Raw genomic sequence first — 72089 nt, forward strand, 5'->3', positions numbered from 1 at the left:
TTGATTAGTTCAGTTTTAATTTAGATTTTGTTGGGAGAATATTTGAATTTTCTTTGGTAATTTGAGATTTTGTTTTGGAGGAGGAAAAGAGAAATATATATATACACACACACAAAAGAATTTAGGGTTTTTGGTTTAAGGTATATATATGTACACAATTATAATATTGCCTCGTAAAGTGTGTGAGTAAAAAGAAAAAAAATGGAGAAATAAAAATTTCTTTTTCTCCTTTGTGTGCAGCCAGACCCCACCTATGTTATTGTTCGTCAGTTGCGCCGCTACCCTCAGCCGCTCAAGCCAGCCGTCGCGTCATTAGTCACCGGATGTCCAGCCGTAGTCACTAGCCTCTATCACCACCTCTATCGTGTTGGGAATGATGCCCTAAATTCTCATGTCCTGTAGTTTGTAAACACAGTTTTGTACGAATGCTTGTGATGTATAATATATGATATTTTTTTCACTGCTTGTTTTTTGAACATTGGATGGTTTATTTGCTTTACCACAAACCAATAAACTAAAATCCCTAGTTGTCATTATGTAACTTAAGCATGCATGTGGACACATACAAGTGGATCATGTCTTAAGTGATGACCAAAATGGTTTGTAGTATATGGATATAGGAGGGAAACCTTATCCTGGTAAAGCTACGGATGCAGCCCGCTTTGTAGAATATTTACAAGTGTTGTGACTTGCTACAGATGGTCTGATCCTGATTATTCATGTGAGGACATGTGAGCGGGGGTGTCCTATACAAAGAGTTTGTATAAGATCTGACCACGAAGTGTTAACATCTCATTATATAACGTCGTTCATGACAGAGACTTCACTTCACTAGGATGACCATAAGTAACATGACCTTAATCCTGAGTGAGTTGGGAACTCCTACCTTTGAGGGCGGTTCTTTGATTTGCATGGGTGAGAGTGATCAGGTCGTCGACTCAAACCTACCACTTTAGGGATTCGTCTGATTTGGGAGTTGGGAACTCAGCTATACAAGATGGAATTCAATCTTTCCCCGAAGTAGGGGTAAGTAGATAGATTGCTTCTTTAAGGGATCCTGATAGATTGCTCCCTTAAGGGATCCCGAGACTTGAACGATGTGGCGCCACACACCTTCTCATGGCCCGAGAGGTGTCCACACATAGTAGGACTATGTTGTATTGTTCATTAAAGGGATCAGTGGTACTTGAGAAGTTAAATATAACTACAGGGGCAAAACGGTAAATTGGCCCAGCTGTACTTACGAGCATCTGTGAAGGGTTATTGTACTGTTGATTGGTTATATCCGATGGACACAAAAATATATCTGTGGTAAGGAGAGTTCAGTTGTCGGTCTTTAGTGGAATGCCTGGCAGTTAACGGATGGTGGATCTCGTGGCTAAAGAGTTTAGTCAGCTATTCATGTACCGTTGAAGCTTCGAGCCATATGTCCATAAGGTCTCCTTGGTAGCTTAATGGATTCAAGTTGAGAATCAGTTTTTGGGTCAGTTTGAAATGTTCAAATTGACAAGAGGTAGTTCGATTATATATGATATAATTGAACTGGTTAATTATATATGATATGATGAACTTTATGTATGAGACATATTAATTGGAGGAAAATGGATATAAATATGATTTATATCTAGTGGAAGAGAAAACACAATGGTTTATATGTGTTATTAAACTATAGGTTAATGAATATAATATGATTATATTTATTATTTTAATTTGATAATTATAGAATAATTGGCTGCCGTTTTTTCCGTAATCTTGTGTTAGTGGGAAGTTTGATTCAATTTTTGTAACTAAAGAATAAAATAAAAATCATTTTCATTTTTCAAAGATCACGTAATTCACTCAAGTAAAGTGTGTGCTGCCTATAGCTTAGTAAAATCAGGGACTATACGATAACTCTAATTTGCTACACAATAGCATACATGCGCACACATCTTTCTAAATGATCGCTTAGCGCCGAGCATTTACTAAGCGATCGTATAGACGATCGTTGCCTTTTTCCTACACGATCGTGTATTTCTTCTAAATGATCAAGCACAGTCTATATGATAGACCCTGCCCTTCTCTACTTGCTTGATCATTGTATACGATCTTCATATCCTCCTTCTCTCTACCAAATCCCAACAGAGCCCACTCTTTGGATTCTCACACCAAGAATACCGAGGGTTCCAAGTGGTGGTGTCATCTCCATCTTTGTTTTGTTCGTGTGAAGACCGTTCGTGGGTAAATGACCGGTGGTGTTGGTAGACTATAGCTTGGAAGTTCCAGTGAGAGCGAGAGGAGCCGTTCCTTGGAGAGAGCGAGATTTTCTGTGAAGAAAAGTTCTTTAACTGGTACGTACCTCTTTTCTTTGTTGTTAATTGTTCTAAGCATGCCGGTAATTTTGTAGTATGATGCATATCTGTTTGTTTGAATGTAAATATGATAATTCTGTCACAATATCTTTGGAAAAATCCGCTTCCACTCAGAGGTACTCTTGTATAAGAGTTCCTTCATATTGCTCGCCGCCCAGACCCTATTGACGTCCGCAACTCTGCACGCTAGCGTCGGTTCCCCTCTTCTCCATCTGGCATGCTTAGCTCCAACCACGCGAGAATCTTCCAGCTACGCAAGCCTCCAACTCTCGTCCTCTATTAGTCTACGTGCATCGACGACGATAACCTCCTTTATTCACCAGATTTCGTCGGTTTTTGTCCTTTCGGATAAGATTTTGGACGTTTTGGGCCTATTCTTGTTTGATTCCTTAGTGTCCAATAAATTTTTGGTCTGATTTGAGTTTCCCTTAATGTTTTGAAGCTCGGATCAAAATTTTAAGGCATTTTTTTAACACTGTTAAGAGGCTTCGACAGTGAGCTTTAGGTGTTTTTGGCGTACTTTGTAGGGACCATTTAGTCTTGAATAACCACTAAGTTTTTACTTTTATTTTGGTGGTATTTTGACTTAGGAGGTTGATATTAGAAATTCTTGATACTTCCAGTTTGGACACCTTAAATTAAGGTTGGAATTGGGTTTGGAATAAACCTCGCATTGGGTAAGTATTATGATCTTGAGGGACTTCTGAATGGTTATAAGTTTTGAGTTTTGGTCATCATTGAGAATTTATTTCGTTTATGGTTTGATAGGATTTTAATTCAAAATCCAAGCTAGGCTAAGAGGAAGATTCCTTCTCTTCTTATTTGAGCATAAAAATTAAGGTAAACCTACTGTCGGTTCGCCCTCGAACCTAAGTATGTGTGTTAAGATTGGTTCCTATGTTGACTTGGAATATCATGACATGCTTGTTGGTCAGTTGGGATTGTGGAAGCTCATGTTTATGCCATGAAAATCTTGATATTATGTTTTAATGCATGTTTGACTCTTGAATGGATTTAAAGACTATTTTGAAATCTCTTAAGCATGTTGTGTGACTACGACTGTACGCTTATGCTTAAGTTGAACTTTAGTGGTTGTTAGTATTCTTACCGGGCTATGGACATCACATCTTATGCTTATGTTACAATGTTTCTTTGGGATCACCACTTATGCCTATGACTGTGTCCCTTCAAGGTCACTACTTATAAAAGTGTGTCTTTGGGTCCCGCCCCTTATGTTTATGTCTATACCTACGTTTACGATGTGTAATGTGTACCTAGCCTCGATAGGAAGTCTAATAGTTCACTTAATGGGTTCAGTAGTGAGTTGCTTACTGGGTATTTTTATATACTCATCAATTTCCCTTCATGTTTTCAGGTAGAGGTAAAAGGTAAAGATAATTCGGCGAATGACAGAAGAGATCCGTGATCGGTCATTGGGACATGTTATCGATTCCGCATTCATGTTGTCGTTTGATAGGAGTTTGTTTAAGAGTCTAGCATAATCAAACTTTTAGTTTATTTCATTTGTTCATTTATTAATTTGTTTATTTGCTCAATTTATTCTAAAATAAAGTCAGGGGTACCCGAACAGTGTTTTCAGGATTTTAGTGTTTTAATTTTACTTTAAGAAATAAAAGTTTTATTTATTTTATTAAATTTTCTTTGAAAGTATATTCTCAAGCCTATGCATGTATATAGTAGTGTCCTAGAAGTATCATAGAAATTTGGGTCGTTACAATTTAGATATTGAGTTACTTTCAAATATAGGAAAATGAACCAAAATATTTACAAATAATAATAAAATATCACAGTTTATATATGATAGACAATTATAGACTATTATCTGTGTCTATAGCTATTTATCGCAATTTATCACAAGTAGACTGTGATATTGTTCTATCATATGTAAATATTTTTAGCAGTTTTGTCATTTAAAATAATTTTCCTTTAGATATATCTCTTTTGTAGAAATTCTAGACATCTTTTTTATATATATAAAAAAAATCAGTGAGTCCACATTTAGAGGCATGAAGGGTAGGGTGCAAAATATATATATACATATAAAATCTATAAATTAATTTGATGTTAATGGAAAGTATAGCAAAAAGATATTAGGAGCCATGTTTCAAATAAAATTGTGGTGTATAGTATGCTCAAAAGGAGTGACCTTTAAGCTTCATTTTACATCCAAAATTGTGGTCTAAATGGAGAAAAGAAGATATGATGGTTCCCTAAGAATATATATGGTTGGAAGGCCTAATTGATTTACTCAAAACCACCATTTTTAATGATATTTTGGACAAATTAGAGCCATGGTCTCTACTAAATTACTTCTGCTCCTCAAAGTACTTATTTTATCAATTCAATTATGTTGTGTTTTTCAAGGTAACGATTTTAATCTTGCTTTCTTTTAGTTTAAAATATTATGTAATTAAAATTAAATTTCAATATATCGTTTTTACAAAAACCCTTTTTAAAATATTTTATTATTTCTTTAAATTCTTTATATAATTTTTGAGAGATTGGTTGGAAAGAGAGTTACTCTCGATCGGATTCTTATCGATCACGTTGAATTGGTGGTAAATCATTCCATCTTATCTAATTTTCAAGAACTTATCAATAGACTATATATTCTATAACTAAGGTGAATATAATTCAAGAATTGAGAATTATAATTTTAACCTTTTTTAAAAAACAAAACGCTTTACAGATTTTACAATTCTTTGGAGTTCACAACTCCATTCCTTATCTCTGACACCCTTTTAAATGCAAAGACTAAATAGACATAATACAATATAAATTAAATAAGTGAAGGTACATGGAATATTATTTCTTTTAATTTGCTCTAAAATATATTTATATCTATTTTGATTTTAAATTATATATATATATATATATATATATATATTAGTCCTTATCGTTATTTTATCATTAATTTTTTCACCCTAATTCGATCGATGTAGACCTGGTTGGAATGACTTAGAAAAAAAAATGTCTTAAAAATTTTCTTTTCATTTAAACACTTTTGATAAGAACTCCTTAAAAACAAACACACATGTGTTTGGAAACTCTTCCTCAAAAGTGTAGTTACAAAGTTTGTTTTGTTGATCATCTACTAAAAGTATTTTTATTAATGTCAAATTACAACGACCATAAGATACAATGAACTAATAATTTAAAATAATGGTCATTGAAGTTGATTGTTTGGGTTTTGTCACTGGAGGTGGTAGGTAGAGATTGCTAATGGCCGTTGCTGGAAGTGGTGGCAGGAGTTGGCTTGTGGGGTTTGTCGAAGTTGGCCGGCCACTGGGGCAGTTGACCGGAGGTGGTCATCGACGGTAGTTGCTGAAAAATGGTTATTGATGGTAGTCACCTGAGTTTTCCACTAGTAATGATCGTCAGAGTAGGTTTTTGGTGGTAGTCATCAGACGTGGCCGGTAGAGGGCGATGGTAGCCACGACAACATAAAGAAAAGTGAGGAATTAGGGGAACATTAACCATTAAACACTTGAAATTCATTATTCTAAAAGTTGGTTTCAAGTGTTTATCTTAAACCAACTTATTTTATAAAGTAACTTTTCAAAATCCATTTTGAATGGTTGCCAAATGCTTGATTTTTTTTTTCCAAATGACTTGTTTTTTAAATTAAACATTTGAAAAAATATTTCAAACACACCTATCATCAACTATTTTTTTTTTTTTGTGTGGAAAATCTCATAAATTAAAGTAGAAAATTCGAATTGATATGTTAAATTTTAGGAGTTGTACAAATTAAAATGATGAATAAAACAATAGTTGTTTTTAAATAAATGAAAATGAGCCAACTTATTTATAACTATCACTCATATACGGTAAAATTTTGCTATATTTGAAAATATTTTTAGTAGTTTTAGCATTTAAAAAATACCTATAAAACAACTACAAATTGATATGTTAAAGTCTAAATGAACTTGGTTCGTACTCTATATATATTAGAAAATATCAATCCAAAATTTTAGGATTTTTTTAGTATAAATAAAAAAAAATTATAGATTAAATTTTAGGGATTGTCTCAATTAAAATAATGAATAAAACAACAACAAATTGATATATTAAAACTAAAATGATCTTGATTCGCATGTACTCGATTCTTAGACTGAAGATTAATCCCTTGTTCCTTCTAAAAAAAAATACATATAGATTGAGAGTGTTTGTAGTAAAAGTAAAATCGTAATTATCCCAAAAACAAGGGGCAGATCTGTGCATTTGTATGTGGAGAAACGTTCAAAAAAGAAGGAAATAATATATATTTTAAAAAATATTTCAAAAAAAGGGGTAAAAAAGTAGAGTAAAAAATTGCAATTAAACTCCACATTTCACTCCCATTTTTTTTTCAAAAAAGATAAAATAAAATAAAATTTAGAATATCTTTTTTCTCTCATTAATAACGGTAAATAATAATCGAATCCGTAATTTCCCTTATTTACCAGGGGCAAATCCGTCATTTCCTTCTCCTATAAGTAACCACCTCAGTTCGCTTTCCAACAATCCTCGTCCCCCAAAAATCCCTCTCTCTATCGCTCTCTCTCTCTCTCTCTCTCTCAGTAAAAACCGCGTCTGTTACGGCGTCTCACCGGCGACGGCGGAGCGACTTCCGGCGAGCAGTGGTGCAGTGAGTACTGTGAAATTCAATCGGCGACGGTAGTGGTGGTGGTGTTGAAGGATCCAAAGCGGCGTGCATGTGGAAGCGGCGGGAGTTTGTGGGGATAATAAATAGAAAGAAGGCGTTTAAACGGAGGCGTGCTTTGATGGATTAATTGGAGTGGTCGATCACCGGCGGCCGTGATGGGGGGGAAGTTGGTGTTTGGTGTGGCGGTCGGCGTAGCGGTGGCGGCTTGTGTGGTGGCGACGGTGGTAGTAGGTCGGAGAGTTATGAGTCGGAGTAAGTGGAAGAGAGTGGTGGGGGTTTTGGAAGAGCTTGAAGCGACTTGTGATACTCCTGTGAGAAGATTGAGGCAGGTGGTTGATGCTATGGCTGTGGAAATGCATGCTGGGTTGGCTTCTGAAGGTGGTTCCAAGCTTAAAATGCTACTCACATATGTTGATAATCTGCCTAATGGGTAATCACCAATCAATTTTATCTATTGACTCTGTTCTCCAATGCTGGGGGTTTCTTTTTAGCTTCTTGATTGTTGACCTGGGAGGGATTTTGTTTATTGGATTCCAATGTTTTGTATTTGTTTGATTGTAGTTCTTTGAATCCTTCTTGTTGGATTTTATGATTTGATCTTGGATTAGTGTAAATTGATTCATGAGTGGTCTCTCATTGTTCACTGTTCGACTTCTTTCTTTCTCAACAACAATCCTGAATTTCATCTTTTGGTGTGTCTAGATACTGTGATTTCTGATGTCTCTCTCTCTGTCAAGTCTGAACCACGTTCTTTTTCTTGCCATTGCTTACTTGTATTTTGCACGTTTTTTAATTGGGTTTCTGTCTCTAGCGTTACTGGTGAGAGTTGTCTGTCTTTCTTTCTGTACTGCCTGCTGCTACGTATCATCGTTGATTGCGTTTTGGGATAAAATGTGTCTTATTTGCTTGCTTTTGTATACCCAAAAGTTTTTTTGTTTTTTTTTTCTTAGTTATATTTTCTAAAGGAGTTTTCTTAGTTTTATTTTGATTGATGTGCTGCAATATACGTTGTAGTTATATATGTTTATCATGTTTATGCTGCAGTGTGGGGGCATTTTTCGCTGTTCTCACTGGGTGGTTCTCCTTTTCTGTCACTTTTCCCTCTTCAGGAGCGAGAAAGGAACATTTTATGCTCTGGATCTTGGGGGTACTAATTTTAGGGTTTTGAGAGTTCATCTCAGTGGCCAGAGGTCTCTTAGTTTGAAACATGATGTGGAGCGGCAGCCAATTCCCCAAAATTTAATGACGGGCACACGCAAGGTGGCAACCGTAAATCTGTCCTGTTGATTTAAGTTCTCGTTTAATATGTTTTTTTACCAATCCATGTTTCTTGCTTGCAGGAGCTATTTGATTTTATTGCTTCATCACTGAAAGAGTTCGTGGAGAAAGCAGATGATCCTGATCAGTTGGCCCCTAGAAGAAGGGAACTTGGATTTACATTTTCCTTTCCTGTTAAACAAACATCTGCTTCATCAGGCGTGTTGATTAAATGGACTAAAGGATTTTCCATTGAAGACATGGTTAGTTTGATGCTGTTTAAATGAAATGGTTTTTGACCACTAGAGTGAGAAATGAAAAAGTGTTCTTTAATCCTTCTAGTGAAAATTGTTCTTGTTGGCGTTGGTTCCCCTGGTCTCTTTTTGATTGTTAAAGCATATATGATCAAATCTTGGGGATATTACTTCACTCCACCATTTGGGACTGACATTGCCTTGAGTGTTGGAATGTAGACAGTTTTTCACTGATACACAAACAGAATTTCATTGCCAAATGCTAGGGAATATGCTTCATTGACTATTTACTAGGCTTTTCAAAATGTTATACTTTTCAGGTTGGAAGAGATGCTGCAGAATCTTTACAGCAAGCCATCGATAGAATCGAATTGGATATTAGTGTATCAGTACTGGTAAGCATTCTGTTGATTAGCAAGTTGGCTGAAATGATGACGTTTATAAGACACTTTTAGGCTTCAATTTCAGCCTCAATTGCTATTGACATGAAGAATTGTGTTCCGTTCCCAAAACTCTGTTGGTTGATGTAGATTTTTATTAGTGTTCTGCTTTTTTCTTGGTTGGTCTGCACTCGTTTGCCCGTACTTTTGTACTCTTTGAAGGAAATCTTGGTTCTTGTAAATGAAAGTTGCATTGTCTATATCAGTTCTCTTTATCTATGGGGTAAAGACAACAAATGCCTTTCCTCTTAGTAGTCTGAAGAAGGAAGTTAAGGAGCTGCAGCATTTCTTTAATATCCCGCTGGTCTGAATAATCTTTCATAGTCAACTTCCTTGAATTGGCTTGTTTTGAGATAGACTTCTCCTGATTTACGGTTTTTGGTATTGTTCCATAGAACTGAAGAGTCATTTTTACTATATATGCATGTTTCTTTGTTATAAAATTGCAGGAAGTTGGTGCATGGATGTACTATTTGATTTATTGTTATTATTATTATTATTATTATTATTTTATAAAAAAACATTTCATTGATAAATGAAAGGATGTACTATTTGATTAAATAAAGAAAAGCAGCACATTGATACCTGATACAACTCTGAAACCAAGAAGCTTTTGCTTCAATGTGAATGCTTGGTACTTTCTGTGTTGGATACCATTCAGCCTCAAATAAAATATAGATTTACCCATCTCCTCAACAGATTTAACGTTTTTATGGAGCTATAAGAATTCCTTGACATCTCGAGTAAAAAATTATGCATGTGCTCATTCTTGTTTGTGGCCATGTTTTCTGCTGGGATAAGTTTGCAGGACCAAAATATACCCCAAAATGGAAATGATGCTCAGTGACATGACTTCTAGGTTCGGAGTGGTTGTGAATCGTATATGTAATCTGTCTATGATAAAGTTGTATTACTCTTCAGTGGAGATTATTTAATTTGATTATGTTGCTAAATTGAGTGGTCCATATTGCAAACCGCAATATGAACAGTTTTTTATATTTTCAGATGTCAAGAGTGTGGATGTAGTTTTGTCATCCCCGGTGATGAGTGCATATATATTCACATTCATGTGATGGCCTGGTTACGAGTAGATCACTGTTGCGTTTTGAAATAGCTGTTTGTATCTCACAATATGACCTATGTTCATGCAGTTTCTTTATTTCGTTGTTTCAATTTGATTGTATGAGACAACTGCACAAAGTTTCTAAGTTTAGTGTTACCATTTTCTGAATCAGATTAATGACACTGTGGGAACATTAGCTGTTGGACATTATCAAGATCCTGACACTGTTGCTGCAGTTATAATTGGCACTGGCACCAATGCTTGCTATCTTGAGCGTACGGATGCTATTATCAAATGCCAAGGGCTTTCTACGACATCTGGAAACATGGTACTTTTCTTTAGTAAAACCTGTATAGTGTTTTTCCAGTCCCCAGAAGGCATAGTCTCGAATGACGTCTTTTTAATCATCCAGGTTATCAACATGGAATGGGGAAATTTTTGGTCTTCTCATTTACCAAGAACTACTTATGATATTGATTTGGATGCTGATAGCCCCAATCCCAGTGATCAGGTATGGACTGTATGGTCGTGTTTTGTTGTCGAACATCTTGAACTACTTCATTATGTCGGAACTAACTTGGTTGTGTATGAGCTTGATGTAGGGCTTTGAGAAAATGATATCGGGTATGTATCTTGGTGATATCGTGAGGAGAGTGATTCTGAGGATATCACAAGAATCTGATGTTTTTGGTCCTGCTTCTACCCGATTATCGATGCCCTTCAAATTGAGGTAATCTCTCTCCCCCCTCGTGCTCTTTCTCTCACTTCGTGGTGTAGTCAATATTTCATGAAATTTTCAGAACGCCATTGATGGCTGCAATGCATGAGGATAGTTCGCCAGAGTTAACAGAAGTAGCACGGATCTTTGAAGACGTCTTGGAGGTGGATCTGAAAGCTATCTTTTTTTTCATTGATGTCTCTCTTTTCACTAAACACCACCATGTTTTCACTAATAATCTTCTTCTTGGTCGATTTTTTTATCCTCTCAGATCACTGATATACCATTGAAAGTTCGAAAGCTAGTAGTGAAAATATGCGACATTGTGACACGTAGAGCTGCTCGCTTGGCAGCTGCTGGTATTGTGGGCATCCTGAAGAAGATAGGGCGGGATGGGACTAGTGGAATCGCTGGTGGAAGAAGTAGAACAGACATCAAACCTAGACGAACAGTTGTTGCAATTGAGGGAGGTTTATATACAAGCTATACAATGTTCAGAGAGTACCTACATGAAGCTTTGGTTGAAATACTGGGAGAGGAAATTGCCCCGCATGTTATTTTGAAGCCAACAGAAGATGGTTCGGGTATCGGAGCAGCACTACTGGCAGCTTCTTATTCATCGTATGATGCGGTATCTGTGGATAATGACATAAACTCGGTATAAACACACACACAAACATAATTATAATGACTATAGAAAAAGTATTCATATATACACAAAATTATAGCTCCTCCTAGCTTGTACATTTAGCAATTCATTTCAATATTTGTTATGTGTATAAAGAAGGCTGTCCATATATATATTTTTTCTTTGTTCAAAAGGTTTCATTCTATTGCATTGTTTGCTATTCATTGCAATATATGAAGTTATGTACAAAGACAGATCATGATTTCAAATGGCATGGAAATATAATGTGAAAATTCCTCCACTCTTCTTCCTGTTTTGCCTCTGAAGGATTTGCCTGTTTCTTCAAACGGAGAATGTGTTTTGGGCTGTTTATTTAATTCAGATCGTGGAGATGAGCTTAAAGCAAGGTAAGTTTATTGAAAAAGCTAAAATTTACTTGAGAGCAGTGGAATCTACTCACTAGCCCTTGTTTCAATACCTTGTAAATTTTGCTTGCTTTGCACTGCTTCTTACTCTCAGGGTCTCGCTTTCACGTGTTTTTAGTAGTTGATATTGAGTATAGTTCTTTGTTGAACAGATCAAATGTGTTTATTAGTTGATATTGAGTATACTTCATCGATCAAAAGGTCAAATGTTTGAAAATTGATAGGTCCTATCAAACATATTTTTTAAGAAAGATTTTTCATTCATATTTAATATGATATTGTGTACAAAAGGAGTTGGAAAGAATAAATAAAACATTTAAAAGTGAAATCCTAGAAGAGAGATAAGGGAAGACTTCTAAATAGTTCTCAAGTACATGATTCTTTAAAGGAAGATTTTGATGCAATGTTTTTTTCTTGGTCAGAACACACTTCTTGTGTTTGAAGTTTGAGTTTGGCGTCTATTTAGTTCGAAGCACTTTAGTCTTTAAGGTCATTTAATGACATAGCAGTTAACTTAGATTTGATACGATGACATAGAAATTTAAATGAGTTGGCAAAAATATATTATTTTTTTATGACACTGAGTTTTTTCATCTCTCTTCTTAAGAATCTCATCTTTAATCTTCAATCGCAATCTTTCACTCCCAATTTCATCGAATTCTTAACGATCTCTTATCTTTGATTTGAGGAAGGTTATGCATTCCACGTTTCTTATTCCGAGAACACATTTGATTCGATTCTTTCAAGTTAAATGACTTAGAAATTTTGTGGTGTTATTGTTGTTTGATTTTTGGAATTCAATCATCTGTGTTGTTGAATTTTATTTAGGATCTTGAATATGGAGTTGATTTGTATAATTTTATTTTGAAATTAGTCTTGAATCTCCTATTCATTAAGTCAAATGGACACAATTTTTTGAGCAAATTTATGGAAAAACAAATAAGATTGTGCAAATTTTCAGTGTTATCTTTGGTTTTTTAGACTTGAAGAGCAAGAGGTGTACCTAGATAACAAAATCTGAAAATAATTTTTAAAAGAGGAATCCACTCTTTATATGCTTTGTTTTTTTAGTACAACAGGGGTACGAGGATTCAAACCACAAACCTCTTAGTCACTAGTCTTTACTTGCTTTGTTTTCTGTCTTTTTGTCTTTTTGGACAATATGTGGAGTGAGAGAATTAAATCTTTAACTTTAAGTTTGATAAAATATTAAACCAGTTGAGCTAATTTTCGCCTTTACTTGCTTTGTTACTTAAACTTAATTGATAAGAAACATTATAAAGTTTGGCTTCACAACAGTAAAAGGTACAGTAAACCATCAATTTACCTCCCTTCTAGGTAGATTACTTGTATCTTTTCCTTTCTTTCTACATCATACTCCAAATAACTCACATTTAGAAAAGTGAACTTCAATAAAAAAAATTATACTAAATTGTATATATATATATAACACTTCAATTTTGTCTGGTCAAAAAGATTTCTACATTCTTTTAAAAGCGGCAATATTATTTTTCACTTTTCATTAACGTTTCAAGACTATTCTTTAATAAAAAATTTGTTACAATTTTGATTTGTAATTGGAACATGAAAATTTGTGGCATCACAGTGTATTCACTTTTGTTCCAAGTCCCTAGCACATTTTTCTTGGGTTCCAATTTTCATGTAATATCTTAATAAAGATTTATACTATAATGATAGTTTTGAAATAATTATGAAATGTTAGAGATAATATTAAAACTTTTGAAAGAATAGAGATATATTTTTTAAAAGACAGAACAAAGTTTAGAGATACCTCTTGTAATTTAACCGAAGATTTTTTTTGTTTATACTATTATTACTTTTCATAAACCAAAGTAACTATGTTCTTGATGGTGGCAGTATCAATATTCTTTTCTTGGATTTAAAATGGTAAAAATATAGTTTGAGATTTTTTCATTCTAGTTCCACACTTCTAAATATTTTAAAATTAAAAGATTATATATACATATGCGTATTTATATGTATACACTAATCAAGAAATACATGCAATGCACACAATCTTAAAGTTCTAATTATTTTTTTGAATTGTGATTTTTTAGTATATAAAAGTAAATATTGTAATTTTTTTTAGTTACCATCAACGTTTAGAAGTTAGATAATGTAATAATTTTTATTTTAATATCATATTATCGTCTTTTTTATTAAGAAAAAAGTCTAAATTGTTCTAGTAATTAAATTATCAAATTAATATGTTAATATTATAGTATTGTGATATATATAATGTAATAATTTTTATTCTAATATTATTATATATCTATTGTGGAGTCACACGAAAAGATGCATTGTTTCACCGTATTAATTACTACTTTCATTTAACTAAATCTACTAATTTTTTTATTTGTATTTTTTCTAAACTTTAGATTTGATGAAAGTACTTTTTTTAAGAATGTAAATATAAGTATTTATTTTGTTTTTCTTTTATACGTGCATCTCACATATGCATTGGAAGAATCAATGCACCAATTCCGTGTGTGTAACCACCTCCATCCCAAACAGATTTATCTAATTGGTATCTATTGTATCCTATTTCGAAGAGTTGCATCTCGTCAACATCAATTGCACTTGTTCAACCTAAGACTTTATCTTTAAATATATAAATTATTTTGTAAACTAAAATTTGGAAAAGTCACATCCACTGTATTTTAAACGAAAATCTACACTTGAAAAGTGGCAATCACTCAACACAGTGATATGGAAATTTATGAAAAATGTAAGGGCAAAAAGGGCATGGAAAGATTCTCCTTACATAACCTCTTTTAATATAGTAGATATATATATATGTATAGTGGCGGATCCGAATGGATGAATTTACTCCTTACATAGTCCCTTTCTGCATATTTGGGTCGACTTGGGGGAAATTGATGAATTTGATGATTTGAGTCTCTCTTAAGGTAGAAGATTGGAGGCGAATGAGAAGCGACAGGGTTGAGTAAAAACCAACCCGAATGGTCCATAAAAAGTCTCCAACTCTGTCCAACCCGACCCATATACACCCTTAATTGTTATCTATGTTACTTTTATGTCCGTTTTGTCATGTTATTTTAATTCTAGGTTAAATTTAATAGGTAGAAGTCTGTGTGCGTGGGTCTTGTTGCGGCTTTATTGAAATAAAAATGATAATTTTATTAAATTCTAAATATGATATAGAAAGTATGGAATGGAAAATTTATTAAATTCTAAATATGATATAAAATATATGAAATGGAAAATTTATTAAATTCTAATTATGATATAAAATAAATAAAAATATGAAGTAGGTTTTAGGTTGCAACTCCATTACATTCACCTCTAGTTACAAAAGAAATTAAAAATAGTGCAATTTCTCGATGTTCTTTAGGGGTTTCTTCATCTTCATAATCTAGAGAATTTTTTATTTTCAATTTTCTACCTTAAGAGAGATTCAAATCGTCGAATTTCCCCCAAGTCAACCCAAATATGCAAAAGGGATTATGTAAGGAAATTTCCCCCAAGTCGAACCAAATATGCAGAAAGGGATTATGTAAGGAAAATCTTCATCAATTTGGATCTGCCATTATATATATATATATATATATATATATATATCTACTATATTAAAAGAGATTATGTAAGGAGAATCTTTCCATGCCCTTTTTGAATGGGCGACAAGTGATTGTGACTTTTGAGTGTATATTTCTGTTTGAAAGACCGTGGATGTGAGTTTTCCAATTTTTAGTTTACAAAATAATTTATTTAAAAATAAAATCTTAGGTTGAACAAGTGCAATAGGATGCAACAGATGACAATTAGATACATCTATTCGGGGTGGAGGTGGTTACACACACCGAATTGGTTGCATATGTGAGATGCACGTATAAAAGAAAAAACAAAATAAATACTTACATTTACCTTCTTAAAAAAGTATGAATTTGACAATTTGAGTCTTTCTTGAGGCAGAAAGGGATTCCAAATTGTTAAATTGAAAGCTAATTTCAATCTAAGATCAAATTTACTCATAAATGTTATGCAAGATTTCAAGCAACGCCATCAATTTGTTCTTTTGCAGCAAATATGCAGAAAAATAAAAATCAATAGACAAGGGCAACAAGATATTTTGGGATTTTCTCTCATTTTTGCTGTGAATAACAATAACAACATGCAACGAACACATAGGCGAGAGAGAGGAGACTACTCAATGCTGAAAGGAAAATGGAATCAAAGAATCGAAGAGAGGGACTTGAGGAAAGGAAGAAGAAGAGATTGTTGATTAGGGTTTTGTAAAAAAAGTGAAGGTGATCTGGAAATTTTGATGGAGAAAATAAGTTGGCGTGGAGGTGAAGGAGGTGGGCGGCATGAATTGAATGAGAAGTGAAGAAACCCTAGTTAAAAACACACACATATAACAACAACCACGACAACAATAATTAAAAAAATCGGGTCCGGCCAACCTAGTCGGACTTTTTCTGAATCCTAGAATCATATAATCTTTTAAATATTTATCAACGCTTACGGTTTGGGTTGGGTAATCTTGATTGGTTGGGTTATCGAATTTTTTTAACACCCCTAGATAATAATAATAATAATAAAAAACATAAAAATGGCACCTGATAAATTCAAACTTGGTCGCATGCTACTAGCATACCTCATCACTAACGTTCTAGACGAGGCCTTTGGTTACCAATGCGAATTTGTTAATAGATATTCTTAATTGTTACTTACAATTTATATTTAAAAAATACAAAAGTTAATAATTTGAGGGGAGCACGTGCCCCTGACCTTCATGTGGACCTCGTGTTAAATATTAAAAATAAATATCTTACGTTTGTGTGCTAGCAGGTGGGTATGGCTTTCTTTCTCCCTTCCTCCATCTTGTTTTTCTTTCTTTCTCTCTCCTCCTCTTCCCTAATCCATTCTCCTCTTTTTGGTTCTTTGTTCTTTGTTCTTTTTCTTCTCTAGTCTAGGAGATCTATCTTTAACGATTGTGATCGATATTACTGTTGGGGTTAATGCCCTAAATCTCGTAGGGTCCTATAGTTTGTAATTGTAATATACAAACATCTTATTTATTTAATAAAATATGTGATATTTTATTTCATTTTGAGTTGCATTAACCAGAAATCAATAAACTAAGTTCCAAGGTTATCTTGTAACAACATGTATGTAGAAACATGCAGGTGAATCATGTTTAAGTGATAACTTAAATGGTCTATAGTAGATGGATAAGGTTGGATACCTTATCCTGGTGACACTATGAGTATGACTCGCTTTGTAAATGTTACAATTGTTGTAAAGTGCTACAAATGATATGATTTTGATCATTCATATAGAGACATGTGAGCGGGGATATTCTATACAAATGATTTTGTATAAGATTGGACCACAAAATATTTAGTCTCATTATTTAATAGAGACTAAATAATGAGACTAAATATTATCGTTCATAATAGAGACTTACATTTTACCAGGATGACCATAGGTAAAATGACTTAAATTCTGAGTGAGTTGTGAACTCATGCCTATGAAGGTGGTCGTTTGATTTGTATGGGTGAGAATGGCTAGATCGCCGACTCAACAAGCCTACCATTTTGGGGATTCGTTTGATCGAGGAGCTGAGAACACAGCTACACAAGAGGAAATTAACTCATTCCCTGGCGTTGGGGTAAGTAGATAAATTGCTCCTTTAAGGTCTGATTCTGGGATTTGAACAATGTGGCGCTACACTATCTCCTGGCCCGAGAGGGGTTTGGTCATAATTGGACTATGATTTATTGTTCATTAAAGAGATCAGTGATACTTAATGATTTAGATGTAACTACAAGGGAAAAACGGTAATTTTGGTCCCACTGTACTTACAAGTAATTTGTGAAGGGTCATCATACTTTTGATTGGTTATATTCAATGGACACAGAAATATATCAGTAGTACGAGAATTACAGCTGACTGTCTTTAGTCAAGTGTCCATCGATTAACAGATAGTGAATAATTTTATTAAAGAGTTTAATTAATTATTCATGTATTGTTGGAGCTTTAAGCTTTGGGTCCATGAGGTCCCTTTGATAGCTCAACGGGAATTATTGAGAATCAGTTTTTGGATTAATTTGAATTGTTCAAATTAATTGAGGGAATTAATTAGTTATATGTGATATAATTATTATAATGTATTTGATACATTATAATATAAAGTTTATTTGAGAGGAAATAAATATTTGAATACAATTCAAATATTAATTATATGAATTGGATTCATATAATACAAATGAGATTTATATTAAATTGTCATTAGTGAGAGAATAGAAACTATAGGTTTTATTGTATATGATACAATATATAAACTATAGGTTATATGTTATATTTGATATACCATATAGTTTAATGTATATATATTATATGATAAGGTAGTTATCATATATATTTATATGTTAAATAATTTATTAAATAAATAATTTATTTTTTTAAAATCAATTTTTGGGAAAGAGTTGTAACTCCCTCCCCATCTTTCTCTCCAAGACGTGTTAGTGGGAATGGGAGTTATTATCTTTTTTTTTTTTCTCCTTTTTGGTTTTTACAGTAACTAGTAAACAAGGGGAAACAAAAGAGTTTTGGGTTTTGAGTTTTTACTTCTCGGTTTTCTTCCTCTCCTTTCTCCTCTCAATATTTCCTCACCAAAATAACCAGACCCCCACTCCTCCTAGATTCTCATCCAAAGAATATTGAGATAGCCGTTTGTGGTGGTGTTCATTAGTTCGAGGGAGATCACTGAAGGCTATTCATCAAAAGTAAGGGTTCTGAACCCTTCTAATTTCTTCCCTATAATTAAGTCTATGTATGTTGTAAATTTTAGATACATAATGTATGTTTACTGTAAAAATTTTGTATTATGTAAAATTGAAAATTGGGATGATCCGCTTCTGTTCAAGGACCCTTAATTGGATCCCTTCAATTACAGAATGAGATGGATGTCGGAGATCGAGAAAGAAAAAAGGTGATTGAGAGCAAGAGATGAGAGCAATTTGTGAGAGAGGAAATGGAGCGAGATAGAGGAGAGCGAGAGAGCAAAGAGTTTTGTTTTAGTAATTTCACTCGAATTTGATGTCAGCAAAGAAAAAAAAACCTCATTTTCAAAAAGTGGGGCAATCTGTACAACCCCCCATTCCCAATTTTGTATCTAGTAAGTTATACATACATCAACTTTCAATTATATATTTAATAGTTTTCATACATATTAAAAAAATTAAAAATTAAGTGTTTAATAAGACAGAATTAAATTGTCTAATTGAACATTGATCTTTTAATTTTGTATCTAATAGATATGTGAATTTAAATTCTTTTGAATAGAGAGAGGATATATTAGAACAAAATTAAATTAAGATTTTCAAATTTTTAAATATGCTCAAGACTTATTAGATACAAAGTTGAAAGTTCAAGAATTTATTAGATACAAAATTGAAAATTCAAGCATCTATTCAATAATTTTTAAAGTTCAAGGACCATGTAAGTATAAATCTAAAAGTTCAAAAACTAAATTTGCAATTTAGCCTTACATGAACTTGTGACCATGACATAAACTTTTGGATCGACCATTGGAAAGGTACATATAAGATTTCAACCCATTATTGATGCTCAAATGGATTATTGATGATCAGATTTATTTGATAAAATGTTAAAAGTTTGACATTGATTTTAAGAGTAGAGAAGTGAGATAAACATATTCTTAACAACTCATGGACCTATTAAAAACTTTGAAACTTAACAATGTTATTCAATAAGACCCACTACAATATGGCTACCTCTCAAAAACCTAAAAGATAGGTTAAAAAATTTACATATATCCTAATGACACCATGCAAGGGCACGTGTCGAAGTAATAAATTTCCAAGAAAGCTAGGTATCATCCTCAGAGATTAAAATTTTTATTTTTGCTTAGCTATTGTTACTAACTCACTGTTGGGTTTGATGCCATGAATCTCGTAGGGTCCTATATTTTGTAAATGTTATGTACAAAGTCATTGTTTATTTAATAAAATATATGATATTTTGTTGCATTAATTACAAACCAATAAACTAAGTTCAATGGTTATCTCGTAACTTAAACATGTATGTAGAGACATACGGATGGATCATATTTTAAGTGATAACCTAAATGGTCTGTAGTAGATGGATAAGGCTGGATACCTTATCTTGGTGACACTACGAGTATGATCTATTTTGTAGATGTTACAATTGTTGTAAAGTGCTACAAGTAATATTGATCTTGATCATTCATGTGGAGACTTGTGAGCGGAGATATTCTATACAAAGGAGTTTGTATAAGACCGGACCATGAAATGAATAGTCTCATTATATAACACCGTTCTTAATAAAGATTTTCATTTCACTAGGATGACCATAGGTAACAGGATCTTAATCTTGAGTGAGTTGTGAACTCCTTCCTATAAGAGCGGTCCTTTGATTTCCATAGGTGTGAGTGGCCATATCGTCAACTCAAATATATCACTTTGGGGATTCGTCTGATTGAGGAGCTGGGAACTCAGCTACACAAGATGAAATTCACTCCTTCCCCGAAGCAGGTGTAAGTAGATAAATTGCTCTTGATTCTGGGGTTTGAACAATGTGGCGCCACACCTTCTCTTGGCCCAAGAAGGGTTTAGTCATAGGGAGACTATGATGTATTGTTCATTAGAGGAATCAATATTACTTAAAGAGTTAGATGTAACTACAGGGACAAAACGACAAATTGGCCAAACTGTACTAACGAGCGATTTGTGAAGGGTCATCGTACTGTTGATTAGTTATATCTGATGGACAGAGAAATATATCTGTAGTACAAAAAGTGCAGCTGTTGGTCTTTAGTGGAGGGCTCGACAGTTAATGGATGGTGGATATCGTAATTAAAGAGTTTAGCCAGTTATTCATGTGTCGTTGGAGCTTCAAGCTACTGATCCATAAGGTCCCTTTGGTAGCTTAATGGATTTATGTTAAGAATCAGTTTTTTAGGTTAGATTGAAATGTTCAAATTAATTAGAGGGAATTTGATTATGTATGATATAATTAAATTGATTCAATTATATGTGAAATAATTGATCTGATGTATTTGATATATTATTTGATTGGAGAAATTGATATAAATATGATTTATATTAAATGCTATAAAGGAGAAAAAGAGCTATGGTTTATATGTTGCATATGATGTGATATTAAAACTATATGTTATAAATATAATATGATAAATTAGTCATTATATTTATTTGTAATAAATTAATTATAAGATAATTGATTTTAGTTTTTTTCCAATAACTGACTTAGTGGTTGGTTATGCACGGTTTATGACTAACTGTGGGATAAAGTTGAAAATAGTTTTCATTTTTGTCATTCCACATGCTACACGACTAAAAGTAATAAGATTACTTGTTGAGAGAGCAAACGATAAGAGTGTCGAGTTTACTATACGGTAGTTACTCATTACTAAACGATCGAGTACTCAAGTCTATACTATAGGCTTATTCCTTCTGTTGCCTACTCGATCGTCTAGTTCCTCTATCCTTCTACCCAAATCCATACAGAGCCCACATCTCTTGGATTCTCACACCGAGAATACCAAGGTAGCCTCGTGGTAGTGTCGAGTTTTTGCTCAAGGGTCGAAGATTGAGTTTTATTCGGTTGTGATAGAGGATTTGCCAATTCGTGTCGTTTGCTGGTTTGATCGTTGGTTCGTGCTGGTGGACGCATTGGTGTTCAATCAAGGGAAATACTAGAAGAAAATGGTTCTTCAAAGGTATTGTACTCGATCCCTTGTAGTGTATTCTTTGAAGCATGTTGTAATTTAGTCTTGATGGCTAACTGTTCTGTTTGATTGTAAATGTTTATGTTATTTCACAATGGGATTTGGAACGATTTGCTTCCTTTCACTGGTTCTCTAGATTTAGAGTTCCTTCAGGTAGGACAGTTGTATAGGATATTACCCCTTTTGTGGTAGTATTTACATTCAATGGTGGGGCAACTGGAAAACCTGTGACCTTACTATTCGCAGTCCTTGCAAAAAGTCGACTCAGTTAAAATTCTTGAATGGCTAGTTGTGAGAGCACATCCGGGGAAGGAGAGGAGACTAACCCAAGTCGCCTTTCCTCAAAGAGAATTTCCTGAATCGTTGCATCAAGAGATGATATTGGACTGCAGTGTAACAAGGCAGCACGAACTGAATCATACTCAGGACGAAGCCCCATAAGAACCTTGATAAGTCGTAGATGATCTAGACTGATCTTAGTTTGGTCTAATTGAGTCTAAATGGGTTGAAGAATAACGAGATACTCATTCACGGATTGTCCAATCTCCTAACTTGTGCTAACTAGAGTAGTATAAAGTTGATAGTAGTGGGCAAGACCCACGGTTTGGAATCATCCGGACAGAAAATCCCAAAGTTTTTTAGCCATGTTGAACGCATCGAATTGAGTGTGAATGACTGGGGTGGAGGTATTACCCAATCAGGTGATTATCTGATGGTTTTTGTTGTCCCAGTCTTTTCATATGTCTACAAATTTACTGTCTTCTTTAGTGGCTCATTTGACATGTTTAGCAATATCACCTGTTACCATTCGCCACATTTTACGACTAATCAGGAAGCTCTTCATTTGATAGACGCAGGTAATACAGTTGGTGCCATCAAGGATTGTGCTGATAGGACAAAAGATGTCATTTTTCTCCATTTATAACAAAGAGAAAAAAATATAGCAGTATGAGTCAAAGAAAAAAAAAACCAAAATCAACTGGCAAAATCAACGCAAAATAAAACAAAAGAATCGGCTCGGATTCGGCTCAAAACAGCGGGTTCGGCTCAAAATAATAAGACCGACTTGGATTCAGTGGCTCGACCTGATCAGGGCTCAGGTGTAGTTCTTCACGGACTCGGGTACAGGTCGCGAGTTAGGTGCGGGTCAAGACTCGGGTCGAGTTCTTCACGCGCTTCAGATGTGAGACACGAACCTGGATCGGGGATCGAGAGTCGAGTTCTGAATCGAGAATCGGGGATCGAGGGTCGATTTTTTCATAGTGGCTTCAGACAGGGGACCTGAGTGGTTTTTTTTCACGCTGGACAGGGGATCTGGGTGGACGACACTGGTGCAATGACCAGACGGTAGCGATGACAGAGAACAAGAGGAAGAAGAAACCAACTAGCAAGTCTCTGATACCATGTAAAAACAAGATCTAAATGGATGATTTTCTGCGTCTCTATTGATCAATTGTATAGGTATAAATAGCTTGGTACAACACTAAAATTAGCTAACAAGAATCCTCTAACAAAACTCAACTATTTAACAAAAGGAGACTTGACTTTGCAACTTGAAAATCCTAAAAAAAGTAGTTTACAATTTAATATCATGTATAACTGGATAAAAATCTAATTTATCATGCTTGGTTAGACTTGAAGGAAATCGGAAACGAGATTTCCATGAGCAGCGGAAGCAAGACTATTCCAAATTACAATCATGAGTCAACAAATCATTTACAGTCGACTTCAAACAAACGGTTATGTGATTCATACAGAAATTATAGCATGTAAGATACAAAGAAACAGAGAGTAAAACTCTACGCACATAAGTAGAAGCGTCTCTACGCACATAAGTAGAAGCGTCTCCACGCTCCGATGCGCACTCTGATCGAACAACAACAACCACAAGCGCTCGATCTACACGACTACAACACCGCACGAACACAGCACAAACACTTCGCGCTCGTCCTCAACGATCTCCTCTACAACAGCAAACGAACACCGCACTTGTCCTTCGACACAAATAGCCTCCACAGCACCACGAACGACCTCCAGAATACCTCGACGGTGTCAAGTTGAGTCTGACACCACCAACAAAGCGATCTTGGTATTCTCGGTATGAGAATCCAGAGGGTGGGCTCTGTTCGGACTTGGTATGACGCAGATGAATGGAGGAAACAACGATTGCGTACACGACTGTGCAAGTGGGAGAAGTTGGAGACCTATCGTATAGGTCGATGCCCAATCATTTAGATAAAGTTATGCGATCGTCTAGCAAAAGCTATGCGATCGTTTAGCTTTATCGTTTAGCTTGGTCTATCACGTACAGACTCTACACGATTGTTTACCTTGGGCTAGCGATCGTCTAGCAAAGCTATGCAATCGTTTAGTAAACACTGCACGATCGTTTAGCTCGCTCAGCTGTTGTTTAGTAAATATGTATTTACTTGACGACTTCGTGAGTTTCTATACGCCGAGAGAAAACTCAAAAATCCTTTTCAATCTTTTGTAAAAACTTCTTTTCAAAATAGGAAACCACTTTCCTTTTAAACTCACGGTTACCATGATCTAATAACCACCCATTACTTTGGTTATTTAAAAGAAAAAGTATTAATTATCTAATAATTAATATTATTATAAACATAAATGATAACCAACTTATCATAGTTTTAATATTTCATCTCATGAAATATATAAACCATAGTTCTTTTTCTATTCCATGGTACTTAATGTAAATCTCATTTACATCAATCCTCCACTAGATATATCTTATACATCATACTGATTATATCATATATATAATCAAAATATCTCTTGTTAATTTGAACATTTCAAATCAACATCAAGAACTGATCCTCAACAGAATCCAAGCTACCAAGGGGACCCCATGGACCTGTAGATCCGAAGCTACAACGGTACGTGAATAACTGACTAAACTCTTTAGGTCATGGGATCCACCATCCGTTAACTGTCATGTACTCTACTAAAGATCGACAGCTAAACTCTCCTCACTACAGGTATATTATGTGTCCATCTTAACTAATGAGCAGTGCGACAATCCTTCACAGTTCGCTCGTAAGTACAGCTGGGCCAATAACCGTTATGCCCCTATAAGTACATCTGTCTCCTTAAGTACCACTGATCCCTCTAATGAACATAATTCATAGTCCCACTATGACTGAGTCTTCTCTTCCAAAGAGAAGTTGTGGCCACTATGTTCAAGCTTTGGAATCAGCCCTTAAGGGAGCAATCTCTCTACTTATCCCTGCTTCGGGAAAAGAGTGAATTCCATATTGTGGATTGAGTTCCCAGCTCCTAGATCAAACAAGTCCTAAAAAAGGTAGGCATGTTGAGTTGGCAATCTGGCCACTTTCACCCATACTAATCGAATGACCGCCCTCAAAGGCAGGAGTTCACAAAACACTTAGAATTGAGGTCGTGTCACCTATGGTCATTTAGGTGAGATGCAAATCTCTAGTATCAACGGCGTTATATATAGAGTTTAGACATCTCGTAGTCCAGCTCTTATACAAACTCTTTGTATAGGACACTCCCGCTCCACGTCTCCACATGAATGGTCAAGATCTACCATCTGTAGTAGTTTACAACACTTGCAAACCTCTACAAAGCGAGCTGTATCCTTAGTGTCACAAGGATCAGGTATCCCACCTTAATCCTTATACTAAAGATCGATTTAGGTTATCACTTAAGGCATGATCCACTTGTATATCACATATACATGCTTAAATTCACATAAGATAATCAAGGAGCTTTGTTTATTGGATATGAGTAAATGCTAGAATTAAATAACACTTATTTTATTCATTGAACAATGTATATCTTTATAAAACAACGAGACTCCGGGAGAATTAGGACACCAATCCCAACAAGACTCTCCCTTTCTCAAGCTAAAAATTTAGTCCATACACATTCAATCAATGTCCAATTGATCAAAATAATTAGCTTCGACAAAATAGAATGCAATTATACTCATAATAATCCAAGCATCAATAATTAATTAAAATTAAATTCATAATTCACTCAGCACCCTAGAATCTAAGAATTTAACCACTCCTCAGATTTTGAAACAATTCCAATACAAGAGTAAACATGAAAACAAATAGAGAGGATGAAGAGATAAAATTGAATAATTTGATATACCTTTTTTTTTTTACACTATCTCATGATCATGAGCTATTGACCTTTGTTGTCAAGTTCTTAATCGATCTCTATTAGTGTCTACCCTCTTTGACGTTTTTGTCTTGCCTTAGGTTGAAATCCTATGGAGTCTTGATGCTTTTCGAGTGAAGAAACTTAGGTTTAAATAAATCCTTATGCCACAATGCTGCGTAAAAAAAAAAAAAAAAACGGATGAAGTTCGGGGCTCCCCTCTTGGGTATTTTGTGTTGCACCTCGTGTTGAAGGGTGTTACATCATCCTCCTTTTTTAGTTTCTAGCCCATTCTTCCCTCATTTTTGCATGTTTGTCCCGTAAAGTCCTTATATTTGGACTTTTATACCAACTTTTGTCCAATTCTTTCACAACTTGCTCCTATATCTCGATTTTCTGAAATTCACTAAATTTAATACAATAAATCACACTAACTAGTAATAATAACTTTAGATTAGTTGCAATTAAAGCACTTTTCGAGTGTTTTTTACCTAATAATCACACATCTAGATTCAATATGTTTATCAACTTTAACCACATAACTCAACCATGATCTTAAGATTAGATGTTTGAATCTTCCACTTGAACTAAAAAAATAATTCAACATATTTTACAATTTCTCTTATACATTTAGCAATAGTCACATGTGACTGCCATCTTAAGTAATTTATCTAAAAATCGTATTTTTAATATAAAAATGAAAAAAAAAAAATCTTTTTGGTGATTTTGTCTTTAGTTTCTATTCAATCCTTGTTGGGGTTGATATCCTAAATCTCGTAGGGTCCTATAGTCTGTAAACAAATGTATGAACAAACTTTTTGTGATGTAATAATATGAGATATTTTATTCATACTGTCTATGAAATATGAGATATTTTAATTGCAATAACCACAAACCAATAAACTAAGATCCCTGGTTATCTTTGTAACTTAAGAATGTATGTGGAGACATACAAGTGGATTGTGCCTTAAGTGATAACCTAAATGGTCTGTAGTATATGGATAAAGGAGGGAAACCTTATCTTGGTGACACAACAGATATGACCCGCTTTGTAGATGTTACAAGTGTTGTAAAGTGCTACAAATGACCTGATCCTGGTCATTCATGTAGAGACATATGAGCGGGGGTGTCCTATACAAAGGAGTTTTTATAAGACCAAACCACGAAATATATAGTCTCGTTATATAACACAGTTCATGACAAACTTTCATTTCACTAGGATGACCATATGTAACATGACTTTAATCTTGAGTGAGTTCGGAACTCCTGCCTATGAGGGTGGTCCTTTGATTTGCATGGGTGCGAGTGGCCAGATCGTCGACTTAAACCTACCACTTTGGGGATTTGTCTGATTGGGGAGCTAGAAACTTAGCTACATAAGATGAAATTCACTCCTTCCCCGAAGCAGGGGTAAGTAGATAAATTACTTCTTTAAGGGCTGATTCTGAGGCTTGAACAATGTGGCGCCACACCTTCTCATGGCCCGAAAAGTGTTCACTTATAGTAGGACTATGATGTATTGTTCATTAGAGGAATCAGTGGTACTTAAGGAGTTAGATGTAACTACAGGGGCAAAACAATAAATTGGCCAAACTATACTTACGAACGATTTGTAAAGGGTTATCGTACTGTTGATTAGTTATATCTAATGAACACAAAAATATATCTGTAATGCGAAGAGTGCAACTGTCGGTCTTTAGTGGAATGCTAAAAAATTAACGAATGGTGGAGCTTCAAGCTACAAGTCCATAAGGTCCCCTTGGTAGCTCAATTAATTCAAGTTGAGAATCAGTTTTTGGGTTAGTTTGAAATGTTCAAATTAACAAGAGGGAATTCGATCATATATAATATAATTAAATTGATTCAACTATATATGTTATAATTGATTTGATGTATTAGATACATTAATTGGAGGAATTAATATAAATATGATTTATATTAAATTTCATAAAGGAGAAAAAGAACTATGGTTTAAATATTACATATTATGTGATATTAAAACTATATATTATAAATATAATATGATAGATTAGTTATTATATTTATTTATAATAAAACAGTTATTAGATAATTGTTGGTGGATATGTTTTCTCCATTAACCGATCAAGCGGGAGGTTTTTATCAGTTTTTATAACTGATGAATAAAAGGAAAAATGTTTTCATTTTTTTTGGATAATCGGATTCACACCGATCGGGTAAAAGAAAAGCTTGAGAAAGTAAACGACCAAGCTCCTCGTTACTAAACGATAGCTCCCCATTTGCTAAACGATCGAGTATCCAACTCTATATGATAGAGGTTTCTCATTCTCCCACTTACTCGATAGTATATTTCCTCCGTCCCTCTACCAAATCTACACAGAGCTCACACCTCATGGATTCTCACGCTAAGAATACCAAGATAACCTATCTTGTGGTGTCGAGTGTTGTTGTTCGAGGGTTGAGGATCGAGTCTTACTTGATTGTGTTCAAGGATTTGACTGTTCGTGATTTTCACTGGTTGTTCGTTGCGTTCGAGGACTTGATCGAGTTTGCTTGGATGCATGATTAGTGTTGATCGAGGGAATACATGAAAAATAGTTCTTCAAAGGTATGCCACTTGATTCCCTTTGTTTTTACTTGAAAGCATGTTGTAATTTACTCGATAATGCATAACTGTTCTTATTTGTTTGTAAATGATTTGTTCTTTCATAATAGATTTGGAACGATCTTGCTTCCACTCAATGGTTCTCTTATTTAAGAGTTCCTTCAGTCCTTAGGTTTTGACTTTAGTTTTTATTTGGTTCCTAAATTTCAAGATGTTACATGTTTAGTTTTCAAGTTTTGAGTTTGATTTTAATTTAGTCCTTAAGTTTCAAAATATTTTTAATCTCAATTTTGCATTAAATACACACCTTACATCCATAGTATTAAAATTCTATCAATATGTTGATTTTTCCATCGGTATTTTCACATTTGCATGGATTCGACATCGACATGAAGATTTAATCGATATTTTCATTATATCGTAGGAAAATTCACAAAACGTAACAAAATGTCATTAGTTTAAATATAATATAAATAATAGACATGTTAACTGGTTTAAAAATCATAAAATGTTAATTTAATAATTTAAATTTATTTTTGTGGATTTTCAAAATAGAAAAATAAAGAAAACTATTTATCCAAAATGCAAACTTTTAATTTCTTTGACAGAGATTGATAGAAATCTATCCATGTTTATAGTGATAGATATTGATAGAAGTCTATCACGGATAGACATTGATAGTCTACCAACATTTATTAATATTTTTTAAACTACTTTTATAAATAATTTGATATTTTTTCTATCTATAAATTTTTTTATTATTATTTTATTTTATAATTCTTCCAAAACTTTCTATCGAAATTGATATTTTATCGATATTTATGTCGAAACCCCCAAATTTTCCAAGAATTGAGGAGAAAGTTGAAAATGGGCAAAGGCTAAATTATACATTTACCCCAAAATAAACCTTTGAAAATACAAATGGGATACAGTTTTTTTGGTTCGAACGTCCAAAGCTTGGAACTACTCTGCTGCTACGAAGATTCACTCTGCAATGGCCGCCGAGAACAAACCCTCCACCGGTGGCAAGAAGAGGAAGCAGCGCTTTCTCCCCCACAACGTTTATCTCTCAATCTCTTCTTCTTCTTTTGACCTTCTGTATTCTATTGTCAGTTGATTCAATTTCTTCTGATTTTCTTGTGTTTCTCCTTCCTCAGAAGCCAGTGAAGAAGAAGGGCCATTACCCATTACGTCCAGGAGTTCAAGGTTTCTTTATAACCTGCGATGGAGGCCGAGAACGCCAAGCCTCCATTGAAGCCATCAACGTTATTGACTCTGTATGACTTCCCCCCATTTTGCTGGTTCTGGGTTATGATTTGGTGGGTTTCAGATGAATGTTTGAATGTCTAGCGTTTTCATTGTAATTAAGCAGGATTTCTATTGCCTTATTGTGGAAGTCAGTGGGGGGAATTGGAACTTTCCTTTTTGCCTTGTTAGATATAGCAAAGATAAAAGAGGTGAAATGGCAGAGAAATGAGTAATTTAAGATAATTAGAGAATTGGGGGGGAGGTAATGTAAAGCGTGGTACTCAATACTCAAAGGTCTTCAAATGCAAAGAGCCTGTTTCTATAAGCTAGACCAAATCATATTAGTGAGCAGTGAATACTAATCCAATGATATCTATTATGGCTGTAAAGGGAAAGTGTTCAAGCTTATCACAAAAGTAGCTATGATTTTTTTGTCAATTTTTCGTCTAATTGTTCATTGTAGGGTTATGAAGTGCTACTTCTTGAAATGCTGTATATATATATTTCTTTCAAAGGCTTTAGTGTTGTTATATTTAAAGGAGTGTTGATTAAATGGAGTTCTTTTCTTCCGTTATTCAATTTTCAGTTTTTTGACGAGTTAGCTCATGGAAAGAATTGTGGTGTGAAGCTGACAGAATTAGCAGATAAACCTTTAAACAAAAAGATTAAGTTTTCTGATTCCGATTCTTCTAGTTCTGATGATGATAATGAGGAAGAAGAGGAGGACGGGAAGGTGGCTGAGGATGAGAATAAGGAGGTTCCTGAGGAAGAGTCTAAGTCTCCCAAGAAGCAAAATGATCCTTCTAATGAAAATAAAACCACTGGAGTTCTCAATCCTCGTCAAGGGGACACTGTAGCCTCTGAAAATCAAACAGAGGAAAAATCAAATGAAAATGAAAGGGATATGAAGTGTCCTGAAGTTCAATCAGAGGATGTTGAGGAGCCACCAAATAAGAAACACTGCATTGAAGCAGATGCGTCAAAAAATATTATAAAGGAAAAAGAGAAGTCCATTGATCAACTGATTGAGGCTGAACTTGAGGAATTGGGAGATAAGAACAAGGTCAGTGATAAAATTTCGATGTCAAGGTTATTCTTATTTCTAATCTTTCACAATTTTTTGTTATCATAAGTTGGACAAGCATGTCCCTGCATGATGACATGAACAACGGATTATATTGATGGGTTTGGAGTAGGTTCTTTAAACAGGCCTGCTCCAATTTTGATCAGCTTTGCAGGTCTTAATACTTTAAGAAAGAATAAGAGCAGACTACTTTCTTTGTTAAATGACTATCTGATTTAAGATTTTCGAGTTCATTGCGCCTTCTTAATCTGACAACAGTCTGCAAGGTGTATGAAGTGGATCAAATTGCTGGACCAAGGATTCTTAATCTGTTGATAGAATATGATGCTCGTATTATCATTATGATGTTTATTTAACAATTTCTCTTCAGTTTAATACTTTTCTGTGTTTGTTTCTTCTTCTTATGCTATATTAGATTAATCTTTGGATATTGAATTATAAATAATCTTGCAATTGATAACTTTTTGTTTTATGAGTATGACTTGTATGCTAGTATTTTTCCAACATCATTGTGATATTGCATTATTTTCTTGAGTTATCTTATAGCATACAGTATTATTAGTTATCCAGACTGGTAGCTGATCCTTTGTTATCCAATCTGCTTATTATGGAATGTGATACAGAGACGGTTTTTCAATCTTGATTCGGGATGTAATGGTGTTGTCTTTATCCAAATGCGGAAGAGTGATGGAGAACCTGGTCCTGAGGCTGTTGTGCAGCATATGATGACTTCTATTGCTTCAACAAGGAAACACATATCAAGGTTTACATAATTTTTGAATTTCTGTAGCGAACAATGCATGAAAACATTCATATACTGGATAAAATGCTTTGTTTTATGTTTGATATAATTCAGGTTCATACTTCGAGTACTGCCAATTGAAGTGGCATGCTATGCTTCAGTTGAGGAGATCACGAGGGCAATAAAGCCTCTAATAGAAAAGAACTTTCCTGTTGAAAGTCAAAGTCCTGTAAAGGTATATTCCATATATATTCTCGATTTCAATATCATGGTGCCTCGTCCTTTGTGATAAATCCTCTTTTCAATGCAAAAGAACAGGAAAGAAATGTTTAACAACGACAAGTGTGTAAATGAAGATTGAGGAAAAATTATAGATTTGAGGACTATTTGAATAGAATCATTTCAATTTCAACACTACCATGTGTTGGAAATAATTGTGCAGATCTCTTGATGACAGTATTTGTTCTGAAATTGAGGATGAGTGTTTCAGATTTGGTTTCTAGATTTATGGTCAGTTTTGTGACTGGAATTCTAGGTCATATGTTCAATTCACGTATACAAAGAGATAAAAGTGTCATTGGGTTTAAAGAAGAGTAGGTTGTGCATACTTATAAATGTTGAAAGCTGCTAATGTAGTTGTCAACTAGGTAGAATATAAGTAAGGAGAATCTATGCCTAATTATCTTATATTAGCTGAAACTGAAAGCTTTTAAAGTAGTTTTGGTCCGTTAATTCTGTGCAATTTTTACTATTTTAAAATTTTATCTTCAGTGAAGTATTAACAATGTTCTCTCATGATTTTATGGATTTAAATTACTTTTATAAATCTTTCCATGTTGCAAACTCCTTGACAAATGCGTTATTTTTTCTTTTTCTTTTTCCTTTTTTTTTTAATAGTACTTCAAAGTAACTTTGTAAAACAAAATATGTCAGGAGTTTATAGTTTTTTTTTTAATGTTTGTAGTTTCAATGAATCTGATCCAACACATTTTGAAACCTCCTAGTCGTATGATTAAATTACAACTTCCTGTCATTAAAGGACATGGGAGAATGCATTTAAGTGACTATAATCGACTGTTTATTGATTTATAAAAGAAAATAGCATCCTATATAAATACTTCACAAGAAGTGAACATTAATCCTTTTGCCTATGAGATAATTATCAATCTACGCAATGAATCCTTTTTTTTTCAGGGTCTCATTGTGATTTGACATGATGATTCTATTATTAGAATGCTCACAAATCATTGTTTCAATTTTTATGAACTTTCTTGCAGTTTGCAGTATTATATGAGGCCCGTGCAAATACTGGCATTGACAGGGCAACTATAATTAATACAGTAGCAAAATCTGTTCCTGAGCCTCATAAAGTTGATTTAAACAATCCTGAAAAAACCATTGTGGTTGAGATTTGCAAGGTGAGCATCTCTGTTCTTGGAAGTAAATAATCTTGGAGATTTCTATTTAGACATGATTCAGTCTAGTGAATGTTTGCTGTGGCCACCCACTCCGCGAGGGTGTGTGAAGCTTCAAATTACCTGTTCAAAATATTGTGGTTAGAGAGGCTCTGCCCCTAACCCACCTTGCTTTGTGAATTCAATCTGATTTTGGTTTCAAACTTTACTTCTTTAACCAAAATTGATCTTTTTAGAAAAACGTTTGCTTTGAAGTTAAGTCTGCTGGAACTGAAGTTTATATTTCTACCCATACCGGAATGAAAGGAAAGTGTCGTAGAACTTCCCTATCTTGTAGAACTGGCCTTATCTGCAGGTTAGACTGGGAGGCATTAACTATGGCCTTAGAACATGAAGAATTGCTGAACGACAAGTTAGTTGTTTGGTGAGACTTGATGTCAATAGAGTAGGCTGAATTAGATTGAACTTGACAGCTCATGGATATAAAAAGTGAAAAAGAAAAAGCGACCATCTGTAATCATTGATCATTACATGTTTCTGGTAGGCTGAATCAGATTTAACTTGACAACCCATGGGCTAAGAAGCATGGACACCTTAGTTTGGCTAGTGTGTCCGTGTCCGACACGTATCAAATACTTGGACACTCCGTCATTTATTGAACACGTATCGGACACTTGTTAATGCAACAAATGTGTTAGACATGCATAGAACATTTATTGAGTAGATTAGAAAGATACATATATGACGGTAATAATAACTTTTGAGTGTGAAATATATCAAGCTAAGTTTTCTAAGCATATAAATACATCAACCCATTTACTTAAATTTTTTTTGGGTACAAAGATGATAAATACTTTTAAAAATGTATATTGTAATAAACGTGTCATGTCCTAGATTTTTAAAATATGACGTGTCGCCATGTTCGTGTTGTGTCGTATCCGTTTCTCGTGTCCGTATTTGTGCATTTTAGCCCATGGTTACAAAAAAAAAAAAAAAAAAAAGGTAAATAACAATCTTTGATCTTCTTTCTTTCTTTCTTTCTTTCTTTCCTTATTTTTATTTTTATTTTTTTTAAATTCTTTTTCTGAGCTAGCCAACAAAGTTACTTTCTATCCAATGTTGCATATTCTACATATTGTTTTTCCTGATTTGTGAATCATTGTGCTCTTGTGATTGCCCTAGGACTCAGACGATAAGCTCTTTAATTCTTCGAGATGAAGTTTCTTACTTTTTATTGTTTGTTTTTCAGACAATTTGCTTGATTGGAGTGGTGGAGAAGTATAAGGAGTTGTCCAAGTACAATCTGAGGCAGCTTACATCAAGAAAGTAATAGGATAGGTTATTTATTTGTTTTTCGTGTCTGTTTCAGCTTTGGACACTTTTTAATGTTCAAATGTATGCAACACCTAGCTTGATGGTGGTTAATTTAGAAAATTTTGGAACCAAACGAACATATTATATAGCTGTTGGCATATAACAAAATCTGATAACTTTATGTGTTTCTAGAAACTTGTCTCTAAGCAATTTGGCCTTGTCCCTGAAAGAAATCAAACTGGTCTTACGCTCTCGTTCATTTGATTCTTAGCTTAGGTGTTATTTTTGTCATTTCTTTACAAAACTGAAAAAGTATTGAAGTTGCCTTGACTCACTCCCTAGTTTATATGTTACTTTAAATTTTATGGTCCATAGAATATTTATGCTGTTAGTTTTGTTGATCTGTCTTCTTAGAACCTTTTTCTGTTCAACTGCTATTGAGTTTGTCAGCCATCTACTTTTTGAAGAGGGAGCTTTTGTTTTCTGAATTCTGAGACATGGAATCTGCCCCTTAGACTGAAGGTAGAAACTTTTATATATGATTTCCAGACTATCATTATACATCCCCTTCATGTTTCAGTTTACAAACAATTGGTCATTGAGACAAGAAAAAGGTGAGGAAATAGGATACATCCTTAAGCTGTTGGAGACTTGACAATTTCTCCACCAGCTTCCTATATTCTACAACAACGGAGAAGAAACAAGTTTAGTGACTTAGTCATTTATAATTTCCACCCCCTCACCTTTACCAGTCAAGAGAAGGAGAAATGAAATTCCAAAATCCAATCAACCTTGTTGGTTGGCTCCATAGTTGATCTGCCTGGTTAGTCAGAGATGAGAGCTAATGTTTGGTTCTGCATTCAGAACACAAGAACCCTTCACTCATCTTTTACCAAAATAGTTGGGAATTGGGTTATAGCCAATACAAGAAACTTACCCCACAAAAGTATTTTTTTTTTCCCTCTTTTGAGTACAGTTTGAAACTTGACTTTTGGTAGCTTAAAGGAATATTGATTGGAAAGAAGGCAATGACAATCTGAAACTTGTCCTCTTCAGGCAAAGCTGAATCTCCACTTACCTAAACAAAAACAGAGATCAGAAAGAAACCCATGGAGTTTTTTCAACAGGAAAAAGAAAAAAAAAAGCACAGTGAATAATGCAGGACCTGAAAAACAGTGTTGGTCCTGCATTGGAGTACTGTTTTTCACTGTTAAGGACTTCAATTCAGATTGCTACTCGTCGTTTGAAACGAAAGGAAATTAGAAGTCCTAAGCTAACATGACGATAATTAGTGTCTTATCCATTGAGTTGTATTCAGATTGATGTTTAATTAGCTTTAGTTGTCTTATGTAACTGCTTGCATTGGCTAGTTTGCGAGAAATTGTTTGATTGAGCTAGAATAAGTAGACGATTATTTATACATGGTTGGATGTATGAGAAAAATTAAAGTTTGAAATTTGATCATGCATATAATCAAGCCTAAAATTTAGGTCATTTTTTCTACGTGCTAGGACGCATTAGACATGTCCTTTTATCTTGAAAAAAAAAAAAAAAATCAACTTTTATATTTTAAGCCTGTCAAATTGTATTAATATTTTATCTTAAATTTTCAATTTCATTAAATTTTACCTCAAATTTAGGACCATTTTCAAATAAATAAAAATGAACCAATATATTTATAAATATAGTAAAATGTTGGTCTATCAGTGAGACAGTGATAGACTACTATCACTGATAGATATTGATATACACTGATAAACTATGATATTTTTTTATATTTAAAAATATTTTTAGCAGTTTTATTATTTAAAATAAATTTTCTCAAATTTAGGTAAGTGTTGAATTTTAATATTAAACTAGAGAAAGTGTTGTAATTGGTACCTTTTAATAAGTTTGCGTTAAAAAAAGAGTATTAATTTCATGAATGATAAAATACAAGTATCATATACCATTAGTAGTATTTTAAATAAAAACAACAATAAAGCTAGAATTTTGTTAAAGACAGAGTTATTTCAATGGTGAATTTGTACGAAACTTGATATTATTTAAATTTGGGTGTGTTTATCTACTCCTTTGGATTGGATGTAATGGAAATGGAATGGTAATTGATAGAATGGGAGTGGAATATGTATGATTACCATAATGCCCTTTTAAATCTATAGTCAATTTAACCTAACAATATGCTACAAAATTAAAACCTTTTTCTTGTTTATATTCTTTATTCAAGTCTCTATATTTCAATAATTTTTAATACCTAAGTTCTTTAAAATGTAAATTTTCAAAAACAAAATGATAATTATTTGTACTTGTGTAATTGAAATTTCAATTTTCATGTAGATTTATTTTTCAAATATAAATAAAAATATCTTTAGTTGAAGTTCTACTTTGTTGAAGAACAAAACCTACCAATATAAAAATTATTTAATTAGATAATAATTTTAAATGAAATGAAGAAAATCTTTCACTACATGTTAAGTCACTCTCGCTACAAAGCAAGAGTTTGAGCGAGAGCGAGATCAAATGGGATGGAGAGTGATCCTATTTTCATGATATGCTTTTTCAATTCCACATTCTCATAATATTACCCTCTTTTCTTCAACCCTGTTATTTAAGAATTTCAGGGATTTTTTTTTACATCGAAAAAAATCGAGGTCTAAGAGTAGTGTGTTCCTGATTTTTTTTTTTCTAAAGTAGAAAGAGAGGGTTGGTTTGAAAAAATTGATACAATAGAGGGGATAGAGGAAGAGAGAGTGTGGGAGTGGGAAGAGAGGAAGTGAGGAGGGGAAGGGAAAAAGTGAGAGAGTGAAAAGGAGGTAAGGTGGTGAGAGAAAGGGTAAATAATGTAAAGTGAAAAAAAATATATATTGTGAGTCTCACGTAATCTATAATCGTAATATCACATATCTCGGGAAGAATCACGTTACATGATTGAGTGTAATAAAAAATGGTAGAACTCACAATATGAAATAGTGTAACTCGTAAAAATTTAAATCTTAAACTATATACACTGAAGTTTCATTATTCGCAAGTTTTAATTTTTAACCTTAATGGTCATACCATCGAATTTCCCTGATTAAACCAACCAACTGTATATGAAATGTTAATGAAGTCTCATGTAAACTTGATATCTCCTCAACATTTGAGGTGTCTTAGGAAACATTTTTCTCAGACAAATCAAAGTCATTATAGATTGGTACATTACCATTCCATCTTTAGCAATCGCATCAAACATTAAACAACTACCTTGTAAATGTAAGATGCATGAGACAAATTAAACGACATGTATTATACGTCTATATGTGGACTTTTAATATATATAATCACTTCAAATCAACTATTTGAAATTGGTTGAACAGTCATAACTTGTATATTGATTTTTACTTCATTTATAATGAGAAAATATCAATATAGAATAGATAAATATCCACGTTTTATTTTCTTGTCTGTACACGAATATCGTCATCGATTAAAGTCATTAATTATGATACTATATCAAAAAATTTATTGAAATTGTATAGATGCTTTGAACTCCTTTTCATAAAAGAAGGTATTCATTTTTACACATCTCATATGCAATAATGAATGCACTAAGACTCTGTTGTAAAACTAGATAGAAAATTGACTCATAGTCTATTTTTAGCCAACAGCTCAAGCGTGGGTTTTCATCTGACCCCAAAAGTCTTATTTTGAAGATCTATATCTCCAAATATTATACTTTCAAGCTTTCTTTTCATAGACCCTTGCATATCCTATGAGGTAACCTCATCAATGAAAGTCTACAAAAAGATGATTGAGATTAAGTATAATACTTCATCTCATAATTATGACTTTAATAATGTTTTTCAACTTCTTTCAATACTTGTTATCTAGTATGACAACTTTGATTTCCAATAAGTCATAGTGTAGGTTGAGTCATTGCATGACTCTTCCACTACTAAAAGATTCATAAGTGCTCTCCCATTACTGAAAGATTCATAAGTTGTCATTTTGTCGTCTTATATGACAATAAAGACTTTAGGTAAGCCTTGTCATAAAGGTCGAGTTATCTCATAACTCTTTCACTACCATAAAAACTTATCTATTTGACAGTAAAAAATTGACGTTCAAATGAAACAAATTGTCAACAACACTTGTTAATTATTATGTGGTTGTACTTGCATTAAATTCATCAACACAGTCTACACCCTTCAACTTTCCAAGTAAATCGGTATTTGTCACACAAACACATTATTTTACTTTGGAATGTCCAAAGGAATACTTAGGTATCTTTTGAACATTACTTTCAGTAAGAGTTTGTTTTGACATAAGTGTCTCAACTTACCTAAACCTGAAATGACAAAGTAAAGCCACACGTTTGCCTCCTGCGACGGTTTCTCTAACTTGGGTTTCCCTTCCTAAAGATGATCTTGAGAGAGCCGATTCTTGAGGGAAATCCATGGCTAACGGAGTTATATGGGCAAGGGAGGAGGCTTGTTGGGGGAACGAATGGGGGCTAGATGAGAGGGTAGAGAGACAGACAGTTGGAATTTCTACCAGTCGGAGTGTATTTGTTGGAATAATTATCTCGTATATCTGGCAAGAGGGCTGAGGAATGGATGAAGAAGCCTTTGGTTTTGAGGATGAGGGCGTGGCAATGACCTTTGAAATGCTCTTACGGCTGTCCATGAGTTCAATTTTTGAAGAAGAAGAAATGGAAGAACGATGAGAGAGACTGCTTGGTAGGTTACCAGAGTTGTTGTTGGAATCTCTTTTAGAGAGGAAATTAGGGCTCAGTAAATTGGAAATGGGAAAATGAAAGAGGAAGGAGGGGAAAGGTTTTTATAGACGGCAAGGCTTGATGTCAGCTATAATGATGGCACATTAAATGATCGGGAGACGTGATGTCGTGTCAGATGGCACGTGATTGATGCTCTTTCAAATCCCACTAACAGTAAAAAACCTTCCAGGTATGCTCTCTTGTGATGAATGTGTTGGATGCGATGATTGTTAGCTCTCCTTATTCTACATTCATCGTAACACTCATTCTTTTTTCCCATAAATTCATAGTTCAATCAAATCAATCACAAACCATTGCAACAACCTACAAACAACCAATTTTTACAGAAAAAATTCAAGCAGCTCAAATAAAATAAAAACATAAAATTAAGAAAACGAGTAATAAAGTAAAAACAAAAGAGTTAGGATGCGTCATTGATTAGATATCATCATTTTTGCTGCAAGGACTTTCCATCTATTTTTCACTCGGGCTTTCCTAGATCAATGGAGACTTTGTTGCGATCAACTTTGCCTTCATATAATGATTTGATTCTCTACCCGTTGACCTTAAACACATTCGTTCCTTCTTCATTTGTCAGCTGCACTGCTCCATGCAGTAAGATCTTTTTTATACGATGGGTTCTGACCATCGTGACTGCAATTTTTCTGGGATCAAATGAAATCGTGAGTTAAATAAAAGAACTTTTTACTCAACAAAGAAGGCTTTCTTATAAATGCGTTGATCATTCCAACGCTTAGTCCTTTCTTTGTATATCTTTACGTCTTTGTAAGATTGGAGTCTCTATTCGTCCAATTCGTTTAATTGCAATTTCCTTGCTTCTTCAGTTGTATGCAAGTCTAGGTTTAACTTTTTGATGGCCTAATGGGCTTTATGTTTCAGTTCCAAAGGAAAGTGACATGACATGCTTTCCTAAATACCAATGCATAGGGGGACATCCCTATAGGTGTCTTGTATGCGGTTCAAAAAACCTAGGGTACTTTATCAAGCTTCTACGCCCAGTCTCTCCGAGTGGTATTGATGACTTTTTCCATAATAGACTTGAATTTGTGATTGAAAATTTTTGCTTGTCCATTTGTGTGTGGATGACATGTTGTTGTTATGTTATGATGCACACCATATTTAATCAATAATTTACTAATGATGCGATTTATGAAATGCGTACCTTCATCGCTGATGATCATCCAGCCCCTAGGGGGTGCTAAAACGTGTGAAGATATGTTTATGAAGAAATTTGGATACTGTGATTGCATTATTTGTGGTATAGGAAATGACCTAAACCTATTTGGATAGATAATCGACAGTCACCAAAATGTAATGGTGGCCATTTGAGGGTGGGAATGGTCCCATGAAGTTTATTCCTCATACATCAAACAACTGAAATTCCAAAATTGCAGTAAGGGGTTCCTCGTTTCTCTTTGAAATATTACCTGTTTGCTGGTAGCTATAACATCTAACCATAAAATCTCTAGCATCTCTGAATAAGTTGGGCCAAAAATATCCACACTGGAGAACTTAGCTGCTATTCGATCTCTGTCGAAGTGACCACCAGAAGGTGATTCATGACATTGAGACAGAAGGTGTTGGTATGCAGTTTGCATTACTTGGAGATGTGATCAGGTCTGCATTTGTATAGATTGGGCTTATCCCAGTAGTAGAACTTTCATTCATGCATTAATTTCTTTTTTTGTTGTGCGTCGTATTCTTCAGGGAATTACTTGCATACCAAAAAGTTGGCAATATCTGCATACATAGCTCAAAATCATCAATCTTTAGCACAACTTCTTCAGGAAAGCATGTGTTGACTTCAGGTTGCATGCGATCAACTTTTGAGTTCTCTCTAGGTGGGAGAGATAGTCAGCCACTTTATTCTCGGTTCCCTTTCTATCAAAATTTTTTTTATCGAATTTTTGCAACAAAAAAATTCATCTAATAAACCGGGATTTTGCATCTTTCTTGGTTATCAAGTATCTAATCGCGGAATGGTTAGTATGGATGATGAATTTCAACCTCAATAGGTAGCCTTTGAATTTTTCTACCGAAAACACTATGGCTAGCTGTTTCTTTAGTGGTTATATTATTGATTTGTGCTTTGTTAAGCGTTTTGCTAGCATATACGGTGGGATGCATAATTCTTTCTTTGCGTTGAATCATGCATTGTTGGAAGGTACCTGATGCATTACATAACCCAAAATGCATGCGCCGAAAGATGAATGCCCCGTAGGGGCATACAAACGTAATCTTTTCTTGATCTTCAGATGCATCATTATCTGGTTATATCTAGAATATCCATCCAAGAAGCAAAAGAAATCATTTCCAGCCAATTGGTCAAACATCTGGTGAATAAATAGTAATGGGAAATGATTCTTCTTGGTTGTTGCGTTTAACTTCCTGTAATCCATACAAATTCTCTACCCGGTAACTGTTTGGGTGGGTATCATCTCGTTGTTCTGATTTGAGATTACTGTGATACCTTATTTCTTTGGAATGGACTAGACAGAGCTTACCCATCTACTATAAAAAAAATGGGGAAGATTATGCTTGCATCCAGCTCCTTGATAATTTTCTTCCTTATTACCTCTTTCATCGCAGGGTTAAGCCTACGCTGAGGCTCAATCGAGCCTTCTTTTTCTTCTTCAAGTCTGATTTTGTGCATGCAATACAAGGAGTTGATCCTTTTATGTTCGCGATCGTCCACCCAGTGGCTTAGACATACTTCTTCAAAAAGTTTAACAGTGCTTCTTCGTTTTCTAGAGTTAAAGTGGCTGAGATAATAATAGGTGGTGTTCCTCCTTCACCAAGGAAGGCATATTTCAAATGCATGGAGAGAAGCTTCATTTCCAACGCAGGAGGTTATTCCATTGAAGATTTGACTTTGCTTTCTCAATCACCCATGCTTAGAGGTTCAAAGTTTTTCTGAGTTACATTCGCCGCATAACAAGAGTATGAAAGCTGCTAATCCATTTTTCTTTCTTCATCTTCATTATCACTATAAAGGTCTGTTTCATAGGGCCAGTCATTTTCTATGTCAACTGCATGACATATATCCACTTCATTTGAGAACTTGAACACCTTGAAGACGTTGAATTTTATCTCTTATCCGTTCACCCTCATGGTAACTTCTCCTTTATGTACATCGATCTGTGTGTCTCCAGTGGATAAGAATGATTTGCCCAAAATGATGGGCACCTCTCTATCCGCTTCATAATCCAGGATGATGAAGTTTGCAGACAAGATAACTTTATCCACTTTTACCAACACATCTTTGATTATTCCCTCTGGTCGCATTATAGAGTGATCCACCATTTGTAGCATTACTATAGTTGGCCGTACTTCACCGATGCCTAACTTTTTGAAGACGGAAAGGGGCATCAAATCTATGCTAGCCCCTAGGTCGCATAGGGCTTGCCCTATTTCAATGCCTCAGGGATGGTGAAGCTTCTAGGTCTTTCATTTTTTGCTAGAATCGTTTCTTGAATGATAACGCTACATTCCTAGGTTAATGCTACGATCTCGAATACTTCAATCCTCCTATTTTTGGAGAGTATATATATTTTAAGAATTTCATATACGAGGGCAACTACTCCAACGTCTCAAGCAATGGGATATTGATGTGCAATTGTTTTAATACCTCTAAAGAAGCGCCAAAATTGGTTTTCATTGTTCCTTTTTCTCAACCTTTGTGGATACGATGGTGGTCACATCTTGGTTGATGCCTTAGATGTTGAAATATTTGTGGATGATCTCTGCATTCATCTTTTTGGTTTTCCTGTGTTGGTTGGTTGCTTTTGAATTTTGTAATTGCTGAGTAGTAGGTTGTGGGTCAGAAACATCGTCCACTTCCTCTGTAGCTAGTCTAACTGGTGAGATATTTCATCTAGAGTTATCATTCAATGTTTTTCCATTCAACAATGTCACCGCATGACATTACTCTTTTCCTGAATTCCCCGCATGACGCAGTGCTTCTATGTTACTGGAAAAGACTCCTTGCGTTTTGTTCTTTAGTTCTTCGATAAGCTTTCCAACCTAGAGTTCTAAGTTCCTGGTGGATGATGTCTAGCTTTGCAGTAAGGCATCATCTTTCTGTATATATTCCTTGAGTAGATTCTCCAGTGGTGATGATGAGGTTGTTGGATGTTATGATATATTAGGCACTTGTTGATGTATTTGTTGTCCTTGGTGAACTCAGGTGGTTCACCTTTATTCATGTTTTGATTGCCATGTTGGTATGCGTTTGGATGCTGATTTTCACCCCAAGAAAAATTTGGGTGGTTTCTCCAACCTGGATTATAAGTGTTTGAGAATAGATTGTTGTTGATAAAGCACATTGACTGTGAGTTATGTGGGCACATTTCAAAAGTATGTGGTCCACCGCATGTTGTACATCCCAAGTCGGTTACTTGATTCACAAACCCTAATTGGTTACCATTTTCCGTGCCATCTTTATTCATTGTCATCACTTGCAGTAGCTTCATTATTGCGGTCACTTTGCTTTTGCAGTGTCACAATAGTGTCATTATCTATTCTTGAGTTATTCCCCTTTCTTGAGCTTGACCGTGATCTAAATCTGTTATCTTCCTAGTCCTTGTGGTTCTGAGAGATCTGATCCAAGATAGCCTTCACCTTAGTGTATGTTTTCTGTAGTAGGCCGCCTTCTACCGCAGAGTCAGTCTCGGTTTGTGAAGCTTAGGTTATTCCATCATAGAAAATCCCTATTTTCACGCAATCTGGCAAGCCGCTAGTGGGTAATTTTTAACAAGATTCTTAAATATTTTCCAAGCATTGCTTAATGTTTTTCGATCCCTATGTTGAAAGTTGGTGATTTCTCGCCCTCTCCTAACGTTCTCAATTGGAAAGGAAAATTTTCTTCATGAACTTGGCTACCATTTGTTTCCACAGAGTAATTACGCTTGGCTCCAATTCATATGCCCATTGACTTGCCTCAACCTTCAGTAAGAATGGAAACAAAAACAATTCGATCTCTTCAGTGGTAACATTTGGAATTACAAATATGTTGCAAATTCCCAAGAAACTCTTCAGGTGAGCATGTGGATCTTCTTTGGTGCACCTATAAACTGCCCTACCGTTTGGATCATTTATAGCATTACTAACTTCATCACAAATTTAGCACCTTCGGTTAATGGTTGTGATATACCTAACGAGAAATCATATAAATTGGGCAATGCATAATCTCGAATTGGTCTATTGCGATCATTTTAGCGGATTTGCCAATGCCAATGTGTTATTCATCGCATCATTGCGTTCATTATTAATTGCATTCGAAGTTACTGGATTATCAATCATGTTGGGAGCTATTGAGTTGTTTGGTTGGTCTATCAGTGCTTTTGATTTGTTCCTTTGATGTTTTTTCCTTTTGGTTCTTATGCGTCGATGAAAGGTTCACTCGATTTTAAGGTCATATACCAATTCAGGTGATGTGCCTTCGCTCATATAATGTTTTGCACTCCTTCCCAGACAAGAATGCAATACACAAAATCGAGTTCCTGTGAAAATCAAAAACAAAATTTTTAACACAAATTAGTTACTGTAGTCCTCGAAAACGATGCCAAGAATTTGTTGCGTTTTGAAAGATGCGATGATTGTTAGCCTTATGTTGTGCTATCTAAGTGAAATGAATTTTCTAGTTTAAAGTAATGTTTTCTCTAGCTAGATCCAATTATAAGTTTAATTAGAGTACTTCTCGGTGAGATCCGAGGTCGAACTCAGGAACACACAACTAAAAAATGATGAAAATAGTTGTGTGATCTTGACGCAGTGAGTTGCTATTAAGTATGTAATAGAAGGATGCGATGAAAATAATATTTACTATCTGACAAAATACTTATACTATTGGTGGAATGAATGATGATATGAATGCGATGGTAATTGTAGATGCTAAACGAAGCCGTGCGAGTTGAGGATGAACAAAATATCAATAACTAGATAGGGTTGAGAGAGATCCACTAACATTTTTCTAAATGATGCATGAGTCATGCATTCATCAATAAACTCTTAAAGTAATAACTTCACCTCTCGGTGTTTTAAGCCATAGTGTCCTATGTCTAGGATGCATGCAATGAGTTTTGGTTAAGATAGGTTAACTTTATCTCTAAAGTTACTTCTATCTTTGTTTAACAAGTTTCCCAATCTTTTACTCTCTCAAGTAGTAAATTGTTTCTTACTCAGGTTAATCTCTCATTTAATCTCAGTAAACCTTTATGCACGCTTTAAATAAGATGAACACCTACTTAATAGGGTTGGCAAAATTTTTCGCAGGCTCGAGTCGCCATTTGATCTTAGTAAACCTTTATGCACGCTTTAAATAAGGATGAACACTTACCTACTAGGGGAGGGATGGGGTCAAACCAGGGAAAAATTTTGGGGCCTCGTCTAGGTACGGGGACGATATCCCCGCCCCGACCCTCGATTTGATATATTTATATTTTTATAAATATATATTTATAATATATAAAATAATTTATTTATATATATGTTTCTAATATATAGTGTTGGATTAGAACCCAATATTAAATTTCCAAATTCTAACTCTAAGCCCAAGAAGCTAAGCCCAAACTTAAAAAACTTAAATAAAATCAAATTTTAATTTAAAAAAATGGAGAATCCCCACGGAGAACTAGTAGGGGATTCCCTGTGGGGAACTAGTAGGGGAATCCCTGAGTGGAAACGGAGAATCCGGCCTCGCGGGGAAGTGGGAAATGGGGCCCCGTGGGGACCCCATTTTCTTGAGGCGGGGAAGGGGGTGGGGATCGGGGAGAATTTCCCCCACAGGGCCAGGGACGGGGGACGCTCCTTGCCCCGCCCTGGCCTCGTTGCCAACCCTACTACTTATGCACAATTTAGTAAAAATGTTAGTTTATCTTTCTCAACCATAAGGAATTTAGTTACTCGTGCTTGTGAAAATAAACATGGATGAATAAAATATGGAAGTAATTGCATTCATATTAAGAAAATGAGAGTTTGTTCAATCTCTAAAAACTTAATGCAAATGAGGATGACGAGAAGAATGTAAACATAATTAAAATAAGAAGTGCCAAGTCGCCGGTCACAGTCTCTTGCTCCCTTTGGCTCCGGTGGTGGCTGCTTCACTTAGGTTGCAACCATGTGAAGGCCTCTCTCCTTTTTCAGGAAAGAACTCTAAGCTCGTATTTAGAATCCTTTAAAGAAAAGCTTGAAGAAGTGGTGGTTATGGAAAATTTGGAGTGGAAGTTTGATAGAGTTTCAACCTCTTTCAATTGTAAAATTCTCTATATCTAGTCGATTCTTCGAAGGGCTATTTATAGGCGTCGAGAAGAAGGCTCCTCACCTCTTTTTAATGATTATGCTGATACCTCGCATTAAATTTCATGCCCTACTACGCCACTTGCTTCGTGTTAGAGATCCATTGGCTCTACTACGAACGTCTCACATCAACTACTAATTTTTTATGTTGATTTGACTTCCACCGCCCATGTGTTTATCATTTTCTATTTTTCACTCTTCATCTCATTGCGTGGTGCTATACGTTGTAAAGTTGGTCGTCAGATAATTCTTTCTATGCGATCACGACATGCAACTCGTTTCTTTCACTAGCTTTTCTCCTCATGTCATCTGAATTTTGCGTCCAAAATTGAGAAATTTTACACTTTTCAAGGATTATTAGTTTTATACGCATATGATCACAAGATATGATCATTTCCGTGAAGTACTTGTCAAGTTAATGCATTTTCCTTTGAATTTTCCTAATTGTTCTCAATAAAAAAACCAATATAACTTGTCTTTCTACAAGTTATCAGTCATCCATGTGTAGTCAATAGTATATTGGATGTACATATTGGTAGCTTATGTACCCTATTTTATTCATATTCTATGAGTTTTCTTTTTCTTTTTTTTTTTTGTATGGATGACCCATTCATAAGTGCCTTTATGATTATTGAGCCTCCCTCCACAAATGTATGAAATCTAACCTTCTACTTACGTCATAGCGCTATTGCATCTTACAATATATCATGTTAGGGATAACCATGTCTATTGTAGCCTTAATGCGATGGCATGTCTATTGTAGCCTTAATTATTGTAGCCTTAATGCGATGGTCATCTTTATCACGATCTTAATTTTTCTGTTGTGCTTTCCCCATTTTTCTCACAGTTTATTGTGTTTTTTTGTGAGAAAAATGAAGATTGCAATAGCGACGGCTGCTGTGTTAGGGCTACATATGACCATCCCTAACGCCCATTTTTCTCACAGTTTGTTGTGCTTATGTGACAAAGTAGAGATCGCGATAGAGATGACCATCATATTAGGTCTACGATAGAGATGGTCATCTCTAACGTGATACGTTATAAAATGCGATAGTGAGGTGACGTAAGCAGAATGTTAGATTTCATACGTTTGTGAGGAGTAAGTCATAATCATAAAGACATGTGTGAATGAGTCATTTGGACAAAAAGACTCCTATTATCTATTTTATGATTTCTTTCATCTCATGCGAAAAAGCCAATATATATCTAATAAATAATGCTATTTACAATTGATTCTACACATAAACATAGTTCAACTATAATTAATCTAAACTTTTTCATTAGTATTTATACTACTCATGAAAATAAAGAATAAAAAACAAGTTCGAGACAACACAAAATTAAAATTTGAAGTTTACAATATAGGACGATATTTTTATTTCTAAATAGCCACACCACAATCATCCCAAGTTTGAGAACTAATTTGTAATTCAAAACTTTTTTCAATAACATAAAACCAAAGAGCTATTTAAAAAGTTCATTCATTCTATGAAATAGCATTTTAACATGCTTCAATCAAATCATGTCCTACCTTCTCCAAAATAAGAAATAAACTATGATTTTATTTGATTAGATTTTGGAATTAAATATTTGAAAATGGGTCTTTCATTAGTTGATTCAAAGTCATGTTTGCTTGCAGTTATTTTCATGTATTTATGCTACATACAAACAATACAACTGGAAAAACATTCCCTTAATTGATCTTTATACAAGGGCAGGGGAATGGGTATAGAGTAAAGCATCTGTTTAAATTAACTGTTTTCTTCTCTCTTATATCTATACAACATTTTATAAGCCTACTAGGCCTTCTGCCTATAAATGCTTCAAACCATTTGTAGCTTTGTATTAGTTTTCATGATGCCAAAGCTGTCCAGTAATCTGCAATGCATAAGCTCGTTGGAGTGACGATAATCCGAGACCAAATCCAGTTCGATTCCTCCGTTTGTCGTATTTCTGCCAACTATCAAGGTAAAAAGAAAACATGAACTTCATACATTTTCTGTTTTCTTCTTCTAGGTATGCTTGCACGACTAAAGGAAACTCATGGTTTTCAAGATTTGATAGTGCCTTATGCTTGCTTAAATAACTATATCAATTTGCACACCAAATGTTAGCATAAAATGGGAGAAATCCGTTAGGGGACGTAAGGGGCAAGGAGTGAAGTTGTGAAGTCTATAGAGTTATTAATTCCTCGATCTCACTGTGTAAGGAGTTAGTCGTGAGGCCCACGAACTCCTTAAGCCAAATAACTCCTACTCCTTCGACTCTTTGGCCAAACATCTCCTTAATTTTTTGGGAGTTGGGAGTGGCAAAATCACTTGAAGAATTTGAAATGACTTGATTCAAATGAATGGGGAGTAAAAGGAGTAAGAAATGTTGAAAATATGTTAAAACGCAATAAGTTTACCACAACCTATTCACTTCAGCTTTTAATTTTATTAGTGGTTTAATATGGTATCAAATTGGAGGTATTGAATTTAAATCCAGTTTAAGTCTTTTCGATATGGTGGTTTAATATGTTATTAGAGTAGGACATATTGAATTAAAATTTCTACGATGTCATTTCTTCCATCTTTCATATTGTAGTCTACTTGTTTGGTCTTATGCTAATTTAATGTTGTTATGTTAAGTATGCATGTGGAATAACATCTACAAGGTGTTTGGTCATCAGAGTTGGTCATGCAAAGGTGGTTGTCAAAGTTGATCATCCAAGATGATTTTCGTTGGAGTTTGTAGTCGGAGGTGGTTGTGGGAGTTCGAAGTTGGTCGCATGAAGGTGGTACTGGAGTTGGCTGTTGTAGTCTCTCACTCGAAGTTGATCATCAAAGTTGATTATTGAAGGTGATTCTCATCGGAGATGGTTGTCAAAGCCTACGAAGGTGGTCGTCAGAGTTGGTCATTGGAGTTTGTTGTCGGAGGTGGTTGTCGGAACCCAAAATTGGTAGTTAGAGTTGGTTGCACAAAGGTGGTCGTCAGATTTGGGTCACCGGAGTTGTAGATGAAGGTGGTTGTCAGAGCCTGAAATTGGTTGTTGATGTTGGTTGCCGGAGTTGTCATCGAAGTTGGTTGTCAGAGTTGCTTGCTAGAAGGTGGTCATTGAAGGTGTTTTTTGTCGGAGTTTGTAGTCGGTGGTGGTCGTAGAAGTCTACGAAGGTAAGTGTCGGAGTTGGTCATCGAAGTTTATTGTTGGAGGTAGTTGTTGGAACCTAAAATTGGCCGTAGGAGTTGGCCGTGCGAAGGTGGTCGTCAGAGCTGGGTTACCGAAGTTTTCATTGGAAGTGGTTGTTGGAGCCTAGAGTTGGTTCTCGGAGTGTGGCACGATAGTTGCTAACAGTGGCTAATGAGTAGCACCATTGAAAACATTGGAAGGAGGAAGTGTTGGTAAAATATACCAACTCAACTCCACCAACATTTAAAGTTGGTGGGCCAAACATTGAGTTGGTATATTACACCAACTCAACTCATGTTGGTGAGCCAAACAACCTCTAAATAACTTAACTCCACCAACTTCAATAATGTTTACCATTGAAGTGTGCACATTTGTTGAGGAACTCTATTTTTCCCTCTTTCTCTCTTTTGCACATTTATCGAGAAATTTCAACTAAACAATTCTACACCCCAACACAAACTTCCTAACTCCAACATATTAACTTCAGATTTCATAACTCAACTCTACGTCCCAAACACCCCCTAAGTTTTTTTTTTTTCTATGCCTGGTAGTATAGTATGATTGAAGTAAATGTCACTTACCCTACCATCCTTTAGCTCAAAAATGACTGCATCCTCAGAAAATTGAATTGGTCTAGTAGAAGAAACCTGCAAAGCATTTGGAAGCTAAGAAAAGTCTCATCTCATAATGCGATAATGGCATTAAAATGTCAGAATCTAACCTTTGGATCACAGTTTTTGTCAATATCCTTTACATCTTCAAGATCTTTCTCCAATGTAAGCTCTTCATCAACACAAATTAGTCCTTTTCCAACTCTTGAATCCACCTTCCCATCTCTATCAAACTGATGTGGGAAACCACAGTTTCTCCATTTCCATGTGTCTTGTTCAATATATCTTAGGTATACTCTTCCATCTGAACCAATGAGAAACAGTTGATTACCTTCAAAGCATGGCCCGGGTGCGCTCGCAAACGTCACGCCTCTATATGGTCTTCCATGCTCCACCCAGTTCCAACCATCCCATGGATTCCAATGATATTCAATGAGGCCACCATCTTCAGAGATCATAAATAGTGAGCCTATAAGAGAATATGGTGATGGTCTTGTTGCTGTTCCAGGCAATCTTGAAAGAAGTAGATGCTGAGACTGATGATGTTCATGCCATAACTCGGTCACTTTATTGTACTGATATAATCGACCATTTGTTCCGATCACGAACACTATGTTTTCCCTCAATGTTTCCTGATCTACAATGCTTGCAACTTTGGCGTCTGGAGGATTTTGGCAGTTTTTCCACTTGAATTTTCTTAGTGCAACCTGTGAAAATTTTCTAACGGTCAAGGACTTCATGTAAAATTTTATATAATCGACAATTAAAGAAAGCAAGAAAACGTAAACAATAAACTATGTTCATGAATAGAGGGAGGGATCGGTTTATTATTAGAGAGAAATAACAGATAATAAGATTGCAGAGGCATCGGTAGAGTTATTGATGGAGTCAGAGAGTTTATATAGAGCACATTCCACTAAACGCTAAGGTCAAAATCGTAAATAATATAAATATGAATACAATATAGGTTTCAGGAGCAACGTCCCTAAGCCCCCACAAGGCACGTCATCCCTAGACCTCGACTCGCTGACCGGACAGCAAATCTCCGAGCTTGGTCATTAACAGATTTACGACATTCCGACATGAAAGTATTCTCATAAAGACAGTGGGCATATGTTTAAGCTTCTAACTTAAATTACTAATTTAACATCATATCAAAATAGGGGATCCTAAATTCGAATCTTAGCATTATCATCTCTTTCTCGATTGATGCTAATAGTTTATATATTTGTGTTTTGTGAGTGAAATAAACATTAAACGCCACATAATATGGATAGTGCTAAAAATAAAACTAAATATATCCTAACCTATCGAATTAAGCTTTTGAGTTTAGTGTAGTTTAACAGGCATGATTAATTCCTTGAATCACAAAAACTTCAAGTTCTGATGTTTGAAGGATCTGTTTAGGACAGACATATTTGCATTAAGCCAAAGTGCAGTTCATACTAATTTTTCTCAATCATGAAACTTACAGTGAATTGGAGCAATCTTCCTGTTTTGCTAACAAAGAAAAGTGCATCTTCTGTCGTGACCTTCATAGATTGACCTAAAAACTTATCCCAAGGAGCACCTCCAATGACTTGTTTCCCTCTTCTAAGAGCAGTGCAGTTTGTCCATGCCAGTTCTTGGCTGCTTCTTTCTCTAATCAGCAAACTACCATAACTATCAACTAAGTACAAACTTCCATTGTAATTACCAACTGCACCTTTCATATTAGTTGAACTTTCATGCCTCAGCCATAACCATACATCTCCAGTGTAAAGATACTCAAAAGTCAATCCATCAACTGTTATGAGAAAAAACGATCTTCCTCCGTGCATTACACGAAGACGGAAGCTGTTCTTCGTCCAATTTTCAGCAAGAAGATCAAAACTATCAGATGATTTTTCAGATATACTCTCTGATGTTCTTGGTATTAAGTAGTTTTGCTGTGGTTGGCTTCCCTTTGGTCTTCTTGTTGCTGATCTTCTTGTCCCTTGATCACTTATATCATCTTTAGTTCCTGCAACGCAGTTTGTCGGTCCACGGTTTTCGGTACAATACTCTGCATTCCACCCCTCAGATTCTGGTGCATCCAGTATTGACCATGTATATTTAGCTGTTGGTTTTCTTCTTGAAGTAATGTGATAAGTTGGCCCTGAATTTTCACCACCTAATCCTGCAAGATGAAGTTCTCCGATCCTACCGTCGTCCAATGCGAACAATATCCGTCCAACTTGCAACTGTAAACCACCAATACCTCTTGCAGCTTTTGCATTCAAGGGATGCTTGTGGTTTATCCAAGCATCTTGTATTTCTTCCTCCTGACCATGACCTGCTTTTATGTGTCCAAAAAAAGTTCAATATGAAAGACAAACTAAATCTTCTAAACTCAATTAATCTGGTATTTTTAGTTGTATTGAATTAGTCAAGGTCCTGTTACTGGCAGGTTTTGTGGAATTAGATTAGTGGAGTTTGTTGCTGATTTTATGTTGCCAAATAAGCTATTTTTAGCATATAGAACTGGTATTTATAGTGAGAAGTGATTTAATGAAAATATACACTTCCAGTTTCTTCTCTTTAATAAGAACAACAAATATCACCCAATCATCTATTATATATCTGTTAGTTTGACTTATCATGCTTATTTTCTTCAAAAACTCTTCCTCTTGGTATCAATCAATGTAAAAATGTGGCTGTTACCTGGATAAATATTTGTTTGATATTCAAATACGAAACCGGAAGACGTGGTGAGAAACAATGAGAAAATTTTCTCATTTGATTCATCTTGCAGGGCTGGTAAAACTGATGTCAGTTGATGATCATTTGGTTTTCCATGGACTATCCATTTCCACTTCCTTTTGTGCAATCTTCTTTCTACCAAATTACCTTCCTGAAATTTGTTTTCACTTAACAAATTCAGAGAATAACTTTTAGGTTCATAATAACTCAGTAGCAGGGTAAACTCGTTGGTTTTCAGTTTGGGCATGATTTCTCTTTATTTAGTACCTTAGTTAAAAGAAAGAGGGATATGGAATGATCTCCATTCCAGCTATGTATATAGCAACCCGACGACGGCATCAATCGGAAATCTTGTGCTGCTCTATCTTTCCATATGTGCTTCTTCCACAGTGGCTTTGAGCTCCTATCATATTCATAGAGATCTCCCACAGAGCTGCATTTTCACAATTTCTTTTTTACCTTAATCTGATAATCTGTAAATTCAAAATGGAAAGAAATAGTTTATCCTTCTAAATTGATAAACAGCATTTTCAAAATGAATTATTAGGCCCTCTTTTCTTTCCTTTATCAGATCAACTCAAGCTCTACATTAATTGGCCTGAAAAATCATCAACTCAAACACTTTCCCTCGGTTCGAATATTAATTTAACACACATGGACCAACACATAGAACAACGTTGCTGAGGTTATTATAGTAAGGTTTAGTAAGTTTTGTCGCGTAACTTATTCGTAACCATTGACAACTAGACAAAAATTGTGTTCATGATGAAGCTTTTATTTAGATGTATAAAAAATACACACACATAAGCAGACATAAAATGAACCTTATTGTATACACAATTTCTGTTCTGAAACTAGCAACATCTGCTATTGCTGCAACATCGGCGTCGCGGGGCTGGCCATGATCTACCCATCTGTTCTTCATTTTCAATAACAAAGTTAAAAAGTATAAGCTTTCTTCACTCAAATGTTAGTTGAAAGCAAAAATGGCCCTTTGAAGTCTTTGTTTTTTACCACTCAGCTTCCTGACTTTTTACCTTGGAGGCTCAAACTCAGTTAGTTCCAGCAAAGTTCCATTCTTTGTATTGAAATAAACTCTCCTGTTTAAGCAATAACAATGAACAAAATCTTAATATTCATGATATTTCATCATGAAAATTTACACACACAAAAGAAGAAGAGAAGGAAAAGGAAAAGCCTTACATTCCATCATGAGAAACAACACCAGCTAATAATTGGATTGAAGAAGCATCTTCTTCACCAGTTGTTTGATCAGTTGCTGGTATTAACTCAACCCAAATTGGTTGAGAACCGAGCTGCAATTACAAAAGAAAAGGAAATAACTTCATCACCATCAAGACAGTAAATTTTAGAGTCTCATTTGCTATTTTGCCAAGTCTTGGCACATACATTGATCCAAGTCTTATACAACTTCCTTAAACTTCATCCTATAATAATATTTCTTCTGGTCCGACCAAGATTTTCCCAAAAATCGAAATTCTTGATCAATGGAACAGAACTCGTATTTTATGTTATTTACGATTTTGACTCAAAGGCTTAGAGGAGTGCACTATATAAATTTTCTAATTCTATTGGCCTCTGAAATTGTAATTTGATATTTTTCTAGTTAACCACGTAAATTACTGAGTCTATTTCTCTACTCTTTATGTTTTCTGCGTTTCTTTGGTTGTCGATTTCTTAACCGTATCAATATCATGTTGGTTTTTCGAAAAAAAGACAGGGAGATCAGTTCTTGGAAGTACCTGATACAAAATTCCTGCTTGAGAAAGAGCTAGAATTGAATGATTGACACCAAAAATAGAGATAGCAGGACCTGCTGATGTTGGCAAATCATGAGGAGCTATAACCCATTGAACTCCATTCCAAAACCTCTCATAGATTGACCCACTTTCACCAGTGACCCAAATGGACATATCTGAAATTCTAGTCAATGACACTCTTTTTCTCAGAGGCAAATCAACATGAAACTTCTCTACTTCCTTATCTTTTTTCGAGTTCCCGGTCTGCTCAAAACTGTCATATTCTTTCTCCATCTTCTCCAATCTGTTATTAATCTCTCCAACCTTGGTGCAATTGCCATTTCTACAAGAGATAAGATCATAAGGAAGTTGTACTTCAACCCAGCTATTTGAATCCTCTTGAAACCTCCAAAATCTATCCGTTTTCAACTCGAACTTTCGACCGAATTGTTGAAGATGATGATGTGGGCAATATGAGTTGATTGATCCTAAAACTTGTGAGCTTCTTTCAGAGATGACCCAGATGAGAATTATCAAATGGAACATAGTTTTTGGTAGCTGAAAAAACTAATTTTAAACAAAAATGAAAAAGAAAGCTAAGATTTTTATGCTATGTGGTGCCCCATATGGACCATAGCAGAAAAGGGAATTTTTTTTTTCTTCCCTCCATTGGAAAACTAAAGCTTTTTTGGGATCATAACAGCATAGAGAGGAAGGTAGAGGTTTTTAGATGATAAGTTAACTGCTTATATGAAGAAGGAAGTTTGTCATTTTTGTCAACTCTGATGAATTTATGACAGAAAAGGCAGTGAAAGTCTATTTGATGGGGTTAGTTTATCTTCTTTAACACTTCCATTTTGTTTTTCTCACCTAATTCTAATGACTTTTCTTGCTTTGTTCTTAAAAAAATAAAATGAGAAATGACAAAAGGAAGGAAGGAAGAAAGAAATTACCTTCATTCATGAACTGCCTGCTCTAACAATCCCTTTTGAATAGACAAAGGCTTGTTCTCTTGTAGTAAGGTTCAAGACTGTGTTATTTATTCAATCTCCACCGTCCAATTTTCTTTCAAGTCAGATGAGAAGTTCAAGTGTTTGGTGCAAAATCAGGGCAAAAGAGTAAAAGTCTCTGTATCTTAAGTTTTGTAGAGGGGAAAACTAGGGCCCATTAGTTTACATGCGATATATAATCTTTCCCTTTGAGGTTAGAGATTCAAACTCTCGTACCCAATATTTATTGGACTAAAGAAAATGTAACTATAACTACATATTTCAATTCTGTGTCCTTTTACAATTTTGTTTAACTTTTAGAATTTTCAAGCTAGCAGTTTCTATCATATAAAGAAGGAGTAGTTGCAAATATAGTAATCAGATCGAAAATATTATCATATATAGCACAATGCAAAAGAATCTATAAATATAGAAAAATTTTGATACAGCTCTCGGAACATATCGTTAATAGGAGTCTATCAATGATAGAGTTATTACTAATAGATTTGGTTATATTTGCAATTCTTAAAAAAGAGTTGCTATAGACTTAATTATTAATTTTATAATTAATACATGTTGTAATTACCTTTTAAAGAATGATGATATATATGAAAATAAAAAAAATAAAAAGGTTGTCATTTTGCACGTACGTGTGAGTAATTTAGATTAACTTGCATAGATCTCGAGTATTCATATAAGACCAACTAATTACTAGACCCTTTATTATAAAGATAGACCCTAACTAATTACTAGACCAACTCATTGTAGTTTATAAAAATAGTGTGTTTTATGTCTTCAATTATAAATAATTAGCATTTTTATGGATCTATTTATTAGTTTGGTCATATGATGATGTGGGTAATTTTCAAAATTTGTCTTTTTTTTTTTTTAATCAAACTAAAATATAGAATATTTCTATGTTACCTATTTATTTTTTAAAATTTTAAATGTTTTATGATAGTAAAGTTTTGTTGGGAATAAAACTAGTATATAATGGAATGAAGATTGAAACTTTTAAAAACTTTAAAATGGAATTCACAATAAATCAAATGTAGGAACTAGATTATATATTTAGTTGTTTTAAAATATCAACTTGTTAGGTATCAATCATTTTTTTATATAGTGTTTAAATATTAGCCAACTCTACTTCATTAAAGATGCATTTAACTATAGTTTTTAATAAAATTTGAAACCTTTGACTAAATTTTAAGAATTAGAAGGACATATTTTTAAAAATTAGCTGTTTACTTTTTTTTCTTTATTAAATTAAATTAACATTAAAGGATTATTGACAAATGAAAAAAATCAAATAAATTGGATATTTTGGCCTAAGTATCTAACAATATAGAATGGACCCACATAGTGTCATCTTCCAAAATGTTCCCTCACCTTGATTTCTATCACTATGATGATGTAAGCATCTCATTATGACCATCACAAGTATTAAATTATTATTTTAGGACCCGTTTGGATTGACCTAAAAAAATATTTTTCAAAAAAATCATTTTTATTTAAGCATTTTTTATAAAAATTACTTCGGAGTGATTTTCAAACACTTCAATTTATTTCCAAATAACATACTTTTTAAATTAAACACTTGAAAATGCATTTCAAACACGAGTAGTTTTGGTCAATTGCATTAAACTTCAATCTGATCCATGTACTTTTATATTTTTATTTTTAAATACTACTTTGGCCTTTCATTTTGGTCCCTGTACTTTTTATTTTGGTTGATTTTGGTCCTTACTATTAAAAGATTCATTTTGATACTTATACTTTTAACTCAGATTCATTTTGATCATTATACTTTTAAAAGGTGATTATTTTGGTTCTTTCATTTTTATTTTTATTTCATTTTTAAGGAATCAAAATTTTCGCTTTTTGAAAATTTAAGAACTAAAATGAACAAAAATTGAAAGTACAAGGACCAAACTAAATATTTTACAAGTACATGGACCAAAATGAATCAAAATTTAAAGTATAAAGATCAAAATGAAGATTTTGAAAGTATAGAGATCAAAATCAAAAGTGCAAGGATCTAAACCGATTTTTTTTTTTTTCAATTTGAACTTTATATTTTGTTAAATATTTCATAAACATATTTGAAGTTTTACTAACTATTGATAGGGTATAACATGATTTTCTTAGACGTAAAAGAGATAAAGATGCAACGATGTTTGAAGAAAACATGTCATGTTAAATAATAATAATTAGAAAAAAAAAAGTCATCAACAATTAGTAATGTCGATTTTGAAAATTTTATCAAAATTATATAACACAAATATGAAACTTACTAACTATATATAGGAAGCCAAACACAATTTCTAGAGGCTTAAAATGGTAATTTCACCTAAATAATTCTACATTTGTGATGCCTTTTAAGTATATATAAACAAAAAACAATGCACAAATGGTAATTATTTAAGTTTTAAAATTTGGGTTATTTTTATCACCCTTCTTTTGTTTCTTTGTCTTAAACTTTCATGTCATTGTGTTTTGATGATCCAATTAGATTATCCACTAGAATTAGCAATTAATATATCACTTCCTTTCATGTCAAAGTTCCATATCTCTCCTCTTTTGTGACCATTGTTTTTTTTTTTTTAATATTCAACTTTAATTTAAAAAGTAAGTTATTTTAAAAGAAATTAAAGCATTTTACAATCACTTAAAATAGTTTTTCAAGTATATTTTAATAATTTTTTATTAAAAGTGTATAGATAAAAATAATTTTTTTGAAAAATATTTTTTCTTATGTCAATCCAAATATGTCCTTAGTTATTTAAAAAATATGAATCTTCACTATCCTCTTAAATTTTAATTTATTTTGTTTTTTTAAAAAAAATATCTCCTTTCTTATTACCAATTAAATTGGGAGGCGGCTATTCAATTGGGTTTTATTAATTTGGTTTTGTTTTGTTTTGGGACAAAATTGTTCAAAATATGTGGGCTCATCCACTAAAGGTTCTAATTTTGTGTTTATTTTATTTATTAGTTATTTAAAGGGAAGAGTCCAATTGACTTTATAATGAAAGTGATTTTTTCCTCGCTTTACAACAATTGTTCATCTTGGTTTTTAAGTTTTAACGTCAAATTTAATTTGGTATATGCGGGAGAAAATGATATATATAAATTGAATATATACCAATAAATTAATTATACTTCAACTAGATACAATACGTATATTATATACAATAATAAAGTTTAAATCCAAAAGTAAGCCAAGTAATATAACAAGACTTATGAATTTATATAACTAAGAACATTAAAATATTGTGGATACGTCAATTTGTAGTCGAAACACGCTTTTAATAAGCGTTGTCATGAAGATAATTATTTGCTCTGCACGGATTGCAAGCAGACTACAAAGATCGTCTTAGTAGAATATAATGACTAACTTTAGTAGAACTGCAACCTCGAACTACTCAGATCTGATAAAATTTTTGGATATTTGCTCATAATTCAACTCAAAAACAAAAGAAAGAAAAGATTAAGAAGAGAACTCTTCAATTTTAAATGAGATGTAACAAATGAAGAAACAAGTTACTATTATAAGCTAGCAACTTAGTAACTCTCCAAATTATAAAATAAAATCCAAATATAATCAAATAAAAAAAATTAAAACATTTGTCAAATTTAACTTAATTGAGTTGTTGCTTGACCAAAATCAAACATAACTCATTCAAATGGAAGAAACTACAAATTTAACTTTCATGTATGTTAAATTTGTACATAAAATAACATCAAGTTTTTAATTAACCATGAATTTAATACACAATTAAATCCAACTTTTATGTTTCAAATATTCAAGGTCCTGTTCAGTAACCATTTTATTTTTTGTTTTTTTTTTGAAAATTAAATCTATAAACATTACTTGCAACTTCAAATTTGGTTCTTTGTTACCTACTTGCTCACATGAGGTTTCTGGAGAAACGTATTTCGTGGAGTTGAACTTGGGTTGATGTTGATGTTGGAGTTGATTTGATGCGATGTGGTTCGATCTCTAATATTTGATCCTCTGATTCTCTCTCAATTGGGTGAATATGCTTGACTTGGAGAAGGAAAGCACCGAACATTCTTGAAGTAGAAGTCTTGGAAGCTTGGAGTAGAAGTCTTGGAAGAGTATTTGTGTCTTCAAAGATCTTCTGCCTTATAGGAGTGCAGCTTCAAGAGTCTTGGAAACTTGAAGTAGAAGTCTTGGAAGAGTATTTGTGTCTTCAAAAGTCTTCTGCCTTATAGGAGTGCAGTTTCAGAAGTCTTGGGAGTCCTCTGCTTGTTAGTGAATTCTCTTTGGGTCTTCTGAGTGTAGAAAATGCTACCTTTACAAATGAAGAGAACTTCTCTATTTATAGAGTTCTCAGGTGGGCTTCGTGGGCTTGGTTGGTCCATGGGCCTGACCCTTGGGCCCAATTAGTTGGTTTTGGGCCTAATCTGAAATTTGTGTCCAATTCAACTTTTTTTTATAGTTTGGAATTTAAGCCCAAATAGTAATATCAAATTGGACCATTTTAATCTCATCTGATTCATCCGTTTGACGTCATCGAAACTTGTCTTCAATTCAATTCGAGACATGTGTCAACTTCTAATTGGACCCGAAGTCAATGATTTAGAAATTCGTTGTTAATTTAGCAAACGACGTGGTGACTTGTGATTTGTCCAAAATTTCTCATTCAACAAATGCCCCCTTTTCGAGATTTATGCACGTATATAGGTGGATGAATCTCGAAAAAATGTAATTTGAGATCAAAGTATGATTTTTGACTCTTTTAATTTGGTGCATCATTATGATCAAAATATGAGAATTTAGCTCAAAATTTTGATTTGAAATCTAGTTCGTTTGACATACTTTCGCTAAGTAAACTTTAATTTGAACTAAAGTAGGATTTATGTTCCACTTTAATTGAAAATTTAATTTAACTTAATTCGAATTCGGAATAGAATTTGGGGTGAAATTGAATCTTGATCAATTTTGGTTTGAGACAAAAATTTGGGATATGCTCAATTTTACTTGGAAATGAGTATAGAAACTAAGGTTGATTTAAATTTGAGATAAAATTTGGAATATAGCCAAATTTTGACTCGGCATTTTATTCATAACCAAGGTTAACCATTCGAATATTGATAAAATTTGGGATATGGCCAAATTTTAATTTGGGACGGATTTGACATTTATCTCACCCGATTTGGCTGGCTTGAATTTAGAATAAAAATTTGGATTAGAGGCTTTAGACTGAGATTTGGAATAACAATTGATTTTAATTCCAATTTGAATGGAATATGAATTTGAACTTAAATGGAAGAGATTTTGGAGAGCCAACATATTGGAAGACAACCTTACTAGTGAGATTAGGCCATTACCAGCGATACCAAGCCATTATCAGCGAGATCAGGCCATTACCAGTGATACCAAGCCATTACTAGCGATACCAGACCATTACCAACGATACCAAGCCATCACCAGCGATACCCTACCAACTTCACCAGGAACTTAATTTGAGAATCGAATTCGATTCATTTAACAACTGAAGAAGGAATGATACTCTGCTGCCGGAGACAAGAAGAAGAAAAGGACGAAGAAGAGTGTAGAAACGTAGAAGATCTACATCTTCAAGGTACTGAAGCAAGTTCATCCAGACATCAGTATTTTCAGCAAGGCCATGGGTATCATGAACAGCTTCATCAACGATATCTTCGAGAATTGGCCAAACACGTTGTCTCTGAAGTCACCAAGGCGATGACTAAGTTCACAAGTTCCTCTCCTTTCATAATCGTCTGTTTGCAGTGCTTACAATTAGCACGTGAAGTTTGTTGGAGAGAGCAAGATTTTGAGCGAGAAAGTGGGAGAGAGCGAGAGTGGAGAGAGTAACACTGGAGAGAGCGAGATCGTGGGAGAGAGCGAGATCAGCGAGAGCATTTCGAGCGAGATTGTGGGAGAGAGCGACACCAGCGAGAGGATTTCGAGCGAGATTCTCCCTTTTTTTATTATTATTATTATTATTTTATTATTATTTTTATTTTTATCTCAGGCAGTCGTCTGCTTTGTGGCTAGCGATACCAGCCTTCGCGAGATTTCCTTCTCCATACTGTTGGCTTATACCAGATTCTCTCAAGTCTTAAGCTCAAAACTCCTCGTCGTTGAATCTGGGGATTCAAAACTCCACCGTGACCCCTAATTCAGGCAGCCTCCAATTGAGCATGATCTTTTTTATTGACTCTTAACTAATTTCAGCAAGAATCAGAGTTCCACAACAAAATAAACAGTATTCAGTTCGAGTAACCCGTGATTTTATCAGATTTCAACTGATGAGTAAAAAAAAGATCCCATCGAACTTAGCTATATAAATACTGGCAAGACGCATTCTCTTCTTCATCTTGTAGTGTGATCTCCTTCGTTCTTACGTCCTTTGCAGTTTGAATTGTGATTCTCTTTCGATCTTATGTTCTTTACATCCTTTGTCAATCGGATCCGGATTGCAAATCGGTCTTGAATTGCAGTAGGAAGCTGAAGAGCAGGGAGAAAGAAGGAAAGATGGGGAATTAGGGCTTCCCTCCCTTTTTTGTTTTCATATATATATTTTTTTCTTTTTTTTTTTTGTTTCTTAATTTTTTTTTTTTCTTTTCTTTCTTTCTTTTTCTTTTCTCTCTTTTGTTTATTATTATTTATTTTTTTTTGTTACTAACTTGCCCCCCTACTATATTTTTTTTGTAGGAGTTACGGTGCAACCAAAGGAACACAACAAAACAATTTTTTTTTAATCTCATCGACCCGTCTTTGGTGCGCTCGTACATCCTGATCGTCATGGGAGGAGCCCCACAAAGGTTTACAACTCTCTCATTCGATCACCCTAGGGAGGACCTTGGTCTACCTTGTAGCGCCACTCGTGTATCCTGATCATCATGGGAGGGACCCCACAAAGGCTTACAACTCTCCCATTCGATCACCCTAGGGAGGATCTCAGAAAGGTCTATCTTGTAGCGCTGCTCGTGTATCCTGATCGTCATGGAAGGGGCCCCGCAAAGGCTTACAACTCTCCCATTCGATCACCCTAGGTGGATCCCGAAAAGGTCTACTTTGTAGCACCGTTCGTACATCCTGATCGTCTTGGGAGGGGCCTCGCAAAGGCTTACAACTCTCCCATTCGATCACTCTAGGGAGGATCTCGGAAAGGTCTACCTTGTAGCGTCGCTCGTGTATCCTGATCGTCATGGGAGGGGCCCCGCAAAGGCTTACAACTTTCCCATTCGATCACCCTAGGGAGGATCTCGGAAAGGTCTACCTTGTAGCGCCGCTCGTGTATCCTGATCATCATGGGAGGGGCCCGCAAAGGCTTACAACTCTCCCATTCGATCACCCTAGGAAGGATCTCGGAAAGGTCTACCTTGTAGCGCTGCTCGTGTATCCTGATCGTCATGGGAAGGGGCTCCGCAAAGGCATACAACTCTCCCATTCGATCACCCTAGGGAGGATTCTCGACAGGTTTGCCTTATTATGTTACTCCTTGATCAAAATTTGAAGATAAAGGAAATATGCCATTGAGTATTTGAAGATGAGGCGGATATGCCATCAAACCTTAAAGAAGAGAAGAATGTGCCATCAAGATTTTGAACAGAGTCAGGTTGGTTAGAGTCGATCTCGCGTACAAGGCAGAGCTAGATGGACCGAAGTTGTCCTCGCATATGAGGTAGAGCCGGATGGACTAGAGTCGTCCTCGCATATGAGGTAGAGCTAGACAAACCAAACTTGATCTTGCATATGAGGTGGAACCACACCCACATTTTTGGAGAGGAAGTGAAGCTACACAAATTTTGGAGAAGAGGTGAAGTTGTACCAATATTTTAGAGAGAAAACGAAACCGCACCATGACTTTGAAGATGGAGCGAAGTCGCGTCATCAGTTTGGAGATGAAACGAAGCCATGCCATGACTTGGATATGAAGCGAAGCCGCGTCATTAGTTTGGAGATGAAACGAAGCCACACCACGACTTTGAAGATGAAGTGAAGCCGCATCATTAGTTTAGAGATGAAGCAAAGTTGCGTCATGATTTTGTAGACCAAGTCATTGAAGATGGAGCCGAGCCATGCACACCGACCTTTAACTTGAAGATGGAGCGGAGTCATGCACACCGACCTTTACCTTGTAGATGGAAGTGGGGCCATGCATGCCAATCTTGAACTTAAAGATGGAGAGGCATCAATGAAGCCTTTGAACTTAAAGATGGAGGAGCATCGATGAAGCCTTTGAACTTAAATATGGAGAAGCATCGACAAGACCTTCACACTTGAGTTTGACAAAGCATCGACAAATTCTTCGCATTTGAGTTTGATGAAACATGAAGCTTTGGCAGTAGGCTTGACTTTGTGACTTTGAGCATGAATATGAAGCATCAATGGAGCCTCTAAACTTAAAGATGGAGCAGCGTATAAGTTTACTTTTAAAGAGGAAGCGAAGCGCATTCTACGTGTATGCCTTTTATTTACTGTGTTGGCTCTTTACGAGGGATGAACATCTTCAACCCATTGTGTTGCCCCCAATAGGGATGAACATCTTCAATCTGAAGTGTCATTCTTTGACGGGGATGATCAACATCAATCTTGTAGTATTATACTTAGGTGGTTGTGGTACCTCTTTTGATGGACTAAACTTAAATTTCTTTAAGTTTCCTTCTTACCTTTAAAGAAAGGGATCAAATCATGACGTAGTTCAAGTTTTCTTTTTTAAACTGGACTGAACTTGAAGTTTCTTTTAGGCTGCCTACATACCCTTCTTAATGATAGGAAGTCATAATGTAGTTCGAAGAGAATTTTTTTTCTTTTTATGCACGACTGAACTTAAATTTCTTTAAGTTGCCTACGTACCCTTTATAATGAAAGGGATCAAGTCGTAACGTAGTTCATACAATTTTTTTTAGGCCGTTCACATTTTAAGCTCATGCGGGCTAGGAACATCATGCAGTTTAGGCTCTTGCGATGAGGAGCTTCTTCATTTAAACTTCAGAAGCTCTTATTTCATCATGGTTTTGATTATCCTCTTCATTTGTAGGATTCATCAATATGATGAGTTTTGGCTTCACCATCAAGGAACCTTCTGTACTTATGTCAACAGAAAATTTCCTCTTCATGCGTGAGGGACACGACTGTGAATCTTTTCGTCGTGTTTTCTTCATGGAATGACATTGGCTTCAAGATTTTTATCCTTCCTTTACGTTGATCGCTTGTTGTCTTGAGACGATCAAAAGTAGATGCTAGAGGTTGATCTTTCTTTGATGTGGATATACTTAGCCTTTTGAAGGCTGAAGTTCGAGCAGAAGTAGTCGTTCGACATTGGTCTTCTTCTCCTACCGTGGCCATACTCAATCTTTGAAAGACTAAAGATCGAGCACTTGAAGGCTTAATACGATCGAAGGCAGAAGTTCTTTGCTTCATTTCTTTTGAGTCTTTGACTTCTTCAGCAGTCACATGATTGTTGTCGATTTCCACTATGCCGACAGTGTGACATGCAATAACTTTTGATACTTTCTCTGGATGATTATTGAGAAAGCTTCTTGGGAGAAATTCTGCCGAAGTTGTCGGTCGTCGAAATTGAGGGAAGTTTTTGTCTTCTTTCGTAGCAGGCTTAGGCTTTCGTGTCATCTTTTTTCCTTTCTTTTATTGAGTCTTGTTTCTTCTTCTATAGCTTCGATAGGAACACGACTTTTTTTGGGTGGAGTTTGGTTGTCTTCTCTTTCGATGAGTCATTACTATCCACCCTTCGTTATCACCTTCAACAAGCTCATCTTTCTTTTCAGAATTTGCTGTTTGAATCTCTTATTGGAACTGAACAACTATAGGCTCGAATTCTCCAAACTGGATCGGACTTTGTCTTTGAGCATGGGACATAGACAGTATTGGAACATTTGAAGTCACCGCTACGGTAGTGTGATTTTTCTGAGCTACTTCATCCAAATCTAGCTCAATTTTCTTTTCACGAGCCAACTTCATAATTCGTTCCTTTAGTATGAAGCACCTTTCAACTGGGTGACTAATGACCCGATGATACTTGCAGTAGTTAGGATCATCTATTTTTCCTTCTTGTTCCGGCCGCTTGCATTCCGGTAGCTGAATAAGTTACTTCTCTAGTAGTTGCTCCAACATATCTACCACATCAGAGTCATGGAATGGATAAATCTTTTCTTGTCGTTCTTTAAGAGTTGGACGACGCTTCTGGCCCTCATTATGCCTTCTTTCAAATTTTGTTTGTTATCCTTTGAAGGAAAATTTCAGCAGGGTCAGATGAACGACCATAGATTCTTTTGTGGCACTACCCACGATCTTTTCAGTGCCCTTGGCATCATTTTTGTATTTTCTCCCTTCAGATACTAGGAAATCTTTAGTTCCCTTATTGGCAATGCTCAACTCCATATCATGAGCCCGTGTTGCCAACTCCTTAAACGTACAAGGTTTTATCCCTTGTAGGATGCAAAGAAGCTCCCAGTGCATGCCTTGAATGCACATCTCCACTGCAGATAATTCAGTAAGTCTATCTTTGCAATCCAGAGTTAAAGCTCTCCATCAGTTGATGTAATCGATGACTGTCTCTCCCTTCCACTGTTTGGTGTTTATCAGCTCCATCATACTAACAATACACCTTGTACTGTAGAAGCAGTTCAGGAACTCCCTTTCTAATTATTCCCAACTGTCAATCACTTCTGGCTCCAAATCAGTATACCAATCGAAAGCATTTCCTTTCAAGGTACGGACGAACTGTTTGACTAGCTGGTCTCCTCTGGTTCTTGCATTTTTACAGGTTTCAATGAAGTGTGTAACATGTTGTTTTGGATTGCCCTTTCCATCGAACTGCTGGAACTTTGGAGGTTGATACCCAGCTGGCATTCTCAGGTTGTTGATTCTCTTGGTGTATGGCTTGGAGTACATAAAGGAGGTTTGCAATGGTCCTTCGTACTGAGATCTTATGGAGTTTGTGAACATATCCTGGAGCTATTGAACTGACAGGGAGGCAACAGAGGTGGATTGTGGTGGCTGACTTTCCTGCAGGACAATCTTTCCTTTGTCATTGGCTTTTGTAGCTAGGGATTGACTTGATTCAGCAGTATCTCGAGCCTGTATCCGATCTCTTAAAGTAGCGATTTCATGATCTCGCTCCTCTATAGCCTTCATTAGGAGATTTATTTTTACCTCCATCTCTGCCATGGTCGACTCAGTCGTTACGTCAGTCATCATGACAGACACTACATCAAAATGTGATTCTTTCTCTGATAGATCAGTAACAAAGCATAGTTTTCAAACAAGGGATTTTCTCTGATGACGATCCCGCCTTTAAGAAATTCCATCAGCTTGCCCTAGATTTCTTCCGTGATGACAGAGCTTATGTAAGTGTTGCTTGCGGCGGTAGCTTTGGATGTAACTTTCTTTGGTGCAATCTGTAGATTTCTTGACTCGGATAACGAGAGAGAGATGAGAGGTAGAGAGGTCCCACTGGGCGTGCCAATTTGTTCACATGAGGTTTCCGGAGAAACGTGTTTCGTGGAGTTGAACTTGGGTTGGTGTTGATGTTGGAGTTGATTTGATGCGATGTGGTTCGATCTCTAATATTTGATCCTCTGATTCTTTCTCAGTTGGGTGAATATACTTGACTTGGAGAAGGAAAGCATCGAACGTTCTTAAAGTAGAAGTCTTGGAAGCTTGGAGTAGAAGTCTTGGTTGGAAGCTTAGAGTAGAAGTCTTGGAAGAGTATCTGTGTCTTCAAAGGTCTTCTGCCTTATAGGAGTGCATCTTTAGGAGTCTTGAAAGCTTGAACTAGAAGTCTTGGAAGAGTATTTATATCTTCAAAGGTCTTCTGCCTTATAGGAGTGCAGCTTCAAGAGTTTTGGAAACTTGAAGTAGAAGTCTTGGAAGAGTATTTGTGTCTTCAAAGGTCTTCTGCCTTATAGGAGTGCAGCTTCAGGAGTCTTGGAAGCTTGAAGTAGAAGTCTTGGAAGAATATTTGTGTCTTCAAAGGTCTTCTGCCTTATAGGAGTGTAGCTTCAAGAGTCTTGGAAGCTTGAAGTAGAAGTCTTGGAAGAGTATTTATGTCTTTAAAGGTCTTCTGCCTTATAGAAGTGCAACTTCAGGAGTCTTGGGAGTCCTCTGCTTGTTAATGAATTCTCTCTGGGTCTTCTGAATGTAGAAAATGCTGCCCTATAAATGAAGAGAACTTCTCCATTTATAGAGTTTCCAGGTAGGCTTCGTGGGCTTGGTTGGTCCATGGGTCTGACCCTTTGGCCCAATTAGTTGGTTTTGAACCTGATTTGGAATTTGGGTCCAATTCAACTTTTTTGTAGTTTGGAATTTAAGCCCAAATAGTAATATCAATTGGACCAATTTAATCTCATTTGATTCATCCGCGTGATGTCATCGAAACTTGTCTTCAATTCAATTCGGGACATGTGTCAACTTCTAATTGGACCCGAAGTAAATGATTTAAAAATTCGTCGTTAATTTAGCAAACGACATGGTGACTTGTGATTGGTCCAAAATTTCTCATTCAACAAATGCCCCTTTTTCGAGATTTATGCACGTATATGGGTGGATGAATCTCGAAAAAATGTAATTTGAGATTAAAGTATGATTTTTGACTCTTTTAATTTGGTGCATCATTATGATCAAAATATGAGAATTTAGCTCAAAATTTTGATTTGAAATCTTGTTCGTTTGACACACTTTCGCTAAGTAAACTTTAATTTGAACTAAAGTAGGATTTATGTTATTGATTTAATGGATTTTCATGGGGTTTCATAATTTTTTAGTTTTATAATTTTCTTCAACATTTCGATTCATCATTTTCAAGTTCATCTTCAAGTTATTATTCATCAAGTATTTATGCACATTTTAGGAGGATTTTGGTTTTGGATTTTTTGGCATTGTTATTGATTTAATGGATTTTCATGGGGTTTCATAATTTTTTTGTTTTTTTAGTTTTTTGTAAAAAAAACGTTGCGTTTTAGAATGATTTTCGGGCCTATAGATAGTATATGAGTTGACATGTACACTAGAAACCATTTTTTCGCTTTAAACTCTGATTCCTGAATTTTGAGATGTCTCCAATTCGATGAATCCTGGTTGGGCTTCTATAGATCTTGACTAAGTGGGCGACCGAGCGGGATTTGTTGTGGGGAATTGGGACCAGGAAGAGGAAAGTGGGCTTGTTCGTGACGACCTGAAGGGGGACGGGCCGGGCGAGATGGGGTAGGACCAAACAAGAAAGAGAGGGGACTGGATGAGTGTGGGCGAGAAGAGGAAGGGACTGGGAGAGTGTGGGCAAGAAGGGGAGGGGACTGGCCGAGTGTGGGCGAGAAGGGGAGGGGACTGGGAGAGTGTGGGCGAGAAGGGGAAGGGTTTGTGAGAGTGTGGGCGAGAAGGGGAGTGGATGATTTTTGGCCCAGTCCCGAGACTGGTCAGGTATGGGGCTGGGCGACTTGGGAAACGGGACGGGATCGGGCGAGAAGGGGAAAAGACATTCCTTTTTCGGTCAATCCCGGGCCTGGTCGGGTATGGGGCCAGGCCAAAAAACAGGAACGAGGATCAGGTGACTTGGACTGGGAAGAGGTGGGCGAGACCGCTACTGCTTTTTGGCCCGGTCCCAAGCCCGGTCGAGTATGGGGCTGGGCCAAAAACTAGTATCTATAAGGTTGGGACCTTGCTACTCGGGACTGGGAAGGGGCCAGACCGGGCAATCTTTGAAGCTAGCTATTGATTTTTGGCCCTGTCCTCGGCCCGGCCTTAGCTGCTTTGTCAAAAATATCCAAAATAACTTTATTCTTAAAATTATTTAATAAATAAGCTTTCAAGTGATAGATACAGATACCATGAAATGCTTCTAGAAAGACCGTAATAATTGCCTTTTTTTATGCTTAGCTGTCTATCTGATACGATAACTAAATCACAAACTTACCCAATTGCACATCTTAATTGCTGAAAAAACCACACCCAAGATTCATCGGTTTCTCCACGAGATATAGCAAACGCGACTAAGTATATTTGATTATTTCCATCAACCCCAGTCGCAAGCAGGAGTTTACCACTGTACTTACCCTTTAAATGTGTTCCATCTACAATTAAAACAAGGCGAATGTAGTTCAGAAACCCCCTAATGGAAGCACCAAGAGCTATGAAGACGTGCTTGAAATATTTATCTTCCTGCATATCATATTTATGAAGGAAATCAAACTCGAGATTTCCATGAGCAGCAAAAATAAATCATTCCAAATTACAATCATGAATGAACATTACAAATTACAGTCGTACAGAAACATGCGGTTATATAATCAACATTAAAATTACAACATGATAATTACAAATGAACAAGGCGAAAGCTATAAACATTTGTAGACTCGTCTCCACGCTTCTTGCTCACGAACGCTCGAACAACATGACCGCAACACTGCATGAGCACTTTGTGTTCGTCCTCAGCGATCGCCTCGGTCACAAACTCCCTAGCAACACGAACGGGCTCCACAGAACCTCGACGGTGTCGAGTTAAGTATGACACCACCAAGAAGGTTATCTTGGTATTCTCGGTGTGAGAATCCAGAGGGTGGGCTTTGTTTGGACTTGGTTTGAGGCAGAAGAAGAAGGAATGAATAATCGTGTGCACGATTGGGCAAGTGGTAGAAGACAGAAACCTATCGCATAGGTCGATGCCCAAACGTTTAGCTAAAGCTAAGCGATTGTCTAGCAAAAGCTAAGCGATCATTTAGCTCAGTGTCTGTCGCCTACAAAACACTACACGATCATTTATTAAAACACGTTGTCACTTAGTAAATCGGTATTTACTTGACAAGCGCCCATGCGTTTCTTTTTGCGATAGAAATCTCAAAATAATTTTTCAATGTTTGTAAAAACCTACTAAAATTAGGAAAACAATTTTCCTTTTATCTCACGGTTACATGAATCACCAATAACAAACCACTCAATTGGTTATTAAAGAAAAATAATTAATTATCCAATAATTAATATTATTATAAATATAAATGATAACCAACTTATCATACTATATTTATAACCTATAGTTTTAATATTTCATCTCATGAAACATATAAACCATAGTTCTTTTTCTATTCCATGGTACTTGATGTAAATCTCATTTGCATCAATCCTCCACTAGATGTATCTCATACATCATATATAATCAAAATACCTCTTGTCAATTTGAACATTTCAAATCAACACCAAGAACTAATCCTCAACTGAATCCATTGAGCTACCAAGGAGACCTTATGGACCTGTAGCTCAAAGCTCCAATCGTATGTGAATAACTGACTAAACTCTTTAGTCACGGGATCCACCATCCGTTAACTGCCAGACACTCTACTAAAGATCGACAACTGAACTCTTCTTACCACAAATATATTATGTGTCCATCTTAACCAGTCAGAAGTGCGACAACCCTTCACAAATTGCTCGTAAGTACAGCTCGACCAATAACTGTTATGCCCCTGTAGTTACATCTAACTCCTTAAGTACCATTGATCTCTCTAATGAACATAAGTCATAGTCCTACTATGACTGAGTCTTCTCTTCTAAAGAGAAGTTTTGGCCATTATGTTCAAGACCCGGAATCAACCCTTAAGGGAGCAATCTCTTTACTTATCCCTGCTTCGGGAAAGGAGTGAATTTCATCTTGTGGATTGAGTTCCCAACTCCCAGATCAGACAAGTCCCCAAAAAGGTAGGCATGTTGAGTTAGCAATCTGGTCATTCTCACACATACTAATCAAAGAACCACCCTCAAAGGTAGGAGTTCCCAAAACACTCAGGATTGAGGTCGTGTCACCTATGGTCATTTAGGTGAGATGCAAGTCTCTAGTATCAATGGTGTTATATACATAGTTTAGTCATCTCGTGGTCCAGGTCTTATACAAACTCTTTGTATAGGACACCCTCGCTTACACGTCTCCACATAAATAGTTAGGATCTACCATCTGTAGTAGTTTACAACACTTGCAAACCTCTACAAAGCGGACTGTATCCGTAGTGTCACCAGGATAAGGTATCCCACTTTAATCCTTATACTACATACCTATTTAGGTTATCACTTAAGGCATGATCCACTTGTATATCACATATACATGCTTAAGTTCACATAAGAAAACCAAGGAGCTTTGTTTATTGGATATGAGTAAATGCTAGAATTAAATAACACTTATTTTATTCATTAAACAATGTGTATCTTTACAAAACAACGAGACTCCGGGAGAATTAAGAACCAATCCCAACAATTTAAATGCTGAACCAGGATTTTCAATTTGTAAGGCTTCACCAAATTTAGATAACTTCTTGTAGGATTCTTCTGGTGACCCTCAAACAAACACTAACGTTTCTTCCTTACCCTCCATGCCTTGTCGTAACTTAAACTCACACTATACTATTGTTTTATATCCTTCACAATGTCCTTCGATCTATATGAACGACTAACGTCTTCAAACTTCGACGAAATTAAATGTCCAAGAACCCAACTAAAAGCTTGCTTATGATTGTTAGTCAATATTTCATTTCTACATGTATGGACGTTGTCATACTTAGAGATCTTAGATATTTCACAATTTTTCAATTTAACGGCTCGAAGTCTCCATTTGCATTCTTCAACTAAGCATATAACTTTGTATAATG

At 35.2% G+C, this 72089-nt stretch overlaps 3 protein-coding genes across 6 annotated transcripts; 2 read left to right on the forward strand and 1 right to left on the reverse strand.

Moving 5' to 3' along the window:
• Window positions 1-6876: 6876 nt before the first annotated feature.
• Window positions 6877-11681, forward strand: LOC120071871 (hexokinase-3-like). The gene is made up of 9 exons (XM_039024280.2): window positions 6877-7450; window positions 8130-8280; window positions 8361-8540; window positions 8852-8926; window positions 10207-10362; window positions 10447-10545; window positions 10637-10764; window positions 10835-10916; window positions 11024-11681. Exons 1-9 carry the CDS (start codon window positions 7176-7178, stop codon window positions 11414-11416), a joined length of 1539 nt encoding a protein of 512 aa, XP_038880208.1. The 5' UTR covers window positions 6877-7175; the 3' UTR covers window positions 11417-11681.
• Window positions 11682-29170: 17489 nt separating this feature from the next.
• On the forward strand, window positions 29171-34317 carry LOC120070112 (THUMP domain-containing protein). The gene is made up of 7 exons (XM_090310830.1): window positions 29171-29379; window positions 29477-29596; window positions 30154-30630; window positions 31275-31414; window positions 31508-31628; window positions 32671-32811; window positions 34058-34317. Exons 1-7 carry the CDS (start codon window positions 29314-29316, stop codon window positions 34136-34138), a joined length of 1146 nt encoding a protein of 381 aa, XP_090166956.1. The 5' UTR covers window positions 29171-29313; the 3' UTR covers window positions 34139-34317.
• A 13460-nt stretch (window positions 34318-47777) lies between these two features.
• LOC120069918 (uncharacterized) lies at window positions 47778-55419 on the reverse strand. 4 transcript variants are annotated; one of them, XM_039021756.2, is made up of 10 exons: window positions 54460-55419; window positions 53900-54012; window positions 53734-53796; window positions 53521-53610; window positions 52964-53129; window positions 52658-52847; window positions 51448-52289; window positions 50086-50682; window positions 49946-50011; window positions 47778-48155 (listed from the first exon to the last, which is right to left on the reverse strand). In XM_039021756.2, exons 1-10 carry the CDS (start codon window positions 55000-55002, stop codon window positions 48048-48050), a joined length of 2778 nt encoding a protein of 925 aa, XP_038877684.2. In that variant the 5' UTR covers window positions 55003-55419; the 3' UTR covers window positions 47778-48047. The 4 variants fall into 4 exon arrangements, with proteins under 4 accessions (XP_038877684.2, XP_090166959.1, XP_090166958.1 ...); XM_090310833.1 differs by having other exon boundaries at window positions 51448-52292; XM_090310832.1 differs by having other exon boundaries at window positions 53900-54018; window positions 54460-55321.
• Window positions 55420-72089: the final 16670 nt, after the last annotated feature.

Source organism: Benincasa hispida, chromosome 2 (genome assembly GCF_027475165.1).
Source record: "Benincasa hispida cultivar pf3 chromosome 2, pf3_genome.v1.1, whole genome shotgun sequence".
NCBI classification, from domain to species: domain Eukaryota; kingdom Viridiplantae; phylum Streptophyta; class Magnoliopsida; order Cucurbitales; family Cucurbitaceae; genus Benincasa; species Benincasa hispida.

Coding starts and splice junctions, on each gene's coding strand:
- LOC120071871 (XM_039024280.2), top strand. CDS start 7,176: ATGGGGGGGAAGTTGGTGTTTGGTGTGGCGGTCGGCGTAGCGGTGGCG. Junction 8,281..8,360: donor TAATGACGGGCACACGCAAG/GTGGCAACCGTA, acceptor TCTTGCTTGCAG/GAGCTATTTGATTTTATTGC. Junction 8,541..8,851: donor GATTTTCCATTGAAGACATG/GTTAGTTTGATG, acceptor TATACTTTTCAG/GTTGGAAGAGATGCTGCAGA.
- LOC120070112 (XM_090310830.1), top strand. CDS start 29,314: ATGGCCGCCGAGAACAAACCCTCCACCGGTGGCAAGAAGAGGAAGCAG. Junction 30,631..31,274: donor AATTGGGAGATAAGAACAAG/GTCAGTGATAAA, acceptor AATGTGATACAG/AGACGGTTTTTCAATCTTGA. Junction 32,812..34,057: donor TTGTGGTTGAGATTTGCAAG/GTGAGCATCTCT, acceptor TTTGTTTTTCAG/ACAATTTGCTTGATTGGAGT.
- LOC120069918 (XM_090310831.1), bottom strand. CDS start 55,002: ATGTTCCATTTGATAATTCTCATCTGGGTCATCTCTGAAAGAAGCTCA. Junction 52,293..52,657: donor TCAAACAAATATTTATCCAG/GTAACAGCCACA, acceptor GACACATAAAAG/CAGGTCATGGTCAGGAGGAA. Junction 50,683..51,447: donor GAAGATTGCTCCAATTCACT/GTAAGTTTCATG, acceptor AAATTTTCACAG/GTTGCACTAAGAAAATTCAA.